Source organism: Labrus mixtus, chromosome 23 (genome assembly GCF_963584025.1).
Source record: "Labrus mixtus chromosome 23, fLabMix1.1, whole genome shotgun sequence".
Taxonomy (NCBI): Eukaryota; Metazoa; Chordata; class Actinopteri; order Labriformes; family Labridae; genus Labrus; species Labrus mixtus.
Window position 1 is genome coordinate 10,616,673 of NC_083634.1, and position 72,089 is coordinate 10,688,761.

General features: G+C 40.2%; 1 protein-coding gene, 2 long non-coding RNA genes and 1 pseudogene across 3 annotated transcripts; 2 read left to right on the forward strand and 2 right to left on the reverse strand.

The window, feature by feature from the left end:
* Positions 1–3,875: 3,875 nt before the first annotated feature.
* On the reverse strand, positions 3,876–5,210 carry LOC132958259 (uncharacterized). Its single transcript, XR_009666743.1, has 3 exons — positions 5,008–5,210; positions 4,106–4,165; positions 3,876–4,017 (listed from the first exon to the last, which is right to left on the reverse strand). It is a non-coding gene; the product is annotated as an uncharacterized LOC132958259 (long non-coding RNA).
* A 32,345-nt stretch (positions 5,211–37,555) lies between these two features.
* Positions 37,556–38,591, forward strand: LOC132958258 (uncharacterized). Its single transcript, XR_009666742.1, has 3 exons — positions 37,556–37,611; positions 37,973–38,087; positions 38,273–38,591. It is a non-coding gene; the product is annotated as an uncharacterized LOC132958258 (long non-coding RNA).
* A 7,772-nt stretch (positions 38,592–46,363) lies between these two features.
* Positions 46,364–49,995, forward strand: LOC132958923 (putative nuclease HARBI1; annotated as a pseudogene).
* A 5,357-nt stretch (positions 49,996–55,352) lies between these two features.
* On the reverse strand, positions 55,353–59,779 carry LOC132958924 (adhesive plaque matrix protein 2-like). The gene is made up of 4 exons (XM_061032003.1): positions 59,765–59,779; positions 56,259–57,482; positions 55,919–56,034; positions 55,353–55,869 (listed from the first exon to the last, which is right to left on the reverse strand). The coding sequence occupies exons 1-4, from the start codon at positions 59,777–59,779 to the stop codon at positions 55,353–55,355; spliced, it is 1,872 nt and encodes a 623-aa protein (XP_060887986.1).
* Positions 59,780–72,089: the final 12,310 nt, after the last annotated feature.

Below are 72,089 nucleotides of genomic sequence, written 5' to 3' on the forward strand. Positions count from 1 at the left end.
CAACTTGCTTTTCAAGCTCAATATATTCTGTGCTGCTGCGATTGTTGAGTGCTTCTTCAAATTGTTCTCCTGTCAAGGTTACTTCGAGAGCCACAACAGGCAGCCTTTCAATGTCTACAGTCGTCATTGGTCCACTGGTTGTTGATCCACCATTTGTTGAGTCTACAGGTCATGTGTGATGGATGACAAAAGGTAATTATTAGGATGTGATCTGGCCAGAATTCATACTTGAGGGATGAAAAAGTCAATTCACGTAGGAATTTTTGACTCACCAATTACTTTGATGGAGGTGGTATTAATAGTGAGGTTGAAGGTCATGTTGCTGTTTTCCACAGCCGCCACTAAGACTTCTACAACCTTGGAAGCCTCTGGAATTTCATCCTTTGGAAGTGTGTTGTTAAACTTCAACTCCACCGATACTCTGACGTTTTCCATGTCCGGACTATTTAAAAGAAAAAACACACACATAAATTACAATTGATCGAAAAATTGCATGGATTTTTCCCCACTTTCATATTAGATTGCAATTCCTACGGCCAACTGAAGTCTTTAAATACGTTTGACCATTGGCCAAAAGATGGTTTCCTGGTTATAATGTGATGTACTTTATTTCTGAGACTTGTAAGCCTCTAAAGATTACCTAAATTTGATGACATTGGTCTGGTCGAAATCAGTCCCAAAAGACTGTCCAAAGATGGAGTTGCACTGTGAACAAGAAGGAACAATGTCAAACATAAAACATGGTTAAATAGCAGTGGCTTTTTAAATGACATCAGGCACAAAGGCAAAATGAATCAAGGCAGCCTTCTTAACGTGGATCAAGTCTGGCCTTAAAATAATATCACAAAGAGTACTGACAAGACCTTCTCTTTGTGTAAGTTCAATGAGAACTTTCATTTTGCTTAAGCGCTATATGAAAAGATGTATTTACATGGCCTGAACCTATTTTGTGTAACAAGTTACACATCTTATACCCCTTCACAAAGCAGTTTGCAGCACACTGCATACTTGTCCTACTCCACAATTTAATCTCACAATGCTTTCAAAGGGAATGGAAGGTGATCCTCTGATTTTCTGTGAGTCATGTAATGCCAAAAACACCAATGATTATTTAAGAGACCTCATGCAACCCCTTTGTGCCCTGTGTCTTTTTTGGCGCCATTATCATGCGCTGTTTAACTTGGAAAAGAAGGTAAGACTTGCACTCAATGCATTTCCCCTTGAGCTCTTGAACATGTGCTGTAGATGCTTTGAATAGGGTACTTTGTGTTATACGCACCGTCCATACAACTTGCTTTTCAAGATCAATATATTCTGTGCTGCTGCGATTGTTGAGTGCTTCTTCAAATTGTTCTCCTGTCAAGGTTACTTCGAGAGCCACAACAGGCAGCCTTTCAATGTCTACAGTCGTCATTGGTCCACTGGTTGTTGATCCACCATTTGTTGAGTCTACAGGTCATGTGTGATGGATGACAAAAGGTAATTATTAGGATGTGATCTGGCCAGAATTCATACTTGAGGGATGAAAAAGTCAATTCACGTAGGAATTTTTGACTCACCAATTACTTTGATGGAGGTGGTATTAATAGTGAGGTTGAAGGTCATGTTGCTGTTTTCCACAGCCGCCACTAAGACTTCTACAACCTTGGAAGCCTCTGGAATTTCATCCTTTGGAAGTGTGTTGTTAAACTTCAACTCCACCGATACTCTGACGTTTTCCATGTCCGGACTATTTAAAAGAAAAAACACACACATAAATTACAATTGATCGAAAAATTGCATGGATTTTTCCCCACTTTCATATTAGATTGCAATTCCTACGGCCAACTGAAGTCTTTAAATACGTTTGACCATTGGCCAAAAGATGGTTTCCTGGTTATAATGTGATGTACTTTATTTCTGAGACTTGTAAGCCTCTAAAGATTACCCAAATTTGATGACATTGGTCTGGTCGAAATCAGTCCCAAAAGACTGTCCAAAGATGGAGTTGCACTGTGAACAAGAAGGAACAATGTCAAACATAAAACATGGTTAAATAGCAGTGGCTTTTTAAATGACATCAGGCACAAAGGCAAAATGAATCAAGGCAGCCTTCTTAACGTGGATCAAGTCTGGCCTTAAAATAATATCACAAAGAGTACTGGCAAGACCTTCTCTTTGTGTAAGTTGAATGAGAACTTTCATTTTGCTTAAGCGCTATATGAAAAAATTTATTTACATGGCCTGAACCATTTGTGTAACAAGTTACACATCTTATACCCCTTCACAAAGCAGTTTGCAGCACACTGCATACTTGTCCTACTCCACAATTTAATCTCACAATGCTTTCAAAGGGAATGGAAGGTGATCCTCTGATTTTCTGTGAGTCATGTAATGCCAAAAACACCAATGATTATTTAAGAGACCTCATGCAACCCCTTTGTGCCCTGTGTCTTTTTTGGCGCCATTATCATGCGCTGTTTAACTTGGAAAAGAAGGTAAGACTTGCACTCAATGCATTTCCCCTTGAGCACTTGAACATGTGCTGTAGATGCTTTGAATAGGGTACTTTGTGTTATACGCACCGTCCATACAACTTGCTTTTCAAGATCAATATATTCTGTGCTGCTGCGATTGTTGAGTGCTTCTTCAAATTGTTCTCCTGTCAAGGTTACTTCGAGAGCCACAACAGGCAGCCTTTCAGTGTCTACAGTCGTCATTGGTCCACTGGTTGTTGATCCACCATTTGTTGAGTCTACAGGTCATGTGTGATGGATGACAAAAGGTAATTATTAGGATGTGATCTGGCCAGAATTCATACTTGAGGGATGAAAAAGTCAATTCACGTAGGAATTTTTGACTCACCAATTACTTTGATGGAGGTGGTATTAATAGTGAGGTTGAAGGTCATGTTGCTGTTTTCCACAGCCGCCACTAAGACTTCTACAACCTTGGAAGCCTCTGGAATTTCATCCTTTGGAAGTGTGTTGTTAAACTTCAACTCCACCAATACTCTGACGTTTTCCATGTCTGGACTATTTAAAAGAAAAAACACACACATAAATTACAATTGATCGAAAAATTGCATGGATTTTTCCCCACTTTAATATTAGATCGCAATTCCTAGGGCCAACTGAAGTCTTTAAATACGTTTAACCATTGACCAAAAGATGGTTTCTTGGTTATAATGTGATGTACTTTATTTCTGAGACTTGTAAGCCTCAAAAGATTACCCAAATTTGATGACATTGGTCTGGTCGAAATCAGTCCCAAAAGACTGTCCAAAGATGGAGTTGCACTGTGAACAAGAAGGAACAATGTCAAACATAAAACATGGTTAAATAGCAGTGGCTTTTTAAATGACATCAGACACAAAGGCAAAATTAATCAAGGCAGCCTTCTTAACGTGGATCAAGTCTGGCCTTAAAATAATATCACAAAGAGTACTGGCAAGACCTTCTCTTTGTGTAAGTTGAATGAGAACTTTCATTTTGCTTAAGCGCTATATGAAAAAATGTATTTACATGGCCTGAACCCTTTTGTGTAACAAGCTACACATCTTATACCCCTTCACAAAGCAGTTTGCAGCACACTGCATACTTCTCCTACTCCACAATTTAATCTCACAATGCTTTCAAAGGGAATGGAAGGTGATCCTCTGATTTTCTGTGAGTCATGTAATGCCAAAAACACCAATGATTATTTAAGAGACCTCATGCAACCCCTTTGTGCCCTGTGTCTTTTTTGGCCCCATTATCATGCGCTGTTTAACTTGGAAAAGAAGGTAAGACTTGCACTCAATGCATTTCCCCTTGAGCTCTTGAACATGTGCTGTAGATGCTTTGAATAGGGTACTTTGTGTTATACGCACCGTCCATACAACTTGCTTTTCAAGCTCAATATATTCTTTGCTGCTGCGATTGTTGAGTTCTCCGTCAAAAGGTTCATTTAAGGTTACTGTGAAAGCCACTAGGATTTCAGTTGTATTTGTCCTCGTAGCTGCAGTAGTTGTTGCTGATGTAGCAAGCTTGATGGCCCCTATAAAATATATTCAACAAATGTTTAAAGTAACATTGATTTTTTTTAGAGAATTGTCTTCTACATAATTATTTCTGAAATTACTCACCCAAAAATATCAGCAAAACTGATAAGATGGGTCTAACACCCATCTTGTGTGCTTTTGAATCTGTAAAGTCAGTACTGAAGGTTATGTACAGAAACAAAACACAGACATCATATTTCATCATTTCAACAAAAGCGATAACAGTCTGGTGTTTCATTTATTTCAGGGCAGCATGCTGGTGCAGTTGTTGCCAGTGTTGCCCCACAATGAAAAGGTTTTGATTTCTAAACGTTGAGCTGACTAGATCCTTTCTGTTTGGGGTGTGCTTGTTCTCCCCATGTCTGCATTAGAGTTTCTCCAGGTACTATGGCTATCTCACTCAGCCAAAAGACATGCCTTTAACATCCGAGACTCCCCCACACTCACCTCCTTCAAGAAATCCTTCAAAACTCACCTCTTCATCATTGCCTACAACCACTAACTAAAATTTTTGCTGGGTAAGCTCCAACCCTTTAAAGGGCTGCACTATACTGTGGAACAATTTTCATTGATTCTACAAGCTATGGCTGTGTGACTGCAAGAAGACTGCGATCAGCCTAGCTTATGCCAAGATCTGAGATTTAAAAGGGGAATTAAAGTATCTCAAAACCAGTTTAACAGTTTATCTACTTTAACTTGTTTTCATAGCATTCAAGTTAAAAATGTTCTTATAGAAATCACTGATATTACTACATAGTGTGCATGCAGCCATTAGTTGCAGGGAAATAAATATTGGATATATTGTGTATTGTGATACAGTCTAATATAATGCAATAACACGTATACACTGCTAAACTTAAACACCTGCACCAGGTAAGTAAAAAAAGGACAAAAAACATCATACCATAATATAAAGTGTATATTCAGTACATTGTAAAATTATGCCTAAAGGTTACATTAGCATTTGCATTCAAATTAATACTTACCCCTTCAAGGGCAGCTATAGATAAAAGTCCACTGTTTGAAAAAGTATTTTTTGATTAATCCGTTTTGTGTGAGTGACACAGAACATTCATCAGTTGTGGGAGTCCTTGTCCTTGTGTTGTTGTACTTTATATATGGGAGAGCTCTCCCTAACAAATAGCATGACTCATTGATGATTCATTTTTCAGAAATGTGACACCTTAGCAAAGAATTATATCAATGCACAGGTCATAAGGTGTCACCTGCAAAGCTGTCATTTTCTTTGCTCAGTCTCAGAGTATACTCCCTTGCCTTTGTCTTGTGATAGAAAAGTCGTGCTTCTGCATTCCACTTCTGTGAATTATAAAGGGGTGTTCCTTAAATATGCCAGTAAATGATTTCAAACAATTAATTATTGAAGTTTGTCGAAGGTAAACAGAGTCCTACTAAAATTAAACAGCGCTTTCCCTTTCAATCAAGTGTTAAGTTTCCATTCTTGAGAAGTTGTGGAAAACAAAAGCAAAGGCAAACCGGTATGTCTTTGGTTAAAAAAAAATGGTGCACCAGAGCTTAAATTGATGTCAATTAGCAATTGATACAATACAAGGTGTGCTCAGGATAAGAGTTCATCCTGTCTGTATCAACACATTTTTCCTAAAATGTGTGACTGTGAAAGCTATTATAAATATAGTGTATAGTTTTCATCTAGCAACAGAGACTTATAAGAGCACTTCAAGTTACATTTTTACATATAAGATATAAGATTTTGCATACTTGCCACTTTGAATTATGTTTTTTTATTATTTCTATAAACCACATACTGCTCTGTATACTGCTGGAGCTGCAGTTGCGATGGGCTTATTACATCTTAAACTGGCAGACAATAATTCATTATAGAGAAGAAATGGGAGTTATTATATTCAGGTCTATTGTGCACTTATGATCATTAAGTGATAAAAGTCTGAATTTACCCATTGATGTTATACACAGTATGTGTTTTACTTCTGCATATTGTATCACAGTTTGCTCTGAGTTTGAACAATATGACAATCTGCTGTCAACAGACTTGTTCTTGTGAATACTGCCCCTTTATGCGAATGCACTCAAAGCAATTCTGGGTTTACACCAGGTTGATTCATTCATTCATTCAGTTTCATGTGAGCGCTTATTGAGACCTCAGTTGTCATGATTGTGAAATATATTCACAAGCAAGGACCACATGCTTTTTAGATATTTAATGATAGATCATATGAATGATGAGACAGACAAATGTATGCTAAGGTAATGATTATGATGGAAGAGGATGTTGTCAGTTGGCTGGACCGGGAGGATGGACTGACTGCAGGGCAGAGGGAGACTCAGGATGGGGGCTCCGTCTCAAACCTAATTCTGCCGAAGCTGATCACGGCCCAGACTGTGCCTAGAATTAGACGAGCAAGATGAAGGGATGAGGAAGGAGGGTGAATGGATGAGAGGAAGGTGATGGGAGGTTGGGTTGCCAAAGAACTGAGGCAAACAGGGTGTGGAATGGCTCATCATAAATAAGTTTGTCAGGTGATTTAAGGTGTGTTTTGGGTGTAGTCCTGCTCCAGAATCTAAGTTAATATAACAACTTATTTATGTTGTTTTGTGTCCTTAAGTTGAGTGTGTGTGTGTGTGTGTGTGTGTGTGTGTGTGTGTGTGTGTGTGTGTGTATGTGTGTGTGTGTGTGTGTGCTCATGTGCATGCCTTGTCTTTGAGGAGCGATGGCCCAGCTTCCTGTGCCTCGCTGTCTCTCTTCCTAAGCCTTGCCTACGTTTGTACATTTGTTGCTTTAGCTCTTATGGTAGTGCACTCTTCAACATCATGCTTTCACACACATCCACACTTTCACCACTGATGATACAGATTAAACACATCTCATAACTTTTGTATTTGACTTATTTAACTCCTTTTGATATAAATTATTCACTTTCTTTTGTGACATTCTAACTCCTCCCGTCTTATGCCATTACCCACGTGCCGGGTTATGACAATAGTGAAGCCAGATAACCAAAAGATATCCTGGCTATGTTGAATAAGCTTCGGCATACAGGCCTCTGGTGTGTGTCTGTAGTTTATTTGGTCCAATTACAGTTAGCTCATACTGACAAGCACATAATTAACTGCATAGCATATTTTTCTGTTGCATCCATCAACCTATAGGCTATACTTATCACAGAGATTCTAATTACCCACGTAATTATCTGGCTTATTATTGTTACTTTAACAATGTCTCTGATGGTATATAATTTAGAATATGCCAATCAGAGGTAGAGTTGGGTGGGTGCTGTTTATACAAATTCGAAAGCATGCATAGTCGGACACACAACAACACAAATGAGTCAACGAGAATCAGGAATGGCAAGCCCAAATACTCCAAAAGTAGCCTTCTTTAAGTGAAAGTATAGCCATTACTTTTCCTTCCAAGAAGTTAAAGGAACGAGTGTTATCGTGAAATGCACATTATGCCCTGGAGTCAAAAGCCTCTCCACGTCGGTGTCGAGCAATTCCAACTTATTGAAACATCTTTCAACGGTACATGCTTCCACGAAATTAGTGGCCAAGAAGACCCCCGAAGGAGAAGGAGACAGTGCCACAAAACCTAAGCAACCGAAGCTTGATTTTACGGCCCCACCACCACCACACGTTTTGTCTCAGGCCGAGCTAAACAAACTGGTAGCCAGGTATGTTGTGGAGGATATGCTGCCATTGTCGATGGTTGAGTCGGAGTCATTCAGAGCACTAGTTGCCAAAATACCAGTCAGAGCAGGGGTTGGCCTGCCATGTAGAAAGACATTCTTGAACTACATAGACGCCCAACATGCTCAAATGAATGTCGAGCTCAAACAGACATTTGAGAAATTAGAATATTTGTCTACCACAGCAGACATCTGGACTGCATGTAATAAGAGTTATCTTGGCGTAACGGTACATTGGATAAATCCACAAAGCATGGCGCGAGGTAAGGCAGCACTGGCATGCAGGAGGTCATACACATGACAAAATTGCAACGGAGCTTGAAAATATCCACTCTTCCTATGGCATATCACACAAGATCACGACAGATAATGGCTCAAATTTTGTCAAGGCCTTCAAAAGGTACCAGCCAGGCGAGGATGAGATGACGTTTATCAACATCAGTGATGCCTTGCAAACCCCTGTTGTGTTTGATGATGATGATAATGAAGTTGTGATCACTTTGCCGCCACATCAAAGATGTGCGTCACACACCCTGAACCTGGTTTCATGCACTGATGTTGACAAGTGGTTACTGTTGTTGGGGTTGTATCAAGTCAACTTTGGTTATATTCTTTAATAATTATTTCTAATTATTAATAATATAAATAAAATATCATCAAACTATGTTTAATCTCGTTTTGGGGCACCACCCTGTACTCAGGGAAATATAACCAAAATATCACTCAAATCAGTCTCAAATGAGTTATTTAATTACTAATATTATTAATAATTAATAACTATATTTAATAAATTGAAGGCGTGAAATCCATACACAAAGCCTTCGCACCCAGCTTATATCACAATGTAAATACACCAGTAATCACAAACAACTGCTCTCTTAAATTATAACAGAATTTATTTAAACAAAGCAACATCAATCCAAAATCAATGAACTTAATCAAACAAATAACTATTATAAACTAATCTAAGCAAACAAACATTATCAAGCACACCTTGTGAATGAGGTGTAAATGTGTGTGTGTGTGTGTGTGTGAGAGAGAAAGAGAGAGAGGGGGGGGAAGAAGAAAAGGGGGAGATTGCTTCGTCCCACGTGGTCGCCCTTACGGTGGCACACACCTAACAAAGACCTAATGTGGCCTTAATGTCTAAAAGAGACCGAGTTCGGCCCTACACGATCTGTGTCTCTGAGGCGTCTGGATGGCCACGAGTGTATAGATCTCTGTGTGTGGGTGTGTAGCATATGTGCGTAATGGGGGAAGAAAAGAGGATAAAAGAGGAGCGTAGAGGTGGAGAGAAATGCGTGCCTGAAGAGGCCGGATCACAGTCCGAATCCTGCACCACAGCTCGGAGTAATTCCCTTCATTCACAGAAACAAACCAATGGCTGAATTCAAGTTAATACGGCTTACACTGGCCTTTCTGATCAGAAGAATAATACCCGGTTATAACGCTGTTACGCTAAACACATATAGGACGCAGCGGTCCGAAATGGGAACAACAAGAGTTTTAAACAGGTAAAACTCAGGACGCGACGGTCCAACAAAGATAAAAATTACAGTTCCTGCTTCAATCAATCAATTGTTAAAAACACTCTCTAAAGCTAATTCTGCCCAGACCTAATTAACCTCACTTGTGAATCGCTTTGCCTGCGATTGGTGAAGGAAAAAGGAGTCCGGCGATAAAACAGATCTTCTGTCTGTCCTGGTGTAGAGGCGTCTGATGGCGGCGAGGGTCCCTTACGGCAAGAGCGGCTTCGTTGGTTCTCCGTCGAGGGGAAAGATGTCCGTTGATGACCTTTCGTTACAGGACGGAGTAAGACCGTTATCTTTCTGATAATCTGTTATAGTCTGACGCTCTCCGAGAAACTGAGATGCGTTCACTGGACAATCCGAGCTCGGAATTTGGAACACTGCCGGCCGCGGATTACCTGCGCGCCAAAACTTAAAACAAAGGAAGATTGTTGCAGGAAACAGGAGGTGAGCTTGTATCTCCGAGCACTTCAAGTCAGCGCGTGGAAAGAGAGAGAACAAGGGGAGTCTCAGAGTTTTATCACCTGGCCGCCTTCCTGTGGGGTCTCCCTCAGGTTCCGGTCCCCCCTTTACGTCACACGTAGGTGTGAAGTACCGCAGGGAATTCTGGGATAAAGAGTCCTTTTGGGCCTCTTGGTGATCTTAAAGGCCCAAGTCCATGGTTTGACTGTCCTAAGCCTGCGTGGCCCAACACTGTCAACACCAGGAACAAAAGCGGTTTACAGAAGCGCTACCACAAAATGCACAGGGTTATGGAATAAGGCTAGTCGGTCAACGGTGGCCGCAGAGACTGTGCATGATGTTATTTCAAAGAAGCCACAAGATGGAACTCATTTTATGATGCCCTGGCTCGTATATGTGGGATTCCTATGGTTGAGCTGAACACCATCTCGTCCAAGTTCGGATTGACAGCCATCACAGAGTGAGAACACCAGTTCATTAGGGAGTACTGTACGGTCATGAAGCCACTTACAGTTGCCTTAGACATTCTTCAGGGAGAAGATCATTGTTACCATGGCACACTCCTACCCACGCTGGAGACATTGATATTCAAGACCCTGCAACTGAAGAGTGGCCTGCACATCCTAATTGATCTTCCAGAGGCAATTGTCACAGTAAGAACTTTAATTTATTTTAGATCTTTAACAAATTGCCCAATAATTTAATTTTATTGATATAGATGGATGGGAAAAGTTAACTCTATTCTATTCTAGCCTAGCTTTTACAGTTATGATACCGGTATTAGGACTATAGATGATGGACCTTCAAAGCCTTGTTGTAAAGAAATAGAATGTATAGGCATTATTTCAAAATGTATTTAACATATATGGAAAGAAATATAGGCTAATGTAAAATTAAATATATATAAATATGCTCATAATAATCTATTATGCTCTCTCTCTCTTTCTCTGTCTCTGGATAGAGAGATACAGATAATATAATATGGACTTTGCCTCCTTATGTATCATTTCAGGCAATCAAAACAAGATTTGCAGAGGTGCTGGAAAGCGAGGATGCTGTCTTGGCTGCTGTGACTCTGCCCAAGTTCAAACTACGTTGGCTGCAGACACAGGACAGGAAGGACAAGGCCAAGGCAAGTCTGCTGGAAGAGTGTCGGAAAATTGTCCTGTACCAAGACCAGCAAGCAGGTACCAGCCCACCAACACGCCACCTCAGCACAGACTCTGCCATAGAGGATGAGTTATTTTCCTTTGAGGATGAGGATGACACCTTTGCTACTGCTGAAAGTCGAGTCGCAGATTTTTTCAAATCAGGAGAACAAGAGATAGACTCTCTTAATGGATTTGCACTGATAAAGAAAATTTCACTGCAGCATAATGCAGCCACTCCATCCAGTGCCCCAGTAGAGAGACTTTTTAGCCTCTGGAAGCTAGTCTTGACTCCAAAGAGGAACAGGCTCTCTGACCAGAAGTTTGAGAAGCTTTTGGTTTTGAGATACAACCACTGGTTCAATGGCAAGAATGGATGGATAGGTAGATAGGGTGGCTTGGATGGATGGGGAGAATGGAATGATGGTTGGATGACTTGGTTGGATGGATAGATTAATGGATAGATGAATGAATGAATGTTCAGGAGCTAAAGTTGGATACAGTATGTCTGCCTGTTGCCTGAAGTTGTGTTGCATCTTATTACATTTGCACTAAAAAGAGTGTATAGCTTTTTTTGAATACATTTATGGTGCATTGCATAAAGAGCATAATTTAATTTAGATTTATTTGTTGGCTGGCTGCGGCCTCTTGAGGTGAGATTGTCAATGAGAAAGCCATAGAGATTTATTTTTAATGTATTTTTTGTTGTTAATGTATTACCTGTTTATATTTGGATGCCTTAGTTTTGCTATACATTGCACTTTTCAGTAATATTGAAAGCACTTCATATTGTTACAATGTTCTACTTTTTGAGGAAGAAAATACTTGAAGTACAGTATGTCTACCAGTTGTCTGAAGTTTTTTTAATTTGCACTACAAAGAGTGAATATATTTGTTATTTATTTTTGGTACATTGCTTAACAAATATAATTTAATTTTGCCTAGTTGTGGCCTGTTGAGGTGCAATAAATATCAAAAGTTCCAAAACATCTATTATGTCATTTTTACAGATCCAGATATACAAACACAGTAATTATAATATTTACAATAACACATGACATTTGATTGGAGGCTAGTCTCACTTTGTCCCACAGCAACATTAAAATAGTTTAGATTTGTGTACACTGTTTCTGTTAATTATTGATTGTATTAAGTGTCCATTTCATTATAATATTCAGATTTATCATAAATAATTGAACATGCACATGTATTTTAAGTTCTGTTAAAGAGGGGTGGAGGTGGGGTCCAAATTCTTTCACATTCTGACACATTTGAGCATTTAAAAATGTACTTGAAAGTAATGCAATAGTTACTTTCCAAAGTAACTAGTTACTTTTATAATTTGTTACTCAGTAACTACTTTAGTTACTTTTTGGGAGAAGTAACTAGTAACTGTAACTAATTACTTTTTTAAAGTAACTTGCCCAACACTGAGTACAACATTGCGTAAAAGAGGTAACCGTGGTCAGCCCCCGGTTAGTCCTGTAGCAGTGTGAGTGCAGGTCAGTGGGGAAATGGGTGGGGAGGGGGCAATCATGCTTAAGCGCAGTCCGGGACAACTTTGCCAAGTGTGAGTGCGCCCTAAGTCTCTCAGTCTCTCTATACTCTGCTCCTCTGTCGCCCCCCGGTGGTGGACCGAACTACCAAACTCAATTTAATCTGCAGAGTCCCTTTGTACATTTAAGAAAAAGCTAAAGACCCAGATCTTTCATGAACACCTATGAACTTAATGATATTGATAATGATGATGATGATGATAATGAGGATGATTATGATGATGGTGGTATCGTTTGATCATGACAATATTTAGGATGGGTTCGATGCTGATTAGAACTCTCAAGAACAGCTGTTGATGTGCTTTGCCTCTGTCCAGTGCCTGTCAGCAGCTGGGTCGGATCAGACTGAAAGCTGTTTGAACTTAATGAGGCGACATCTGTGAGCTAGTTCAGGCAGTCAACTGGAGCAGTACTGATTTCACACTTATGCCTCATTTTCAACAATCACCTGACAACACCTCCTTTCAATTAATTGTTTATTAGAGGCTTTGACTTAAGATATCTTTGGTTTAAAATATCTTCCCATTACTCCTCAAACGTCTGCATGTAAAATAAAACAGTGAGTACATTTAAAAGTAGCTTTTTTTGTTGATTTCAATATCTCAAATACTGGTTGAAAACAATACTGCTCCACATTGTTAAAGGTATCAGGGGTCCAGGTCTGAGTCTTCTACAGACTCTACGTCAATGGTTCCTAAAGCGGGGGTCAGGACCCCCTGGGGGTTTGTGAGACACTGAGAGGGGGGTCACGAGATGTCTTCCATAACTACTGCTCAGAATTCACACTTCTGATGACAATGTTGGTATCTGTGAAATTTGAAAAAGAAAAATAATTTACTGCATTGAAGAGCTTCACACTAAAACATCAACACAAGCATACACAAGGAAAATAAGGCTGGAATGCATGAAACACTAAGGAGACAATGACATTCTGTCAGAGGGCTCGTGGAAACACAGGTGTATAAAAACAGGTGTAATGAGAAAAGGCGGGAAACAGAACAATGGCAGGAAGTCAGACTAGAAAAAATACTCTAACAGCAGATAAAAAAATCTAACAGGAAGAATTATTATTAACATAAAACACAAGAAGACTAAATGGGGGACTAACAGAATATCACATTATCTGTTCAGGCAATATATATAAGGTTTATAAGCATGCTGAAATACAGGATAGGAGTGGATTTTTGGCTATTTTGCTACTATTAACCATTTCTAGCCTCTGTTTGAGAAAGGTCATTAACTGGAAAACAGTAGCCTACACTGGCTGGAGTAGGGCTTGAAGCTCTAACATGTGCTGATCTGTTTTCTGATGTTTCATCTATTGTTGTTTGTGGCAGTGTTGGAACAAATAAATTAGTTTGTGTTGAAGTCGTTTGTAATGGGGTTGTAGTTGATTGTAGTGCTAATGAAAAATCTTCATCTTGTTTATTAGAAGTAGACATAAGTGTTGTTGTTTCTGACATGGTTACTTCAGTTTTCGTCAATCTTGGAAAATATGTTGTAGATACATGGGTGTTGGTTGATGTTTTATTTGGTGCTTCTTCTTTTACAGAAGATACTGTTTGTAGTGGAGCTGTTGTCATGTGTTCGGTCGATGTTATGGGTGATAAAGTTGCAGATTCTGAGGGTTGATTTAGCATTGTTGGGGATGATGTCGTCATGGACACTAAAGATTTCTCTAAAGGCACTGTTGAGGATTCTATGTCCTGTTTTTGAAGAGTTGTTGACTCTCTGCTAAATGGTGTGCTGTCTTTTGGCATTGCATTGCTACTTATCCCCACATTGGTTGCTGTTTGCCCTGTAAATAGTGGTGTTTTACTGGTGGGTTGTGTTTCAACAGGTGTTTTACCAAATATAGTCTGTAACGCAGTTTTCACAGATGGTGAAGTTTTTGTTGATGTTAGTGTTGTTAAAGGTGGATTAGATTGAGTTTGGGTTGTTATGGATATTGACATTGTAGTTTGCGTTGGAATTGATGATGGTCCACTTAGTGTTGGTTCTGTGCTGTGATCAGTTTTTGATCCAGAAGTTGTCACCTGTTCAGCTATTGACATTTGTAATGTGACTGATTCTGTTGAAGCAAATGCAGGTGATTTAGTTAGTGTCGATGTGATATTTAATGGTGTTGTGGTTGATTCTGCTGCTACAGTCATCTCAATGTCTGCTGTGATGGACAGTGTTGGTTGTGCTGAGATTTTGGAGGTTTCTGTTTGAGTTGCTTTAGATTGAGTTGTTGATGCTGTCCATTCTGTAATTGGCATAGATGTTCTGTTATTGGGTGTAGGCACTTTACTTTTGGGTGTTTCTTGGGTTGATGCTACCATGGATTGTGCCGCCATGGCTGTAGATGCTGTTCCTATGGATGCTTTAGTTTGTATTGGAGTTATAGTGTCGGTAATTGTAGATGTGATAGTTTGAGATGCAGTGGTGATTGATGTTACTAAAAAAGGTGAACTCTCAGTTGTGTCTTTCACTGAAGATACATTTTGTTTTAATGTTAAAATGGACTCTGTAATGACTTGGGTTGTTTTGGATTTGGGGTCCAGAGTTACATTATTTGATTTGTTTATTAAATGTATGCTTTGTGTTATTGTTGTGGAGTTCATTGTAGCTTTTGTAACTGATTGGGGTGATGTTGGGGTAGATACTGATGGTGCAAGTTCAGTGAGTTGTTTCTGTGCAGATGAGGAAATGTTTGTATGAACAGATTTGTCAGCAGATAGTGTTGTTGGTGCTGCAGATATTGGAGTAGACATTTTTGTCAGTGATACCATATTTTGTATTGGTGAAGTGTGGATTTCTGAAACCATAAGTGTTGTTCTTTTTGTTGTTTCAGAACTTTTAGGTTCTGTCAATGGTTTGGTGGTTGCCTTCTCTACAGATGTAGTTTCTGTTGCTGTTGTACTTGATAATGTTGCAGATGTAGTTGTTACAAAGGGTGTGCCTTGATTTGGAGCAGCGATTACATGCATTGTAGACAAAATATTATCATTTGCTCCTGGAGTTACTTCTGAATTTGCTAATGCAGAATTGTGTGTTGTAATGGGTATTGTTTGTTTCTCAGTGGTTTTGATATATTCTGAATTCTGACCTTCAGTGACATTAACTTCATCTCCAGGGGAAGGCATATGTTCTGAAGCTGTTGTGTTGTTTGTTACTAAGGAAGTTGTTTGTAGAGTTGTTCTGTGGTTTGAGGTGGAAGTTGTTTATGCCTTGCCTGTACTTATGCCTAGCATAGAGGTCATTTCAGTCACTTTTTCAGGTGGTATACTTACTGAATTCATCTCCTCTTCAAATATTGCTGTGGTGAGGTTGAAAGCTATAGTGCTAGTTTTGTTGGAGATCAAATTTGGCTCTTCTGTCTGTGTTGCGTCTGGAGTTTGGAGTACAGGAGTGCTTCCTGAAAAAGCAGCAGCTTGTCAAGCATCTGGAATGTTGGTTGGTGTGTTTTGATCTGTGACGTCTGAGAGCTTAGGTGTGGTTTGCGTGGCAGTTGCAAATATGTTTGTGGGTGAGTCCACAGTATGGCTATTTTCCAGGGTTGATGATGTGGTAGTTTTGTCAACTGATGGTGAGAGATATCACTAGACACTACTGTAACTATCGCAGTTGAATTTGGTACAGGTGAACTAAATTCTTGAATTGTCAGCTGATGGCTGGACTGAGCTGCAGTTGAGGTTGAAAGACTTTGTTTTGAGTCAATGAGAATCTGTGTTGCTGTCACTGTCTCTGCTGAAGAATTCACCTGTTCTGAAGCATTATGCACCACTGTCAAAGTGCCAGGCTCAAGAAAAGATGATTGTTCATTGCTAACCATTGGAGAAGTGCCATGATTTTCCAATGATGTTTCTGACGTTGACTTGTTTGTTGACATGTAAGGTGATGGACTGGTTTGAGCAGATTCATGAACAGCAGTCATAGAATGATCCTGAGAAACAGTATTCATTTCTGTAGCTGTTGCATTTTTTGGACTTTCCTCTGATGAGGATATTGCAGTTATTTCCTCCATTGCCACCGATGTTTCTCTGTTGACTCCAGTTACATTTGGTACAGAAGTGCCCATGGTGTCCTCTTTGCTGTTGGAGGAATTTGTTATTACCTCAGTGGAAGTAAACATATTGGACTCGTTGAGGGGCATTGTAGGTGTTGTCAGTGTTGTTGATGTAGGTGTATGTTGACTTTTGATTGGCTGAGTTGTAGAAATTTCACTGATCTCTGGCACTGTAGTGGTCAATTCATTTGCTGTACTTATTCCAGGAACCTCAGTAGAGGCTGTGACCCCAAAGTGAGGTAGGCAGACAGCTGTAGTAAAGGGAAAGAAGACATTTTCATGAACACTAATTGTTCACAACAGGCTTTACGTAATAAAAATAGCAGTGTTAAAGAGTACTGATCATTTGACATATGTTGCTAAAAATGAATTTAATGTTTAAATAAGACGGCAAATGGTAAATGGACTTAAGTGCCTTTCTAGTCTTTGTCTGACTACTCAAAGCCCTTTTACACCCCAGGTCACACAAACTCATTCATGTAAATATTCCATCAGTATTAACGAATCCATTTTGCGGTTAAGTGTCTTTCCCAAGGACACATCAACCGACACTACCACTGAGCCACAGCCGCCCAGAAGCCCATGCGGACATCCAACTATACATTTGATATATCTTTGTTTTCGCATGATAAAAAGTAAATTTAGATTGTTTTCTCGAGTTCTCAACTAACTTTATCTCGTTATCTCGGAATAACAACACTGGTTTAGTGTTGATAACTTTATTTCAGGTGTTTTCTTAAGATCTCAAGAAATTAACAAATTATCAAAGTAATTACCAGCTTTTTTATAACGAGAAAATGACATAAATAAGTTGGGAATCTTTGGAAAACCATAGAAATTTACTCATTATCATGAGAAAACAGAGTAAAATCAAATGTCTGGATTTTCAGTATGTCCGCCTCGGTCTTCCATTAAATAGGAACTGCTGTATATCTAATATTAGCAAGTGATTGTAGAAGTTAGAAAGGCTCCTCTAATGCTTTAAGGTGTCTGTCAGATGCTACCCTGGAAATCCCATCCAGAGGTCTGAAACTGTTTCAACAGACGCCTCTTCTTTTTTTTCTGTGCACAAAGACTGCAGTAACATCAGTGTTCTTGACACAAATAGTTTGAAGAATTCAAATTCTGTTTGACAGAAGGTTACAATTAGTAAGGCGATCTATACCCTAAATCATACCTGGAATTGTATCTGGACTTTGTAGAAGCTGGTTTACGACATTGGATGGGCTATGAAAAGTAACATCATGGAACAATGACACAGTGTAACCTTACTCACCTGCCAGTAGGTTCTGGAAAAATCCACAGTTCATGGTGGCAAATGATTGCTATTCAGAAGTAGAGAGCATATCTGATAACAAAGGAAAGACAGAAAGGGACAATTTCAGTCATTTGTCTAGCTATTACTTGTAGAGGAAACCTGATGTACTAGCATTCTCACACATATTGCATACAAACTGTGACTGTATGCTACAAGTGATTTCGTCTGCGCACTATTTTGACATAAGGTTTGAAAAATCCTATGAGATGATGCGTTGAAGATAACATTGGTATGCATTCCTTTCCATGGCAAATGTATTCTTTAAATATTTAAGAGTATGAAGTAGACATTACAAGACAGCGTTGAAGTTGTTATTTATTTGTTGCAGTCAAAGGTAGCCTCAATCCCTAGAGGTCTTGTGGCTCACTTAAATCCACTTTCAAATTCTACAGTACCCAATTCTGCAGTACCCAAAGATCGAAAACTTTTTTGTGCAAGATTGCTGAAGTCCTCCTATAAAAAACTGAACTGTCCAACATAAATGTTCAGGGTTTTCACATTTTCATTGTGTGCACAGACATAAAGAACCCCAAAAGTTTAACTAGAGTCAAGCAAACATGCTTGAAGAACTACAAAGTCCATTTTCTTACTTCAACTGAATTGCTAACATTTTGTGCTCAGGTGACCATGATGGTTTTTTTTTACTTGCTTTATATATACAGTTATACATTTCGGGGCGCTGGTGGCGCATTGGTTAGTGCGCGTGACTTTGTCCCAAGACTACAGTATTTTCACTCTTTTCACTGGGGGGCTGTTCACGTTTTAAATGTGGCCTGTATCAGACTCCTGTGTGAACTGGTCACGGTCCTGAACTGACCATCATGCGCAAAAGAACAACAAAGACGTCACATGCTGCGCGTTTTGAAGAGAGATTAATTCATAATATGTAAAGCTGATGAACCCGAAAGTGACATCCTTTGCAGATATAGTTTGTTCAGTAAAATGAAGGTGGTTCACTTCTTACTGGGATAGATTACCATGGTTACTTATGCTGAACACCTAACCTGCACCGGAGCAGGTAATGCTAGGATAATGTTAAAAATTTTAAAAATCTAACTATATGAAACTTTGTTTACTGACCTATCAGATCTCTGGATAATGGTACTCTGTGAGCTGATCGTCAGAGGGGCGGAGGGAGAGGTCCACAAACATGTTGTTTTTTAAGTTATTACCGTTCTACAACAGAGACTCAACAAAGCACTGAAGCCTTCTACTTTTTGTATGTATAAGATATAAAATTAAGCATATCACTGCTTTCAGCTGCGTAATAGTCAATAATAAATAATTAATTCAAGGAGTGTACTCAGTTATAGCCTACAGTATGAGCCTACGTTTTTTTCTCAGTTCCTCCTGCATTCATCTCTGCAGCTGAGTTTTTAATTTGGATTATATGTGTTTAACTTCATCATACTTTTTTTAATATCATAGTTTGCTTTGAGTTTATGAAATATGACAAACTGCTGACGGCAAAGTGGCCCAAATCTGATTTGACTTGTGCTGTTCACAGTGTCTTTAAAACAATCTGATTAAAGGAATAAAGCAAACAAAAGAGACTGCCTGCAGTGTGAATGCAGCTCTCTCTCTCTCTCTCTCTCGCTCTCTCTCGCTCTGTTGCGCAACACGGACACATACTGTACATAAACGCACAAAGCAACAAACACATTTCCTCTCTTTTGTCCACTTCTTAACTTGTAGAGATTTACCTTCATGAAACACAAAACACCTTTTTTTTCAGTCTATTCAAGCCATGAATATAAAACTTTGATATTTCAATCTGATCTTACTCGTCCAACTAGTAGGCTGCACTCCTAACTGATCTAACATGAGAATTCAAAAGAGTTAAAGAATGTTAAGATTGTGAGCCATAAAATCAACAATTACATTACCCTCAGTTCCTCAAACATGGGCCTCCTGGCTGTACCTCAGCCCCGTTATAAACTTTGTCAAGGTGAAGGCCTCACGGTTGTGGAACAGCCTTTCCTCCTCAGTCAGGTCTGCCCCCTCTGTGGAGTCCAGCCTCAAAACACATTTTTACATGTTGGCTTTTGAGTCATAGTAAGGTTGCTTGTGTTTCTTTCTAATGTATTTCTATCAAGTGTCATGTAATATTGTTGTCTGGTTGTGTTGTTGGTATTCTGTGTGTGCATTTGTGAGTGGGTGCACATGTATGTGTATGTTTTTGTCTTGTTGTTATTTTGTTTTTTTGATTTGTTTGTTTGTGTACTTTTTGTGCTGTGGTGCTCTCTTGTTATGTGTACAGCACTTTGGTCAGTTTTTTTTAATGTGCTTTATAAATAGATTTGATTTGATTTATTTCAGAGCTTGAGAGGTGTGATTGGACTTTTTAGAAAGCAACTTGGTGGTTGGAGACCCCAGTGAATTATGTGAGGTGAAATTATTTTGAGAGTTTATGTTCAACGATTGAAATTTGCCCATTTATTGCATTTTAACCTTAGACCAGAGGCGCTGCTTGTCAACAGGCAAGGCAGGCAACTGCTTGGGGCCACAAACCAGTAGGGGGCCCCTGAGGGCTCACAACCTTAAACCAAATCAGCCCAAAATGTGCATTTTTTGCAAGGACAGTAGGAAACCTCCCTTAGGGGGCACCATCTGACAGCACTCACGCTCTTTGCATGCTAACCGTTGCATGCATTATTGCTGTGAAAACCAAAGTTTGACAATGAAGTCAACCAATAAAAATGAAGAGGAATTATTGGTCTATAGAAGAGAAATAAGAAAGAGGAAAAAAGAGGAAGAGGTGTAAAGTGACACTGCAGACGTGATGGTGATGAACACTGGTTGGAGGCCCCCCCCCCCAAATTGATATTTGCCTATATGGTCCCAAAAGACTCAAGAATCGCCACTGCCTTAGACCAAATGTTTCCCCCTAATCTACCTGCTTACACTCCCAAGGTACGCTCATTTAAACCCATAGAAACCCAAGTCGGATCTGTCAGCCCCTGAGCAGCAGTACTGAAGCACATTTATGCAAAGGCACATTTAATGGCAGTGGACATTATCAGTGTGAAACCAAGTTTTGTTTTACAATTAAGAAAGACTGTAGTTTTGCCCTTATTGTTTATATAAATTAACACTTCCTCTTGTGTTGTATTTGATTTTTCCCTGGAGGGAAACATGTCTAGCCAAGTGCAGGGATCTGACAGGTGGAGTGATGATTTACACTTCCTTGATCTCATATTTGAATGTCCCTGTCTGTGACTCGGATAGCATCATCCTTAACAAAAAATCAAAATCTTCCTGCTACAAAAATCAGCAAATAATTTCTGTCAATGACAACATTAACATTTCACAGTAAGGTTAGAGGTCTTTTACACTGACTGTCAGTTGTTTTTCTTTGAAATCAAAACGTATTTCCCAGCCAATCACAGACTTGTAAGGACATAGTTCAACACCACCTGAGTATTAGAACTTCATTACCACTCAGTTATTACTCATCTACAAAAAACACTTACTTTCCAACAATGAGGCTTTATAATGTAGTAGAACAAGAATAATTGTTGTGTTATTGAATAACGATGTTATATAACCTTTCAAATCAATCAGGTGGATAATGATATTATGTAATTCAACAGTAAGTAACTAACTTCAGTTAGTTTCAGACATTAATGACCCCTAGGACAACCTAATGGCATTTCATTATCTAAAATAGTTCCAAAAAATAATATTATACAAAAGGTCATTTTTGATTTCTTCTAATTCAAGTACATTACTTTTAAAATAATGCTGACTGGCCTGAAAAAAAACAAAGAACAATGTGTGTCGTTGTCGAGGAAGCTCAACTTACCATTCTGTTGTTAGTAACTTTTTAACATCCTGTTGTGGCACAGAGCTGGCTCGGAACTTTTTAAAAACAGGCGTATCACATTTGTTCTTTTATGGCTCCGAATTTGTAGTCTGACCCGTAAAATATCTGCAGAATGTGTTTGGGGTCAGGGTGCAGGGCATTGCTGTGTGTCCAGTGTGTCTCACACATGCACAAGCTGCAAAGATAGCCTTTTTTCATGATTAATTACATTAGGATTTAAATAATTTACTATGCTGCTAAGTTTCATTGAGCTGCATTTATCAACTTTTCTCAAGGAGTGTACAAACTTGACAGACCAGAACAGTTAGACTTGACATGTTCAGTATGTCCAATGGATAATACAAAAGACAATTGGGTACATGACTTGATACATTACTCAGGCATGAGGAACTATTAGCATTTTCCCATCATATCTTATCATGTGAGCTTTGGACCACACCCAATAGTCAGGTGGCTTAGGTCCAGATTTGGGAAGAATGGGGACACGTCCGAAAAAAGCACCAACATTTTTCCACATAGTCTCCATCACTATAGCTTTCAACTTTTGGGGGGAGCTGCTCCATCAAGATGGCGGTTCCAAGATGGCGGCCATGTAAAGTCTGTAAGTCCCAATATGTCTTCCAAGCCACTTAGAAGGTCAATCTAGGTGTCAATATATAAATTTTCTGGGTCAAGGAATTCATTAAGGCTTTTGAAAATATCACTAGATGATTATTTGTGCCAAGATCAAATAAATATGTTAATTTTGGCAATGTATTACATAATTTTCAACTTGGTTACTAGGCTACACACGCATTAACCCTCTGAGGCCTATTTTGGCCGTTTTACTCTAATTGTCATTTTACTTATGTATACTACATCAAAAATGTTTATCATATAAGTGCCTGGTATCGTTTTTTTTTTTTCAGCACAACCTCACCTTTATGATCTGACCATTCATTAGTCCCCTAGAGATACTGTATCAACACACAGGACCCAAACACACGTATAAAATAGAGAATTTGTTTATGATTCTTACATTTAATTCATGCATGCCGTTAGGAAATCATTATATTATATAGTATGTTGTTGTTGTTATTTGAGTTTGCTTTGTTGTTATGTTTGCTTCTGCTTGTATCAAAGCACTATAGAGAGAGTATATAATGCACTTCTTGTCAAAAGTGACAGGTCTATTGTTCTCATTGTTCTGTTTGGACCAATGAGAATGCAGCATTAGGATTAATCCCCTCCCCCTTTCATCCAATGAGAATGCAGCATTAGGATTAATCCCGCCTCCTGTCCATCCAATGAGAGGATAATCTGTCCATCCAATGAGAGAATGATACGTCATCATTCTTTCATGCAAGAAGGCGAGGTTACCTCATCATTCTTCTGACCAGGGGGGTCGTTGAGACGCGACATTGTCTAGGTTTTTTTAATCTACACTTTTTAAATCTTTTTTACAACCGAATTAAAAAATATATTTTAACCGGATCGAAAAATAAACTGCAACGATGCATTGTAAACAGAGTGAAAAAGAACCCACCGGCTGGTGCTAGTACCGAAGACTAGGTTTTTTAATCTTTATTTTTAAATCTTTTTTCAACCGAATTAAAAATATATTTTAACCGTATCGAAAAATAAACTGCAAAATATAAAAATGTTAAAAAGACGGCCCTTGATGGAGAGGTGTGAAGCCAAGCGAGGCTCTCCAGCTTGTGGGGAGAAATTAAAAGAGGAGAAACCACAAACAGACGCAATCCTCCGCAATCCTAAAATACAAAGAAAATTAGGGTTCCCACATTATACAGGTTTTGAAGAACGAATCCTTCCGTCTCGCCTCTGCATTCTAGCTGACACACACCCCGCAGCGCATACCGGTTCTCATAACTGCTAGGTCAAAGGTCACCACACTTTTTAGCGTTATGCTGTGTGAGAAACAGAGAATAATATACATATCTATATAACGCAGACTTATACCGTATGGGAAAAATCTGCAGATAATAGGTAAGAGCGAAAATCCATCGAAAATGAAATGTTATAAGAGAGAGCGTAAATATACCGGAACCTGTTCAGAAGACATCTGGAGACAACTTCTACTACGTGTCAGAACACTGAAACACTCTTACGATGTACATGAACCATCCCCATAAGTTATATTTATTTATTTATTTTTTGCTAACACGTAATTTGTGACATATTTATGATATAATGAAATTTTTGCAGAAATCGTGAGAGACTATACTCTTGAAGAACTGGAGTTCGTCTTCGATCATTGTAAGTGTGTTATTTTATTTTACCACAAATTCCAGTGTGTTTTTACATTATTATTATATATTTTATTTATGTTTCAGTGGAAAGTTACCCTTCTCCACCCCCGCCGTCTCCTCCTCCTCCAGAACCCCTCATCACACCTGATACACCGGCCGGACCCCCCATCCTAACCGACCCGTCAAACGCTGTCGCCGCAAATGAGCCGGTCGGACCTCCCATCCTAACCGACCCGTCAAACGCTGTCGCCGCAAATGAGCCGGTCGGACCCCCCATCCTAACCGGTCCGTCAAACGCTGTTGCCACTCCACCAAGAGCTGTAGAAGACCCACCTGTTGAGGAAAATTCAACGCGTCAACCAGGAGAGCCTTCACCCGACCCAGCGGCTGCATCAAAACCCGCTGACGGCCCGCCTGGCGAGCCGTCAAATGCTATTGCCGCTCCGTCAAGCGCAGTTGAAGGCCCGCCTGTTGAGGAAAATTTGACGCAACAACCAGACCCAGGCCCAGTTCTCGCTGGTCCATCAAGCCCCGTTGTCGCAGGTGCATCACCAAATGATAGAGAAATCCCCGCTAACCGAGAAGAGAGAGAGATGGCCGTCCGTGCTCCAAGCAGCTGCCGGCCGAAAAAAGCAAAAGCTCTCAAAAAGACAACCAGAAGACGGGACAGCTCCACCTCTGCATCGAGCTCCTCCTCTTCCTCCTCATCCTCCTCATCCTCCTCCGGGAGCCCGAGTGCCGACAATACCCGCGGGCGCAGACGCTCCAGGGCCCCGACTGAGAGTAGCTCGGGATCGGACTACGATATTCGCAGAAACCGCAAGTTTTTTTATAAGGTGTGTTATATTTTAAACATTAGATCTGTAATATAAATGTATATATTTATTTATTTTTATTTTTTAATCCAGGACGCCGACAGAGAGAGAGACGAGCCAGGAGGAGAAGCCGTTACACCCACGTACCATGGGGTCCTGTCTGTAGATGTTGCCAAAACTTTCAAAGGGTTCTAGAGTACTTTTGCAACAACAACAACGCAAGAAGGGGTATTATGTTTTAGTGTTGTTTACACATTTATGTTTTAATGTTTTGGTTTCTTTTATTATTTTTTTATTAGTAAATCATGGATCCTGAGGAGTACCCCGAAACTCCCCAGGACCCTTTTTTAGCTTTAAACAATGCATTAGAGGATTTGAATCATGCTCATTCCATTGTCGAAAGTTTAGATCATTTTCACTCGTTGTTAGAGACTGTCAGCTTAGAGAATGAAACCTCCAATTCATACCTCTCTGAGCCCTGCACGCCTTCACACAGGGCCGCACGCTCTCCCAACAATGAACCCGACCCCAGAGTATCTCAATTAGAGCGCTTCAGAGATTTAGATGATGCTCTGGAGCTTTTGGAAATTCAGACAGGGGGTAACACGTCCCGTCTCCTCTGTAGATGGAGAACGCATTCTTGACCCTTTAACCCCAGCATTATCACCGCCTCGGTCGCGACCACAGCAGCAACAGCAACAGCAACAACAACGGGCAGATGAGACAATTGATGAAGTGATACAAACCCTTCCCCAGATGGACCCTCAACCCGTTGTAGTGAATCGTGATAGATTTAACAACGTAGAAATAAGACAGATATTAAGGTTTCCCACTCCTTCAGGTGTGGCTGATTATGGAGATTTCTACGGCAGTGTCATGGGTACGGCGCAGGAACTGTGTGACAGAATTTTTTCCCAAGCGCAGGATATTATTCAAATGGAACTGAGGGGACAACACTTTAGTAAGAACGTGTCCCGCTTAGCGAGAACAAACGAAGATGACACACACTCAAAACTCGTTGGATGAACTCGTTCAGTCTAATATGTCACTCATGACCGATCAGGATCTAGAATTAGCGGTTCAGTTGATTCGTAACCCGCGTGGTGCAGGTAGAATAAAGTTGGATTCTATGCTAGACAGCGAAGTGGTTAACAAGAGGAGAAGATTTCTCTACGTTGTAGAAAACCCAGACAACAATCTGTGTTTTGCCATTAATCTGGCTCTCCTGCTACACCCGTCCATCAGTCACAGAGAGGCTGAGAGAATAGGGGCGGAGTTTCAGAACAGAGTGGGATTCACAGATCACAGAGATGTGAGTTTTAGTGACGTGTCACTCTTTGAAAAGGCTTTAGACTGTAAGATCGTGGTGTTTTACAGAATTAAAGACAGCCACATCCTCGCTAAATTTCACACAGCAACTCCCAAAAAAGACAAAACAGCGTATCTTTTTCTCCATGAAAATCATTACTATGACATAAAAAATCTAAAGTATTTTTTGGGCACTTCTTATGTCTGTATAGAGTGCTATACAGGATACGACAGCGTATGCAGCCATCGCTGTTGGGATCACTGGTCTGTGTGTTTAGACCCCCGGTGTTGTAAACTGACATTTCAGCCCGTTTCTTGCGCAGACTGTCACCGTACGTGTCGTTCGGATTACTGTATGAGAAAGCACAAAGAGCAGGTGGAGAGAACAAGCTCAGCTCCGCGAGAAACCTCCGTCAAACGCAGCCAATGCGATTTGTATAAGCAATGCAGAAAATGTTACAGGTTGTGGTACACTGGGATTGACGGCGCGTGTAAACCCCACGTGTGTGAAAAACTTAAATGTAAAATATGTGGACAAATACTTCCCGAGGGCGATGAGAAAAAAACCCACCAGTGTTTCATTCAACAGTTAAAACCCGACAAAGATCACAACCAAAACATTGTTTTTTTACGACTTTGAAACATAGACAGACGAGAGATCCGTGCACAGACCGTTCCTGGTGTGCACAAAATCCTTAATGGGAGAGAAATGGAGCTCTTGGGGCTCTTCGTGCGCCACCGACTTTGTTCTGCGTTTCAGAAACACAGCCTATCGCAACGCTGTGTTTATAGTACACAATTCAAAAGGATTTGACGCGTACCTAGTTCTCAACGCTATGATAGCTCTAGGAATAAAACCTTCTCTTATCATGCAGGGGAGTTAAGTCATCTGTTTTACAGAACCGGATTTTCAACAAAAATACATAGATTCTCTGTGTTTTTTAACTATGCCTCTTTCAGCAATGCCCAGGGCTCTGGGTTTTGAAGATAAAGTTAAAGGCTATTTTCCTCACAGATTTAGCTCAAAAGCGGCTTTGAAGTACGTGGGTCCCTATCCCTCATCCCAAGCCTACGGCACAGAGCGCATGACGGTAGAAGGCAAACTTAAATTTGAGATGTGGTACGAGCAGGTGCATCACGGCGTGTTTAACTTTGCAAAAGAGTCACTCCTTTATTGTGAAAATGACGTCAACATTCTCGCAGAAGCCTGTACAACATTTAGAAAAAGTTTCATTGAGGAAACGGGGGTAGATCCATTTAGTCGCTCCACTATAGCCTCGGCTTGCATGAAAGTATTTGTCACTAATTTTCTGACCCCAAACTCGTTGGCCATCCCTTCACCCGACCACTACAAAAGACAATACAGATCATTCTCACACTGCAGCATACAATGGTTAGAATGGGTCTCTCACCAAGAAGATATCTTTATTCGCCACGCGCTTAACGCGGGTGAAAAACAGCTGGGCACCTACTGTGTAGACGCTTATGCAGAGAGGGGGAGCGATAAGTATGCGTGGGAATTTCTGGGCTGCTTTTATCACGGATGCCCCCAGTGCTTTCAGCCGCAGGACCGCTGTCCGCTCACCCACCCCACATTCGAAGAGCTTCATTCGAGCACCATGAGGAGGCTGGAAACGCTACAATCTGTGTATGGGGTAAAAGTGATAGTTATGAGGGAGCATAGATGGAATGAATTGAAAAAAAGTGACGCGAGCGTGATAGAGTTCCTTGGGCGTTACGATCCCCCGCAGCCGCTCCTTCCCCGCGACGCTCTGTATGGGGGGAGGACCTGCGCTGTGAGACTGCGACATACGGCAGAACAGAATGAGATCGTGCGTTACGTAGACGTCACGTCTCTCTACCCGTATGTAAACTGCAGCTTCCCTTATCCTCTAGGTCACCCGGAAATCATTTACAGAGATTTTAAAGATCCGAGCGCCTACTTTGGGTTAATCAGAGCCACGGTGTATCCGCCGAGGGGTTTGTATTTTCCTGTGTTACCTTACAGAACACTCACTGGTAAACTGGTGTTTACACTGTGCCGCACTTGCGCTGAGTTGAATGCTCAAAGCGGACCCTGTAGTCATGACGATGAGGCCAGAGCATTAAAGGGGGTTTGGGTCACTCCCGAATTTAACAAGGCTCTGGAGATGGGTTATCGCCTGTCACAAATCACAGAGGTCTGGCATTTTGAACATCGCGACGATTCAATCTTTTTAAAATACATGCAGACGTTTTTAAAAGGAAAGCAAGAGGCTTCGGGTTACCCTCCCGAGGCTGTAGACCAGGAGAGCAGAGAAAAATACATCAGGGAATATCAAGAGCATCAGGGCATCTTGTTGGACACTGACAAAATTAAACCAAATCCTGCCAAAAGACAAGTGTCTAAATTGTGTCTCAACAGCTTCTGGGGAAAGTTTGCGCAGAGAAGCAACCTCTGCCAGACGGTGCTCGTTACAGAGCCTGAAGAGTTTTTCTCTTTAATGTTCTCGGAAAAACACTTTATCAGATACTTTTCTTTTCTAAACGACAGAGTGGTTCTGGTCCAGTGGATCTACGGCGAGCGGTACATTCCCCCTCTGAATAAACGTGTTCATCGCCGCTTTCACGACGGCGTACGGTCGTCTAAAACTTTACGACTATTTACAACGGTTGCAGGAGAGAGTGCTTTATTTTGACACAGACAGCCTCATTTACACGACGAAAACAGGAGAGAATATGCTGGAGCTGGGTAATTATCTGGGGAACTTGACGGACGAGTTGTGGGGAGACACCATTCAGGAATTTGCAGCCGCGGGTCCTAAAAGTTATGCCTATCAAACAAAAAACAACAAAGTGGTGTTGAAGGTGAAGGGTATAACACAGACGCACGCCTGCTGTGAGAAAATCAACTTTGACAGTGTAAAAAAGCTGGTGGATGGTTTTGTGAAGCGTTCACGCAGACAACCCCCTGCAACGCAGGGCGCAGAGAGGGTTGAGGAGAAGGAGGATGAGGAGGAGGAGGGTTTTTTTCTTGAAACCCCCCAACAGGGAATTCAGCATGATAAGAAGGTTTCCTTCTCAAAAACACGTCATTTCAAAAAAGGTTTCGTGTAGTGTTTGACAAGAGAAGGCTGCTGCCTAACGGTCATACTCTGCCTTTCGGTTTTTGAGGGGGAAAAAAAATAAAAAATGTCAGATATGGCTGAAGAAATAGAGTTTGATCCTAGATTGTGTGTTCCCTTTTCATGTCAGATTGTAGGACCTAGTGGTTGCGGGAAGACCCATTTTGTAAAAAATGTTTTAGAAAACTGCAAAGATGTTATGCAACGAGTCCCTGACAATATTGTATGGATTTATACTTCTTGTCAACCGATGTATGATGAACTGCAACAAAATAATAAAAATATTAAACTCATCGAAGGACTGCCTGATTCTTTTGACGACCCTGATTTGTTTCCCCCTCATCAAACTCACCTCGTTATATTGGGCGATGTGTTATTACAGGCAGCTGAGCATCCTGAAGTGGCAAGAATTTTCACGCAATACAGGCATCATAAAAATATGAGCGTGATGTTGCTTACTCAAAATCTTTTTTACAAAGGTAAATACAGTCGCACCATCAGCTTGAACACCAACTACCTGGTGCTCTTTAACAACCCGCGAGACAAGCTGCAGATCAATGTGCTGGCTCAGCAAATATTTCCAGGGAGAAAAAGATTTTTTCTTCAGAGTTTTGAAGACGCCACTCAGAACCCCTTTTCATATTTAGTTGTAGATCTCACGCCAAGAGTCCAGTCCAGCCGGCATACTGCCTCATCAGTGGCCCGTGCTTTATCTGCCTAAAAATGTCTGAGCGCATAAAAAGGACCGCTCCTCTGCTGAGCGCTTTATGTCACTGCACACCTCGGAAGCGGAGAGATATTCTCCGACGCTGCTCACCAGACTTTCTTCAGTGTATCAGTGAAATCTGTTTAAATCTATTGAAGGGAAACGTCCCTCTCACGCCCTGTCAATATAAGAAACTGAAAAAGCAGAAAAAAACCATCAGACTGCTGCCTGATTAAAAAAAATCTCTGAAAAACAGACACGCTGCTTTGGTGAGACAGTTGGGAGGGTTTCTTTTACCGTTGCTCTCTGGTACCTATATTAGGCCAGCTTGTAGGAGGTCTGGTGAATAGAGGATAACTTTATGGGCAGAGATGGCAAATCAGCAAAAAGCAACTCAAAAGATGTATCTGTTGAACGCTCAGCAAATGAGTCGTCTGACTCATTCAAACCCTATGCCCACGATGGTCGGTGAAACCCAGACTCAATCGATGAGACGCACGGCTGAAGGTGATTTGGATGAACAAATGAGGGCTGTGCTAAACGAACCTGGACTAAATCCTTATAAAAAAATTAAAAAATACTGTTTTTCTCCGCTGTTGCAGAGATATCTCGCATTTATCAAACAAGATGTAAAAGACGAGAAAAGTCACACAAGACCATCTAAAGTCTCTGAAGAAGAAGAAGAGGAGCAGCAGCAACAGCAACAACAATGGGCAGATGAGACAATTGATGAAGTGATACAAACCCTTCCCCAGAGGGATCGAAAAAACGCCTCTTATATCTTGAGAAAAATGAGTAAAAACGGCGAGGCGCGGTGGACTGACAAGAGTGAATTTGTTTACAAGGGAAAAGTGATCAGAGGCTCCCATATGATGGATCTGATTAAACACCTGTCATCATCTTACAAAAGAGAAGAAGGAGAAGACAAAGATTGGGGTGCATCTTTTGACGGGGGTGCATCCCCGCGTATAGCTAAAAAACTAGGGGCAAAGAGAAAAAAAAAAAAAAAAATCTCCTTGGATTAGTTTTACTTTATAAATTGTAACTTTGCTATTAATAATAATAAAAACTCGTCATTTCAAAAAAAGGTTTCGTCTTTCTTGTCTTTATTTCACAAGTTGTAACAATGTTTAAACATTTGTAAAGAACACACGGTGTGGTGAAAAGATTGACATTTATAACGCTTCACACAGATATTTTTTCACAAACGCAGTTACAGTCTCGTCATTTTTTAATTCGTCCTCTTGATACGACGCTAAAACATTTTCAAAACTTTGCCCGCAGGCTCTATGACATAAATAATAAACACAATGTTGACCGCAGGCGGAAGAGAAGGTATGCTGCAACTGTCTGTTGTGATATAAAATAGCGCTGGAACAGTCTTTTAAAAACTGTAAAATGTGTTTAGGGTAGTAAGAAAAACGAGGAGGAAATCCAAAAGAGTCAAAAAAAAGTTGCCGTTCCGTCTTTCTCCAGGGTCAGGGCCAGCCAGTGCTCCCCCGGCTCATGCGCAGGGTGTGTGTTGACGATGAAGTAGGCGGGGGTTTTAAAAGATGACGTCAGCAGCTGCAGCTGGTCCGAGGCCCACACTCCGCAGAAAGCATCTCCCATTAATCGAGTCATTAAGACTCTCTAGTTGATGGCTGTTCATGTTCTTCTTTTTTAGTAATAATCCACCATGACCTGCCTTTTAGAGTTGATCTCCAAAATAGACTCGTAGCAGGCGTACACAATCAGTGTAGTGGTCTGAGGTAAAGGCACTCTGAATCTCATCTCCAGCCTTAAATTCCCGTTGGAGACGGGGGATAGGGCGTCAGCATCCTCCCCGGCGTTGAGATTAAAGACAAACAGAGAGTATCCTTGTTCAAACTCTCTCCTGTTGATGCTCAGAGGTAAATCCTTCAAGTGTCTCCCTGTAGCTGTAAACATGTTGTAAAACTCTCTGACAGACACACCGTTGTTAAATTGAGGCTGAAAAGCTTTGGCCGGCACCTGTCTTCCATCCTGACACAAGGCCAGGTATTCCACATCGTTATGAATGAAATTGAAAGGAGACAGATCCCTGCTCCCCGTAAAAGCTTCGTGGTGTACCATGCCTATCACCACATACTTTGGCATAGTACCCAGAAAGAGGTTCTCCTGGTTGCATATCCTCGAGTTTTGCGGGATGGAGTAGGTTTTCACGTTCACCTGTGACAGAGGGTAGAGAGCGTTGCCCTTCATCAAGGCTGCGGCGTGACCCAAATGCACAGGTGGGGAAACGGTGACTTTTTTCATAAACAGAGCAGCCCCCAGTATTTTCAGACGGTAGGTGCTGTTGGCCGCCCCCATGAGACAAAAGGCGTCGGATGCTCTGGTCAGCTTAATTCTCATGTCCACAGAGTTCAAAAGGAGCCTCTCGCTGAATAATATATCAACGTGGAGAGGTCCCAACTGTGAATAACCTCATCGTCTCTAAACAGAGAGCAATTTGTCTTGTTTTTGATAACTTGATTCAAAACAGAGACTAAACGATCAACAATCATGTGTTCTTCTACACAGGCCCACATTCTTTGAGGAAGATTCCCCATGTTTTTTTTTTTTTTTTTTACTTGTTTTCAGGAGAATATGAAGAAATCTTCAATCACGACAACACAACTTGTGGGCGGCAGTAGCTCAGTCTGTAGGGACTTGGGTTGGGAATCGGAAGGTCGCCGGTTCAAGTCCCGGCACGGACCAAGTCCGGAAATTGGTCTGGTAGCTGGAGAGGTGCCAGGCCACTTCCTGAGCACTGCCGAGGTGCCCTTGAGCAAGGCACCTAACCCCCCCCCCCCCACAAGCTCAGGAGCGCCCGCCGCAGGGCAGCCCCCTCACTCTGAGACCTCTCCATTAGTGCATGTCCACAGGATCCTGTTTGTGCATGTGTGTGTATTTCAGTTCATGTTTGTGTAGCATGTTTACTAGACAGAGTGTAAAAAACGAATTTCCCCTCGCGGGATCAATAAAGTATAAATTCTTCTTCTTCTTCTTCTTCAACTTGCGGGATTTAGAATTCCACACGCACAATTTTACCCTCCTCTGGTTGTTTGTCTTCCCATATCTCAAACGCATCCTTCAACATGCACTGCTTAGCTCTGCTGTCGCCAACCAACGTGTCAAGTACTGTTTGTATTTTCCTGCTAATGCGAGTGGCGGATTTCAGATCATACAGAAAGGCCTCCACGAGCCCGAGGATCCTGTCGGATGAGAGACGAATGAACCGTCTCTCAAGAGCACATGAGACGGCTGAAATAAGCGTCTCCTTCAACAGCCTTTTGTTCACAGGTTCAAAATGTGACATGTAAAAGTAGTCGGGTTCATCATCCAAACACGGGTGCTGATGCTGGCTAGGATGACTCACCACACAGCCGTTGCAAATCTCCTGTCGATACAACTTCAGTACGTGATCCAACGCGTACACCACCACAGCTTTCACCGTGTTCATGAGAATTCTTTCTCCATTTTCTCCATTTTGAGGGGCTTCTGGCTTCGACGTTGTTGATCCAAACACGCACAAGATAGACCAATCTGTGGAGGTAAGGTTGGCCTTAAACTCTGTCGAAGGGCTATAGTTCTCCCCTTCTCGAAGCTGATAAAAACAGGCTTCGTTAGAGCTGTAGTTGAACGAGTAACCCCAGCAACCACCATATAACAACGGCCAATTTTTATGGAGAAGCATCGGCGGGGGTGCCTGAAGGCGGCATAGATGTGCTATACGTTTCTTTGGACTTTCCCATTTTTCCTGAAACCATGTCACGGGAGTTTCAGAAAGCACCCTGCTATCTCGAATGACGTATCATTCTCTCATTGGATGGACAGATTATCCTCTCATTGGATGGACAGGAGGCGGGTTTAGTGACGTGGCAACATCCCATTGGATGGACAGGAGGCGGGAGTAATCCTAATGCTGCATTCTCATTGGATGAAAGGGGGAGGGGATTAATCCTAATGCTGCATTCTCATTGGTCCAAACAGAACAATGAGAACAATGGACCTGTCACTTTTGACAAGAAGTGCATTATATACTCTCTCACTATAAACCCTTGTTTTGTTTTTAAGTGCTATACAAATACAATAATTGTTCATTATTATGAGTAAAGAGGAGAAAATTCAATTGAATGTGTCATTCTAATTCTTAGTAAATTTTTTAACTGAATTTAAAGAATTGTAGTCCTAATTCAGGTGACCCTCCTTCACATCCCAACACTCCTTCTTTTGACAATAACGTCATGGCTTCACACTTTAGAGGATAAAAACAAGCATAGTAACGCCTCAAGTCCATCAGATTTTAAGCCAGTTTGAATTCTAACAAAGGTTTTATTACACTTTGGTCCTATTATTATTGACTATTTTTAAATCCACTGGATGTTTTCCCTCCTTCTGTAGAGGTGGCCTGGACTATGTTGGTTAAAAAATATCATTGAACAATTTGTAAACTATCATGTTTACTTAAATGTGTTTTCTTTATGATTACCTATGACTATTTTATCACTCTGTCTCATTCCATTGCTTTGTAAAATATTCTAATTCAAGAATTTAACAAGACCTTCTAGGTAGTCATGACAACTCTCTGTAGGCCCCTGACCTGTGTCCCAAAGACCCTTGTTCTGTGTGATTGCATGCTATACATATAACATACTGGTTAATGTCCCAACAACCTAATTGTCATCTTTCATCCTATGTCAACAATGAAGTGCTCCAAGTCTCAAGCTCAATGAGCCATCCTTTATTTCAGAAACAACTTGGGTCTTCAAACTTCAATAATATGTTTTTCAATCAAGAAGCATTTTAAATACTAGTTATTTTCTCCAAACCTTGAGTAGCCATCCATGTTTTTTTGAATCTCAGTTTTATTAATGAAATTAATTTAAGGATGTAGCAATGAAAAATCGCGTTTTATTTGCAGACTGGGGGGGTACCAAAAGATTATTATGCATTGTGTATACAGAGATACGCAAATGTTCTTGAAACATTTAAAGTGTTGTACAAGTAACGTTTTAGATGTATTAATCAAATAGCTGTGTAATTTATATTTGAACTACCTTTCCCACAACCAACCTAGTCAAGTATGGAAACTCGCGAGTCCAAACATAATACATTCGCCTAACCACGCACCTTCGCTGTTGCTGCTCTTAAAGGAGACGCATCCCCAACAGGCCTGGTCCAAGCCAACGAAATACGAGGCTTGCTATAGCTTTAAGAAGAAAATATTTGGTGAATGTTTGTCAATATTACATTTATCATATTCCGTAACATTTTTAATTCATAATTTTGTCATAAAATGCCTGCTTGGTGAAATTTACAGAGTCAACAAAACTTGCCTCCGTCGGGGCCTTCAACGTTCGTTGGTGTTAATCTTTCTATGTTGATAACTAACTATTTACAACAAGTATTATTGGACCGCAGCAGTTCCATAACAACTAATTCATAGGAGGACGAGGTTTGCGTTGTTTTCTAAAGAGTAAAGAAAGGAGCTTAAATGCAGGCCGCAGATGCATCCGCGGACTCGACTGAGCAGTCCAGCCGGCGCCGGACGGCGTTGACTGTTTAACGTTGACTGTGCGAGACGACATAAAAAAAGAAGAATCGACTGAGATTGGCGAGCAAAGTGATGATGGAGCGATTAACCAGTTTTTCTTTTCAGTTTTTAAGACAGAGAAAATATGATGTTATTGTAAATTCAGACTAAACTACACAAGACGCACATTCATGAGCCTCACACTGGTACAACAGCACCTCCTTGTCAAAATGACAATCTCAGTAAGATTGTTTTTTTTTTCTTCAAATTAAAGCCCAGACATCATTGCTGGAGAAAAATATGTCCTTTCAGATTCTCTTTTCAATCATTTTGAACACATTTAAAACTATATGACGCAGTGAGAACAAGAAGGCTTGTCCAACTTGATTTGTATTCAATCTTCTCATGCAAAAACAAAATTTATTAAGTGAAACTAACGCCCACAATACACGTACAAGGCACCACCCAAGACTGTGTCCAAAAAAACTTTGGTTGATGTTGCCAAAGTAAACTCTCAGGCTAGCTTCACAGCTACATACATGACGTAAGCTCAAACACAATGTTGAAAAAATGCTGACCTGCCTGATGGATAGCCTCAGTCTGAGTCACCTTTCCTCAATCTTTACAGTGGATTACAATGATCATGTGTTTATATGACTATTGTGGGTACAAGTAATTATACTCTAGCAACCCATTTGAATTAATTAGAGAGTGTGCCATACAAAGAGATGATAGGAAACATGTCGATGTTTGGTCAAGAGGATGAAAGGAGTTGGTATGCAGGGCTTAAAGTTTCCCGGAACCGTGCTTTTTCTCTGACGTGAGGCACTGTGATCGAGACAAATCAAGACAAATAAACAAGGAAGTTGTTATGGATGCGGTTTATCACCATTGAGTCAACATGCGTATAACTCGACACTTGCTTTCAACCTAACCAACGTTACTAGCCAATCAGAAGCAGAGAAGCGCAGGTTTCATTCGATGTCGTGTGAGCATGACATGTTAGGCATACCGTTGAGGAATATTAAAAGCCACCCAAGTATGTTTTTATGAGGCTCACCTGTTTTTAACACCTGAGTTTAACTGTTTACAAATCAGTGTTCTCAGTGAGGTCCAGACTTGGGCGATTATTTCCGTGCAGCATATCAGCTCTCTCTCTCTCTCTCTCTCTCTCTCAGTGCGTGTGCAGGCAGGTGCAAGTGTGTCCGTCATTGAAACTATCCGAACTCCTCTTTTAAAAAAAAGGGGTAATAATGGATTTGAAGTGTCTAAAATTGTAAATTCTAGTTGGCATTTTTTTGTTTTGGATTTTGAAAATGTCAAAAAATCAGAGAATCAAAAAAAGCCAATTACTTTGAGTTTTCTGTTGTATCTTTCATCACAAGAAGAAAACAAGAACCCAGAAAAATAAAAATGATCATGTCTTTACTGCATGACCATTTGTCACAAAAAATGAATCGCATTCTGGATTTTCTTGTTGTTTGCCATTCATTTGCCAAGTGCATAAACAAAACAAAATAATGTCATACTAAATTACATATCAGCTATACAGATCATAGGCTACTTATATAAAGAAACGTCCGCATGGCTGGAATAGTGCAGAAGCACAACTCTGCAGTCATGCAGTCAGAGTGAACATGCATGAACAATAAAAGAGATTTCAAAAATACACATAAATGACAAAGATACTAGATCTTAATCAAAAAGTTGTGCAGAAAAGACATTTACTCCCTTTATTTCTGTACCAGCGCTGTGTGCATGTCACAATCTTGGGTACCCATGGGCTTATATTTTGGTTGCAATTGTGTTGATATGGTTAGATTTTTCCTAGTATCATAACAATTCTGATATTGTGTGAACCCTATGTTCTAAGAAAATTGGAATGGAAAATTTAAAAACATTTTTAAAAATGTTTACATGTGTATCATGTCGACTCAATAACACAAGGTGCATTATCAGCTCCCCTTTAAACCAAGCAGCAAATCATGTAGAGTATTGCAAATGATCACAATTAGTATTATATCATTACCCATGTGATGTGTTTTGTGTTGTGAGGGTCCCGCCCCTACAATTAAGGAATCTGTTTTTTTTTTATTTTAGGAGGTGGAGAAAACAAAAAGATGACAAAGCCTCCCGGCCACCAAAACGGAGGTAACAGTCTTTGTTGCATTATTGTAGCACGTGAGGTGCACCAACTGGCCGACTAATATTCAAATTCTCTTTTGTTAACTTGGTAGGAAAAAGCCGCTGTGAAATAGAGGGCTGTGGGACGGTCCTCGCACACCCACGTTACTTACAGGTTGGTGTTCATTTTTAAATTTAGCCACAGCAACCACCAAATACTCTTGTCAAATTTGGCACAATGCAATAGGAACTATTTATGCCAAAGAAACAGCGATTGTGTTGACTGTAATATTCAGAAAACAGTGTTAATGTTTAATTAATTAAAGCTCCTGTATGGAGTTTCTAACTGCTGTGACATAGACTGAAATGAGTACTGTACAAGAAGAGGTCAGCAAAGAGATGGGATATACATTGTGTCCACAGGGGACGCCAAACGTGACATGATGAAAAAGGTGAAAAGGAACTTTAAGTTGAACCTTTAAATGACACCAACTCACCCTTTTTCTCTTGTTTTATTTTTTTATTTTTTATTTCAGCACCATATAAAATACCAGCACCTGCTAAAAAAGAAGTACATGTGTGATCATCCCTCGTGCGGACGCTTGTTTCGTCTCCAGAAGCAGCTGCTGCGCCATGCCAAACACCACACAGGTGAAGTGAGGGTCATACACTGTTTAGTCTGGAACCAGGCCACGTGTGCCTGAGCTGCTTGAAATGCCTTTTTAGGAGATAACAAATCAACAAGAGATTGTCATTTCAACCTGTCATTTCCTCTTTTTATTCTTATCTACTGTTTGATTAAAAAAAACACAATCTGATTGTTGTTTGTCTCTTAGATCAGAGGGACTACATCTATGAGTTTTGTGCACGAGCCTTCAAGAGTTCCCACAACCTGGCTGTGCACAGGATGATCCACACAGGGGAGAAGCCGATACAGTGAGTAGGGTGAACATGTGTCATGCACGCCCCGACATGTGCTGCGTACGAGGAAGTAGATCAAAAATAGACATGACGTGATCGTCATCAGCATGATTTCAAATATGTCTAATTTTTTATAGAATTCTTGATTTTCAATAAACCCAAATTCCTTTCAAATCACCAGTCTATGTGGTCTTCCACCATCAACGTACAATACACGAAGACGTTTTTTTTTAACAAAAGGAGTGCTTCAACGACTCAGAGATGACAAATTAATCCGTTTTTGCTATTATTGTTAAGCTTTTTAAGCCCTTTCTGTCAGCGCACTATTTATAAAAGCTAAGTGGAGCTCAGTTATATAAATCCACGTTGTGCACAGAAACAGAAGTACAACACATGCAGACATAAGCATGGTTAATCCAAGTATGAATGAACAAAGGTGTTATAAATTAACATCCATCTCACTGTATGTATTGCTGAGGCTGTATCTTCGGGAGTAATGGGTGGGCCAGTCAGCTCTTAACGTGTAATGCAATGCTGTTTATTATAGGTATTGTTTATTCAGGGAACCAGGTGTGAGCAGCCTGTTTTATTTGTTTTGCTGTTATTAAGACTTAATTATGGTGAAATTGGTCAGTTCTTTCAGTGAATCATAATACAGGCAATTAAAACAAACCAGCAGTATATTAAATAATAATTTGTAAATAATAACTGGGCTTTAACTAAGCTCTGACTCAGCCATTTGCAGTAGTTCTTCTCAATTGGTCTATCGTCAGGACGCAACAATTACTCCTTAATGCAGGGATGTCAGACATATGGCCCGCGGGCTGTATCCGGCCCGACCGCAGGTTTCATCCGGCCCACGAAACATTTTGGGAAGAAGGAAGAAATGTAATGAAAGATATTTTGAGATTTTTTATAAATTAAATATTTGTAATATGTATTTTCCCCGAATTGTGTAAAATGAGCAACGTAAAGGTTGATATCATGATACGAAAATTAATTACACGGGGCACTTTGAACTATCTTCTCAGCAGGGAGTATCATAAAAAAGACAAGTGGCCGAGCGCACGAGCTGCTACTGCATTACGCTAATCAGCAAACGGGCTGAACACATGAGAGAGGTGACACAGAATGCAGGTTTTCAAGAGAGATCGAAGGAGCGATATTTCTTTAGTTTTATTTGCTCACAAGTTGCCAGAAATGTATCAAAGCTACGGGACTTAACGACAGGCACACCGCTGCACTGTGCACGCATCATGACGGTCTTCAGTTCACACTTCTTACCAGTTTCTCCTGTCTTGACTGATGTAAAACAAAAGTTTGACTAATAATAACAAAGCTTCCTATGGAGTGAGCCACAAAGAGCAGCTCGTGCAAATAAAAAACAATCATCTCCGCCATGCGTAATGGCCCATATCCTGCTGTTTGTCTCACTACACCTTAGAGTACATGAAAACATCCCCGAATGGAGTCTAATCATCAAAGACATTGCACATTTATCTTTTTCCACACTTTTGAGGGATGCCAAAAACAATCTGTAATTTATCCCCTAAGGGTATTAAAAGGTAAGAGCCTATATAAAAAGGAGCAGTCTATTTAAAACATGTCATAATCCAAACAAAATGTGATCAAATTGCCTTCCCCGATGGAGAGTTTCTGAGTGAAATGAAACTGATAAGATTTTTTAAAGACTTATGGCTCCCTCTACGGATAAACATGGTAATATTTTGGAACACATTTTGATATTTTTTGTTTGCAAGACATCCCCTGAACCAGGGATATAATAAAGAATATAAAAGGAATCAATTAAATCATATTTGAACAGCTACGACCCTTTATAATCATCACTTTTTTTTTTTTTTTGTGTTTATCTATGTATTGTCTATAGATTTTCTATAAAGGATCTCTTAAAGGTTTACAGATCATTTGGTTATCATTAACAAACACTTGATATATTGTATAAAAAGGTTATAATGTGTGCAAAACTGTGGAACTATAACCAAGGTCCCTAGTGTTTTTGATACACAGCTGCGCAACTGACTGATATTTTTTTTGTCAGAGAACACAACTTGCACATGTACAGAAGAAAGATGATCAAAGAGATTGGACGTCAGATAAAACTACAGGGGTCTTCCAAATCAATACGTAGCCAAATCAGCGTACAGTATCTTTATTTTGCATAACATTACACAGCATGCATCCTCCTTGGGATAAATTAGCTTGAAAGCAGCTGTGTCCCAAGTTCACAGTTCCACAAATCTATATATTTTCTAAATATGAGTACTCTGCAACTTGATTCATATTTTATGGACCAATACATTTAACTTCTTTCTAGAATCTGATAAGGCTTCTCTCTACGATCACACATGTGGTTTTAGAAGTGAGAACTTTGGATTACTAAATAAAAATCTAAAAAGTGTTTTAGATTTATGGCTAAAAAAAATAACGCCTACCATGATGAGCTCAAGTTTTATTCACACATGTCTATTAATATCTAGTGTCTATTAAAAGTATTTTATATTTAATTGAACACATTTCTCACAATAGTTAAAGAACAATCTAATAGCCAAATAAACTGTCACTCCCAGTTGTTGTATTTTTTACCAAACCTGTTTTACTGACCGTAGTTGATACCTGATCAAGGCAGTCTTGTGGAATACTGATACACAGGGATTGATTGTCTATTGTATGAAATTGGTGAATCAACAGTCAGCCATGAAAAACTTGGCTTCATGCAGTGCAGGCAATAGTCTTGATGCAGAGCAATGGCTGACAAGCAATAGCAGGTGTAAATACTAATTAAAACCGCAAGCGGTGATGAAGGGCCCTCGCACCCCTGTGCATGTCGGGGTGTGTTGCGACCGCGGGAGTGTAGCAGCAGCGGAACGTGGCTAAGCAGCAGACCGTGCAGTCCGATTTGTGTAAAAGTCATACTATGGTATGCTGAGATAGGCAGCGTAATGAAGATCACAGAAAATTTTGAAGTAGAGCAGTTCAGGCTGGCACTGTCATGATAGCTATGAAATATGGCACAAATTGAGCATTGTGTAGTACTTATTCCTTGCAGTAGGAGGCGCTATGGTCAAGGCAAGGCAAGTTTATTTATATAGCACATTTCAACAACAATGCAATTCAAAGTGCTTCACACAAGACATCAAAAGCATCATGTCAGGAAAAAAAAGAAACATTAAAATAGAACATTAAAAAAAAATCACTGGAATTATTGAATCTGAACATAACTACACTTTCGTCAAATAGCTGATCTATCTATTTATTTTTTTAGTATCAATTTTTTAGTATCTATTTTTTTGTACATTCTTAATTTTTCTTTTTATATTTGAATTGTCCTATGTTCACTTTTTGTTTGCAATCTTTGCTCTTTGCTGCTGTAACTGTAAATTTCCCTGTTGTGGGATAAATAAAGGATTATCTTATCTTATCTTATGTTCAAGTAAAAATAATTCAAATTAAATTAATTGAAATAAATAAAGTAAAAATATAAAAAGAGTTAAAAGTTACAGTGCAGAGTTAAAATTCAAAATCTTATTAAAGCTGTTTAATGAAAGGCAGCTGTAAACAGGTGTGTCTTCAACCTCGATTTAAAAGAGGTGAGAGTTTCAGCAGACCTGCAGTTTTCTGGGAGTTTGATCCAGATATAAGGAGCATAGAAACTGAACGCTGCTTCTCCGTGTTTGGTTCTGACTCTGGGGACAGAGAGCAGACCTGTCCCAGACGACCTGAGCGGTCTGGATTGTTTGTAATTAATCAGGAGGTCACTAATGTATTTTGGCCCTAAACCTTTAAGTGCTTTATAAACCAGCAACAGGATTTTAAAGTCTATTCTCTGACAGACTGGGAGCCAGTGTAAAGACCTCAGAACTGGACTGATGTGATACATTTTCTTGGTTTTGGTGAGGACTCTAGCAGCAGTGTTCTGGATCAGCTGCAGTTGTCTGACTGATGTTTTAGGCAGACCTGTAAAGACACTGTTGCAGTAATCAAGACGACTGAAGATAAAAGCATGGACAAGTTTTTCCAGGTCCTGCTGGGACATAAGTCCTCTAATTCTTGATATCTTCTTCAGGTGATAGTAGGCTGACTTTGTAATTGTCTTAATGTGGCTTTTAAAATTGAGGTCTAAGTCCATCACGACGCCCAGATTTCTTGCCTGGTCTGTGGTTTTAAGTCTTACTGACTGAAGCTGATTGCTGACTCTTAGTCGCTCTTCCTTTGCTCCAAAAACAACAACCTCAGTTTTGTCTTTGTTTAGCTGGAGAAATTTTTTGCACATCCACTCATGGATTTGCTCTATGCATTTACCCAGTGCTTTTATGGGACCATGGTTGCCTGGCGACATTGTAATATATATTTGTGTGTTGTCTGCGTAGTTATGATAACTTATTTTATTGTTTTTTTATAATCTGAGCTAGTGGGATCATGTAGAGGTTAAACAGAAGAGGCCCCAGGATGGAACCTTGGGGAACTCCACAAGTAATTTTTGTTTGCTCAGGTTTGAAGTTACCTATAGACACGAAGAAGTCCCTGTCCTTTAAGTAGGATTCAAACCAGTTTAGTACTGTGCCAGAAACTCCCACCAAGTTTTCCAGTCGGTCGAGTAATATATTGTGGTCAACTGTGTCGAACGCAGCACTGAGATCAAGTAAAACTAAGACTGAGGTTCTGCCACTGTCTGTGTTTAAATGAATGTCATTAAACTCTTTAACCAGAGCTGTCTCAGTGCTGTGATTTTGTCTAAAACCTGACTGGAAGACATTGAAACAGTCGCTCAATGTGGGTGCAAGAGGGTTTATTGTAGGTGTTGTCAAGATGGATACGTATAGTAAAATTCAGAACAGTAGGTTCAACATGCTGCGGGGGCTGAATGTTTGAAATATTGTAGGGGGCACCACTGACCCATTAAGCCACGCCTACTCATTTAAACGGTATCAAATGCTTGACGTTACCACCAGGATCATATGTATGAAGTTTTGGGACTGAACGACTATGTTAAGCACGTGAAAAAGCTACTTCCTGTTTGATGGCTGTTCTATGACGAACTTAGATACTCAAGGAATAAATCACATTACTTGATGAACTCTCTCTGAATCTTACGTGGAGCACTACTCACTACTGCCCCCTAGTGGCAAGAGCGCTGTACCGACCTGAGTTTCAGGACTGAGGAATTATGATATGTTAATATGTGATTTTGTCCTAGTTATAAACTTAGTATTTCAAGATATGATTTCATACTCTTCATACTATATTAATGTGTTTTTGAATGTTGAATGGTATAATGCTGATTTCATTCCCATACAGGCGGAAATCGTCTAACTGTCCTCAGGTTGGACGTAATGCCTATTTCATAGCATATTTGTGTGAAATGTTTAATGTCTGAGATAATTCTATATACGAATGTTGACATGGTGATGTTCATATGATCAAAGTTCTTATTTATGCTCTTAATAAGTAAAGGACTCGGAGTGAATTAAATTAATGGTTAAACATCGAAGGCGGGTTAGATATTAGGCCCCGCCCCCTCGTAAAAGTCATCTCCAGAATAAAGCAGCTCGTTTCTCAGGAGTTCGCTCTCTTTTAAAATTCTCTTTCTAAAATTCTTCTTAAGTTTTCTTCACCCTCTTAGATGTCTCTTGTTAATTCTTGTTTCGAACCACCTTGTTTCTTTAAGTTTTGCCAACACGAAACTCTTTGAATTCAAGCCCGGACTCGCAGGACCTGCAGACCTCGACTCCAACTTAAATACCCCTGATTTTTCGTGCACGCATTCTAAGGCTTTTTCCTACAGCCTAAGTTTGAGCGCCGCTTTCTTTTTCTCCTTTTGTGAAGTATTGATCATTCGTCTTCCAGAACATAATTTTTTTGCTATCCTCACACTACAAGTGACCATTCAAGTCAAGTGAGGATCGACAATCGTTCAATCCTGACGAACGTTAATTAAGACTCTTTGAGCCGCTGAGAGACGGACCCACGGACGACTGATTGGACCTGTGTTTTTCTTCAAACCCATCTCATTATCGACTCTGACCAGACCTGCTACGCCGGTTATCGTGGGCCACCGGCATTCCTGATCCGAAAGCACTTGACGGGGAGCCTTGGTACCATTCGGCGGAGTTCAATTGAACACTACGTCTCAGTAAGGAAGCGTTATGATTATGAGATTGGGGTGTTGAGTCAAGCTTGTCGTATCCGAATCAAAGCCTCAAAGTCAACTTTCATCAAATTTATTAAGTCCCCTTTTTATTTTCTTTCTCAAATCCCACTTCATTAAATCCCTCAACCAATATCGCTTTTAAACTCCAAAACTGACATAAGGATCTCACCATGGCAACTTAGGAACAACACAATATTATTATTCACGTTATATCACTGTCATAATTATATTGCTATTGCCTATGCATTTCCTTTAACATTTTATGTTCATCATTTTTCTTTATTAAACTTTCATGTAAAATTTCAGTACTTTGTCTGTAATTTTATGGTTTTACTGCTTGAGAATTCACCCCAATGATATGAGACAGATTTATAGATTAATTAATTACTACAGGTAATATTAGTTTCCTTACTAAAAAGGATGGTGCCCCGAGTTATATATACATATATATATATTAAATATTAAAAGTAGATTCACTGCAACATTATCACTGTCAAACAAAGTTAAACGCATATTTGAGTAGGGTGGGTTTTTTTATTAAATGGGTGTCAAATAATCGTCAGAGCCAAATAATTAATGACATAGTCCTGTTCTATAAGCAGTACATCTGAGGACCAAATCCTTCCAACCAACTATACCATGCTCATTCATCAATGCCCAAGTGGAGGAAGGTGCTTAGATCATGTAAAGAGCATCAACATCACCCGAGATCAAAACATTTGCTGTCCATAATAAGTAATTCTGGAAGATGTCCAGGCAATGTATTCTGCAGGGACCAAATATTAGCATTTAGCATTAGCAACCTCATTGCAGCAAGAGCCTGAACACTGGTACTCCTGGCTGCATAGCTTTGAATGTCTTTGCCTATAGAGTCACTCTTCTAGCTGAATGTGTTGCTAAGGAAACTATATGTCAGAAAATTTGTATTTTTTCTCAATAACAGTACCTAAATATTCCCTTTATCACTTGTCCTTGTTCTCAAAGAATCTAAAAGGGATTTTTCAATTGCAGGAATATGACAGTTAAGATAAATGTAAAGTTGCCTAATGACTATTAACTTTATCTTCTTTTTGTCCCAAGTGTTAAGTGTGCAACAGATTCCACCAGGGGCGCTAGTGTCTGGGTTCTTATTCTTTGTTCGTATATGCGTATGTCAAGCCCTTTGTCAACCCTTGTTTCTTTAAGGTGGTATTACTGGTATATGAAGTTATTATTATTATTATTAATAATAATAATAATAATAATATTATAATTATTATTAGTATTATTATAACAGTCAGGGAAGCTGTGGGAAGACATTCTACATGATGACTTCATACTTTCATTTTAATATTTACCCTAACCCTACCCTAACAAACTTCACATTTAAAGTTCACACAGATGTGGGTGTGGCCTATGACTAGTTCATATAATTAACAGAGCAGTGAGGGTGATGGGTGGAGGCTAAGACACCCTTCTTGCACACTCAATGCATGTGGTTGTGGTTGTTGATTGAGCGGCAGTTGTTGAAGTTATTTATACAAGACAACCTCAATCTGTTAAATGGAGTCTGCATCTTTGTTCACACACTTCACTTGTAAACTTAGTTAGGCCTACATTGGACATGCAACCAAGTTATGTTTTTGCCATTATCCACTTCTATGCATTATGGCATGCTCCCTCTCTCTCTCTCTCTCTCTCTCTCTCTCTCTCTCTCTCTCTCTCTCTCTCTCTCACTCTCACTCTCTCGTAGAGGTTGTCTTAAATTAAAAACAGCAGAGTGGCAAGCAAGATTTCCATGTGGGATCTCTCACAAGGATGCGAATGTGGTCAAAAATGTGTGATCTTCTTCATGAGCATGGGCTTGGGCTCTCGACAGCCACAGACAGAAGGTGGATGTGGGGATGTTTAAAGAACGTGCCGTAATATTTAAGAAAACAGGTTAATCACAAGCAATAATTACGCTTAAGCAGCGAAATTACGAACGTATTGTCTATTTAAAACTGTTCATGAATGCGAAAAATATGTTGTGTATGACCTATCAAAGAGCCTGCATTCTCTCTGTGCCCAGTTTCACTCTGGGATATTACCAGACTGGTCAATATACTGGAACCGAAGAAGACCAAAGATCATGTCATTACTGTGAGCCTGGAGAAGTAGAAGGCGAAACTCACTTTTTACTGTATTGTCCATTTTATGACGACCTAAGAAAATAACTGTTTGATAAAGTACCAACACACATAGCATGCTTCAGGATAGTGATATTATTAAATGTCTTTTTCAAAACCACATAATTTCACAATATCTATTAAAACACAACATTAAGTACAATTAAAGAATAACAAAGATTAAATATTAAACTAACAGAGCTGTGCAGGTTTAGGTTTTTTTTAAATGCAAGTTAAAAATGTAATTTAGCTTTTACAATATTTACAGATGACTACAGACAACTTACAGAAATATAAAATACAAATATTAAGATTTAAAGAGATTATTTTTTAAAGACTAATGGTGTATATACAGCTATGTGGTCTGTGTGTATGTACAGCTATATAGAGATCTATTCTAATCTAATCTCTGTCCCTCTGTTTCTTTTTCTTTTGTAGGAGGTAATTATCGAGTTATACCAGTGTTTTGGTGTTGAATTGTTACCTTTATCTTTGAATCATTTTTGTATTTGTTTCATTTTGTGTCAGTGTGATGGCATTAGGAAATGCTTTCCTTAAATATGTCTTTATAATCCCATAAGGGATGGGCCATTTGAAGCCAGACATGAAAATAAAAGATTAATTTCATTCATTCATTCATTCCAATACATTTAAAAACTTTCACTGAGGTTTAGAGGAGGCTATCATACATGTCACTCAGCTCCTGTTCAACTCACATTGCTTGCTGTCTGCAGCTACTGTAACTCTGATTCTATCTTTGCAAGGCAAACACTTCAACTTGACAAACAGTGTAAGATCACCCCCTACTGGATCTGGTATAGATTTTATTTGAAGGATTTTAAAGTGGTTACTAAACTTCCACTTAAGTGGAAATGATGGTTACTACACTTCTACAAAAGACACATTATTTTGACTTGTGTGAATCATGTTTTCATCTAATTTAACCATCAAATGTCATATTTAAAGCTCAAAGTGGGGAGCTTCTTAGCTGGTTATGAAACAGACTGAACTTTTTAAATTATATTTAATTGTGCACTGCCTCTGTAAAAATAAACAATAAATAAAAATGTAAAAATGTTCAAGCCAAAGTTTCATTGTGAGTAGCACGTTTGACATTTATAAAAGAGAACAATTTGGGATTTCCATTTAAGACTTGTACAGGAAGAGAGATAAGCAATGAGATAAGATGTCCACAAGGGATGCCAAAAGCTACATTACCCCAAATATGCTCATAGGAGCTTTAAACACGTGTTTGTTGCTGACAACCTACTGAGAACCAGCAACAGAAGTGAAGAGGGCATTAAATGTTCTCACAGCAAAAACCAGGGCCTCAATAAATTTGTTTTTTGGCCAGCAGAAATCAAGGTTTCAGTCTTAAAAGAGCCTCGGAGTGACTCTTGAAACGTCCTGTGACATCACAAGATTGTAATATGCCTACAGATATGCCGTGAGAGACTGTTCAAATGGCTGAGTCATGGGAAGATATCTACCCAGCCCTACAGGTAAAGTGAGAACAGTGAGGGACTTCAACAAGAATCTGTATTTATGTTTGTCTTTACTTTATTGGTTGTCCACTTATGTTTTGGAGTTACCAAGTTTTAGGGAAAGTTAAGTTTGTATAATTTGAGACAAAACTGTGCCTGATGAAGTCATTCATTAAGACAAAACAAACAAACAAACAAACCTTACAGCCCAAAGTATGACACTCTGTTATGTTTTAATGTGTTTATTAAATTTGTTCTTTATCTCCAACATCTTAACTCTAACTTCTTGTATTTCATGTCGAGCTTCTGAATTTGTTCATTGAACAGACATCCTGTTGAAGTGTGTGAGTTACTGATTTTGTTCTTGGTAAAAGTAATGTGAATAGTTACTACAATTGTGCATTCCTGATCAGCTTTTTGTTCATATGATTTCCTGCAGAAATGTCTATGGTTATACACAATTTGTACAATGCAGACGTGTCCAAAACATTGCACATTCAGTGTTTCCGCTTGCATTTCTGTGCCTGAAGGCATTGTGATCTTATCAAAGGTCTTAGATATTATGGCACCCTCTGGTGGCAAATAGAAACACTACAGTGTCTTAACTGAATAAAACAGCATCAGACAAGGACCTTGGAATAATTACAGCCTTATGCTCCACAGCATAGCATTAATGAGAAGGAATAGACTGTCCTGTTAATCTCCATCGATGTTTTGGACCACATCACGAGGGCCCAAGGGGTGGCTGTGTGTGGCTCAGTTGTAAAGTCAGTTGTCTCTCAACTGGAGGGTTGAAAGATCCCCAGCTCTTGCATACACAAATGTCGAAGTATCGCCAATAACTATCCCTCAGACTGTTTGTATTGCCTTGCGCTTTTTTTCATCTGGTTCCTTTATGTATGCTGTGGGTGATGAAAAGTGCATGAGTAAAAATACAGTCTGCGATGCCATTCACAAGGTAGCAGGGGCTCTCACACAACTAATGGATGTGTTTGTGATGGCTTTTACGACATTGCAGGTATGTAAAATACAGTATAATATAAAACAGGCTACATTACCTATACATCAACTTTGTATATGTACAGTATATAATGTAGACATATCTCGTGTTGTATATTAAATGCAGCCTGCTTTTTTCATAGGATTCCCCAGAGTGATCGGTGCAATCGACTGCACACACATACCAATCAGTGCGCATCTGGGTGATAATGAAGGCGGATTATGTGAATCTCAAATCATTCCACAGCCTCGATATTCAGGTGAATCTTGCAATTTCAAATGCACAATGTCGATTTTTACATTTAACTTTCACATTGATAGCAATATGTTGCTTATGTCTGGCTTTATATCCTTTGTATTTATTCTACTTTTTACATTTTATAGTACAGTACACATTTTTCTATGTAGCCACTGTAACACAAAAGTTTCCCTTGGAGAAAATTAATTACTGTTACTCATCTAATGGAAACTGATTGTTTGGTCATACTGACACATTGACTGGATAATTAAAGGTAAAGTGCATGGTCACCAGCATTGATGCCAAGTGGCCTGGGTCGGTCTTCAGGGAGTCTGTGCTGTGCCACAGACTTGAGCAGGGTTAGGCAATTGTACATTGTACATTCATTTGTGTGTTCTTTAAAATGAGTTTTGTGATACTGATCATGGCAATATTCAATTCATCCACAGGGCTGTTCAGTGGAGGGCTGCTGGGTAACAGGGGCTACGGCTGTCAGCCCTTTTTGATGACCCCCTATCCTGACCCTGTTGCTGGGCCACAAATCACATTCAATGTGGCCCTTACCAGAACCAGGGCTTTTGTATACCAGTGTTTCCCCTAGGTTTACAGCGTTGGGGGGGTGGGGACAAGCCGACACGGCGACACGACAACACAAACACTTGAAGGAATCTTGGTGTTCATGCGTTACTTTTAATGACAGCTGTCCTTTTCTATCGGAAAGGTATCCTTAAATGACTTCTTTCCCTGATTTCCAACTCTATCCACTATCCTATCCCTAAAATAAAGGCACAAAAAGCCCAAAAATAAATCTTTTTAAAAATTATATTGTGCCGCCCCCCCAGTATAATGGTAGGGGAAACACTGTATACCGATATCATCCTACAACAGAAAGTGATTCAAGCATAGTATTTGTTGTAATTATAAGCAATGAAAGTAAGCCACTCACCACTTTGAATGATGTTCTTATGTTTGTATTTTATTTGCTCCCATGAGCGCTTTGCACCACTGGGGTTGATTTTGAACTAACAAGGCTAAAATGGTCACACCCACCGCAATAAGAATACATCAAATGTAATTAACGTCAGATCTACTTGTGCCTTAATGATTTTCTAAATGTATTTACTTACACATTCAAACAATCTGGATCTTGAATTACATTGATTTTTTTGTGAGGGATTTTGTGCTTTTAAATCAACCTCTGTGCAAGATCTTAAATCAATGTACAGATGTTGTGGGTTACCTCAAAGATGAGCAAATCAGATAGTTTGGCTAATATGCTATGATGATAGTGTAAAAAAAATGAAAAGGAAATGATGAGACACTGTCAAAAAGTTTGCAGATATATGAAATAGCTTTAATAGAAAGAATTGTTTTTCCCAGTTCATCAAAAATGATTATAGAATGTTAGAAGTGTTGACAGATTGTTTTTCTTAACTTAAACACAAAAATTACAATAATAAAGTTAAATTCTAAGAACACAGATATCATGACATTACATCAGTAAGTGCAGGAAGTGAAAAAGAAGCTTGACATTATTTTGACAGCATGTTAAAGAGTGACACGACCTTGAACACCAATCTGACCCTGTCAGGATTGGAGTACAGAGCAGGATAAATCCTTTGACTTTATCTGAGGTGTTTATATCTGACAGTTTTATTGACTTGACAAGTGAAATTCCACAAGGAAATTATTATATTTGAAAAGACATGTTTTTTTTTTCATTTACTTGCAACCAACAATCTGGACTACAGTAAGTTAATATTTAATTGGTTATCCTTGTCTTTTATTTTCACAAACTGGAAATATTATGTAAGGAATCATCAAAATAATAGTCCAAATATGACTGCTGTGTCTGATTTTGATGCCTATAATTTCAATAATAAATATCATCTAAAGTTAAGGTGCTTAAAGTTTGCAACATGAATGAACCCTTATACCTGCAAAGGGCAACAGGCAATTTTTATATATTGAACATTATTATGCTTGTCCTGTTAACTAAGGATTAAATAGTATATATGATCATTCGACCCCAGCCATATAGAAAGGGATATCCTCTCAGTTATTCTTTTTTATCCCAGTGATAGCATTCACTTTCTAAATGGTTTTAAAGGGATACCAGCACAGATGCTATTGCTGGTTTGACAGTAGCAATGACAGCAGCACAAGGAAGGATGCGGTGATGAGACTGATTTTGTGGCTCACTCCACCTGAAACTTCTGTAAAAGAGGGGGAAAAAGAAATTAAGTCGTTGTTTGAACATACAACTATTTGTTCTGCCTGTGTATTTTCTTTTCTGATGAAATAATAAATTCAATTTATTTATTTATATAACTTACGTATGCCATTCACAAATATTGAGCTGGTGTCAATGTTAAAGGCTGTGATATTTGAAGCTGCTGCAACCAAAGCATTTGCAATCTGAGTGCCATTAGGAACATTCGTGTTTGCAAATGAAAGGCCCATGTTGTTGAAAATCGATCCATTACTGCATTAGAAATACAGAAGAAATACTGTTTTAGTTTTCAACAAATTAATAAAAAAAACATCCCCTTGATCATATCGACAGAACACGGACGAATTACCTGAATGAAGTCACAGTCAAAATCCTGAATGAAGAGAATTCTGCCTTGTAGACTGGTTCAAGCTGCAGGGATAAAAGAAACAAATCCAAGTCCATTAAGCTCAGCAATCTTATGGTGTACTTTCACTACACTATACACTGTTTCAAGACTAACACTTTCCAAATTCCTTCATTCAAGTATCTGTGAGGTTCTTAACGGTCTTCACTTTAATTTATAGAAAAAGTAAGCAGTGGGAGATTAGGACAAACAGCCGTGATGTCGTTTGGCACTGCCAACTGTGGGACACACATGGAACCTAAGAGCTGTTAAGTGGTGTGAGATTTGAAGCCGCTTCCCTTTTTTGACTGCTTCAGTTGAGCCTTCTCTTTTGGTGGGGCTATACTTTTAAATGCACAATGTATAAAGTAAAATATTTACACATGTAAATGTTAACATTCTCTTTACTGTTCTCTGACCTAAACACACAGAGCAGTAAAACAAAACCAACATTGGCCTTGATAGTTTCATAATGTATCTATTTAAAAATGATATCCAAAATTTCCCAATTTGTTAACACAGTGTTAACACAAGCAGGACCAAGAACCTAGACCTTGTGAGTGATGCCAGGCTGACATTAAAAGAAAGCTCCAAGATGTGGGTCATTAAGTTTATGTTTGGGAAAAAGGCCTTAATAAGAGATCCTTTTTCATTTTCAAAAACATTTTTGAATGGGTAGTGTTTAATGTGATTTGTCAGTTGTATGCAGATCAACTTGTTAAGAGAGAGACTTACATTAGATTTGATCACTGCAGCTCGATTGATAAATGCTGAAGAAGATGTATTCAGCAAGTCAATTGTAAATGTCTCTCCAGCAGAGCGGAAAGTCAGTGTCTGTGTTACAAGTTGTTCAGTTGTTGTCAAAACTGTTGTTACAGAGGACGTTGTTGCAATTGAAGTCTGGGCTGCAGTTGGAGAACTTGTAGTTGTATTTGTAGATCCTGCAAAACAATGAAAAATATTAGATAAAGTTGGCTGCTCATAATTTTTGTTCCCTTTATGCCTGTATAAAGGAACACTTACACATCATTTTCAATATCTCAACACCAATAAAATCAAATTTGCGTTAACACTCTTTCATTTATGCTAGTAAGCCCTTCTATTTAACTTTAATTCTTTAATGTTCAAAATGGCAGATAATAATATACTTTATGTCAATAGTCATTCAGATTTTGAAAACCCACAAGATTAACTGATGTACAGAACAGTCACTAACTTCAGAAAATGTATGCTCTTCTTAAAAACCAGTAATACAAAAAAAATGGACTAATTCAATGAAGGATTCAAGACGTATTTGGAGGCTTCATGAATGTTACTTAACTAAAGCTATTATTTACATATGTCTTGGAAATGTTTGTTTCATAAATGCTAAACTTGGGTTCATTCACACATATCTATACCTGCATATAAACAAAGATTAACAAAATCCCAAATGATCAGATTATATTTTACAAAATGAAGAAGAAAAAACATCGAATACATTATAATAATAACAAAATCGAAAACATTGTTACTTACGCATGACTTCAATGGTCGCTGGATCAACAGAGATGTTGAACGTGTTGTTGGGGTTAATCAAAGCGTTTTGTAAAGTTTGTACCAATTCAGCCTCTGCAGGGATTTGTTCTTCTGTAACTGTATTGTTGAACACGAGAGCAACCTCCGCTCGAGTGCCTTCCATTCGAGTACTTACTATTACACGTCTAAATTAATAAGAAGAAAAACACACAAAACTTAATCAGATTTGTCCAGCTATTTAGAATGTGTTTTGTTGTATGTTTTTCAACATTCATAGTTACTGCAAAACTCACTTAAGTTGAGACTCAAAACCAACAATGTACTCTTTCAGTTATAAGAAAATGTATTCAGAACAATGCTTTCAAGGTTTGGAGTATTACCTGAATCGTATCACAATGGTGCGAACAAAAAACAATCCATATCTTGTACGGTAGATTGTATCACACTGTGAAGGGAAATAAAAGGCAAAAGAAATGAGTCCAACGGAAGAAGCCCCTGAATAAAGCAAAAGCTTAAAGGAATTTGCCTTGAAATGCATTTTGAATAATCAGAAACTTAAATTTTACGAACCACTGTTACAACTTGTACTTCAAGTGCTTTGAATTGAACACTGTTTGGGTCACTGAGTTCTTCCACAAAAGGTTTTTCCAAGGTTGCTGCAAGAGTAAAAACTGGTGAGGAAGCTTGGGTCACTGTGGAACCAATTGTTGTCGACCCTCTTGTTGTAAGAGAACCACCACTTGTTGTTGACCCACGAGTTGTTAATGATCCATCAATATTTGTTGCAGGTGCTCCAGTGGTAATTGCAGTTGCAGTTGTAGGAGCTTCAATTGTAGGAGCTGCAGTTGTGGGGGCTGCAGTGGTGGGTGCTGCAGTGGTAGGCGCTGCAGTGGTAGGTGCTGCAGTGGTAGGTGCTGCAGTTGTGGGTGCTGCAGTGGTACCTGCTGCTGTGGTAGGTGCTGCAGTGGTGGGTGCTGCAGTTGTAGGTGCTGCAGTGGTGGGTGCTGTAGTTGTAGGTGCTGCAGTGGTAGCTTCTGCTGTGGTAGGTGCTCCAGTGGTAGGCGCTGCAGTTGTAGGCACTGCAGTTGTAGGTGCTGCAGTGGTAGGCACTACAGTGGTGGGTGCTGCAGTGGTGGGTGCTGCAGTGGTAGGCGCTGCAGTGGTAGGTGCTGCAGTCGTGGGTGCTACAGTCGTGGGTGCTGCAGTGGTCGGTGCTGCAGTGGTAGGCGCTGCAGTTGTGGGAGCTACAGTGGTAGGTGATGCAGTTGTTGGGGCTGCAGTTGTTGGTGCTGCAGTGGTAGGTGCTCCAGCTGTGGGTGCTGTAGTGGTAGGTGCTGCAATGGTAGGTGCTGCAGTTGTAGGTGCTACAGTGGTAGGTACTGAAGTTGTAGGTGCTGCAGTGCTAGGCGCTGCAGTCGTAGCTGCTGATGTGGTAGGTGCTGCAGTTGTAGCTGCTACAGTGGTGGGTGCTGCAGTTGTGGGAGCTACAGTGGTGGGTGCTCCAGTGGTAGCTGCTGCAGTGTTAGGTGCTGCAGTTGTGGGCGCTGCAGTGGGAGGTGCTGCGGTGGTAGCTGCTGCCGTGGTAGGTGCTGCAGTTGTGGGAGCTACAGTGGTGGGTGATGCAGTTGTTGGGGCTGCAGTTCTTGGTGCTGCAGTGGTAGGTGCTCCAGTTGTGGGTGATGCAGTGGTAGGTGCTAAAGTTGTAGGTGCTGCAGTGGTAGCTGCTGATGTGGTAGGTGCTGCAGTTGTAGCTGCTACAGTGGTGGGTGCTGCAGTTGTGGGAGCTACAGTGGTGGGTGCTCCAGTGGTAGCTGCTGCAGTGTTAGGCGCTGCAGTGGTAGGTGCTGCGGTGGTAGGTGATGCAGTGGTAGCTGCTGCTGTGGTAGGTGATGCAGTTGTTGGGGCTGCAGTTGTTGGTGCTGCAGTGGTAGGTGCTCCAGCTGTGGGTGCTGCAGTGGTAGGTGCTGCAGTTGTGGGAGCTACAGTGGTGGGTGATGCAGTTGTTGGTGCTGCAGTGGTAGGTGCTCCAGTTGTGGGTGATGCAGTGGTAGGTGCTAAAGTTGTAGGTGCTGCAGTGGTAGCTGCTGATGTGGTAGGTGCTGCAGTTGTGAGTGCTACATTGGTAGGTGCTGCAGTGGTAGCTGCTGCTTTGGTAGGTGATGCAGTTGTTGGGGCTGCAGTTGTTGGTGCTGCAGTGGTACGTGCTCCAGCTGTGGGTGCTGCAGTGGTAGGTGCTGCAGTGGTAGGTGCTGCAGTGGTAGGTGCTGCGGTGGTAGGTGATGCAGTGGTAGCTGCTGCTGTGGTAGGTGATGCAGTTGTTGGGGCTGCAGTTGTTGGTGCTGCAGTGGTAGGTGCTCCAGCTGTGGGTGCTGCAGTTGTGGGAGCTACAGTGGTGGGTGCTCCAGTGGTAGCTGCTGCAGTGTTAGGTGCTGCAGTTGTGGGCGCTGCAGTGGGAGGTGCTGCGGTGGTAGCTGCTGCCGTGGTAGGTGCTGCAGTTGTGGGAGCTACAGTGGTGGGTGATGCAGTTGTTGGGGCTGCAGTTCTTGGTGCTGCAGTGGTAGGTGCTCCAGTTGTGGGTGATGCAGTGGTAGGTGCTAAAGTTGTAGGTGCTGCAGTGGTAGCTGCTGATGTGGTAGGTGCTGCAGTTGTAGCTGCTACAGTGGTGGGTGCTGCAGTTGTGGGAGCTACAGTGGTGGGTGCTCCAGTGGTAGCTGCTGCAGTGTTAGGCGCTGCAGTGGTAGGTGCTGCGGTGGTAGGTGATGCAGTGGTAGCTGCTGCTGTGGTAGGTGATGCAGTTGTTGGGGCTGCAGTTGTTGGTGCTGCAGTGGTAGGTGCTCCAGCTGTGGGTGCTGCAGTGGTAGGTGCTGCAGTTGTGGGAGCTACAGTGGTGGGTGATGCAGTTGTTGGTGCTGCAGTGGTAGGTGCTCCAGTTGTGGGTGATGCAGTGGTAGGTGCTGAAGTTGTAGGTGCTGCAGTGGTAGCTGCTGATGTGGTAGGTGCTGCAGTTGTGAGTGCTACATTGGTAGGTGCTGCAGTGGTAGCTGCTGCTTTGGTAGGTGATGCAGTTGTTGGGGCTGCAGTTGTTGGTGCTGCAGTGGTACGTGCTCCAGCTGTGGGTGCTGCAGTGGTAGGTGCTGCAGTGGTAGGTGCTGCAGTGGTAGGTGCTGCGGTGGTAGGTGATGCAGTGGTAGCTGCTGCTGTGGTAGGTGATGCAGTTGTTGGGGCTGCAGTTGTTGGTGCTGCAGTGGTAGGTGCTCCAGCTGTGGGTGCTGCAGTGGTAGGTGCTGCAGTTGTGGGAGCTACAGTGGTGGGTGATGCAGTTGTTGGTGCTGCAGTGGTAGGTGCTCCAGTTGTGGGTGATGCAGTGGTAGGTGCTGAAGTTGTAGGTGCTGCAGTGGTAGCTGCTGATGTGGTAGGTGCTGCAGTTGTGAGTGCTACATTGGTAGGTGCTGCAGTGGTAGCTGCTGCTTTGGTAGGTGATGCAGTTGTTGGGGCTGCAGTTGTTGGTGCTGCAGTGGTAGGTGCTCCAGCTGTGGGTGCTGCAGTGGTAGGTGCTGCAGTTGTGGGAGCTACAGTGGTGGGTGATGCAGTTGTTGGTGCTGCAGTGGTAGGTGCTCCAGTTGTGGGTGATGCAGTGGTAGGTGCTGAAGTTGTAGGTGCTGCAGTGGTAGCTGCTGATGTGGTAGGTGCTGCAGTTGTGAGTGCTACATTGGTAGGTGCTGCAGTGGTAGCTGCTGCTTTGGTAGGTGATGCAGTTGTTGGGGCTGCAGTTGTTGGTGCTGCAGTGGTACGTGCTCCAGCTGTGGGTGCTGCAGTGGTAGGTGCTGCAGTGGTAGGTGGTGCAGTTGTTGGGGCTACAGTGGTAGGTGCTCCAGCTGTGGGTGCTGCAGTGGCAGGTGCTGCAGTTGTAGGTGCTGCAGTGGTAGGTGCTGAAGTTGTAGGTGCTGCAGTGCTAGGCGCTGCAGTGGTATCTGATGTGGTAGATGCTGCAATTGTAGGCGCTGCAGTGGTATCTGATGTGGTAGATGCTGCAATTGTAGGTGCTGCAGTGGTAGCTGCTACTGTGGTAGGTGCTGTAGTTGTGGGAGCTATAGTGGTGGGTGCTGCACTGCTAGCTGCTGCAGTGTTAGGCGCTGCAGTTGTGGGCGCTGCAGTGGTAGCTGCTGCTGTGGTAGGTGCTGCAGTTGTGGGAGCTGCAGTTGTGGGGGCTGCAGTGGTGGGTCCTGCAGTGGTACCGCTTGTTGTTGACCCACGAGTTGTTAATGATCCATCAATATTTGTTGACCCACTGGTGGTCACGGTTGCTTCAGTTGCCCCTGACCCACCAACTGTACTTGAAGCACCAGCTATTGTGGATCCATCACTTGTCGTTGGCCCAGCCGTTGTTGTTGTTGTTCCATTTGATATTGTCGACCCTAAAAGTGTTTCAAAATAGAAATAAAATGTACAAACATTTTTAGGTTAACTGGCAATCATACTGAGTGCAGAAAGTATTAGAAATTATTAAATTGTTTTAATGCTGAGTCACAAAAGTTTAGAGCACAAGTATCATGTGTTTTTTTTAACTGCTTTTCTTTTTCGAATGTTAAGAATGCGTTTTTTTTTGGGGGGGGGGGGGGGCAAAAGCTTAGCTACTTGCCAGGAACTGAATGCAAAACGGTGTCCTGCTTTAGTCTTACAATGTGTCCAATTGTGTACTGACATACTAACAATCATGAGTCATATCTGCATGGTGCAATAGACCAAATCAAACAACCTAGAGAGTGACTTTACATTTACAAACAATCCAGAGTGTGATGTATGTGTGAAGCTTATCAGCTACAAGTCAGGTCGCACATCATAGCAAGGAGTTCACCTTCTCAGTGTTTTCCCATCACAGGGAACTGTGTGTCTTTAGCAAGCAGAGTAACATCTCATTAACTACTAGCAAAAGCTTGCCAAGCAAAACAGACTATCCTCATCAGTCTTAGAAAAAAAGTTAACCACTGAAAAAACTGTAGAGTGTCTCAGGGGTGTAAAGGAACTCTTCAAGCATATTCCACTGAATGCTCTTCAGTTCTAACGTTGTGCTCATCTGCCACTCATATGGGCTCTATTCTTTGAACATTACATTTAAAAAAGACTAACAATCCGCTTAAAACATTTTAGAAAAATTGTTCAACCATTACTGCTTCTGTCTGTGTTGTCATGGATTATATGAGCAAGCAAAATTCATTACAGATGACAATTCATGATGTAACAAATGTTGAAACACTTTCATCAAATATTGCCCCCAAATCAACCATAAAAGGTTTGGGAATACAAACAACGGCAATTTCATAACCAAAAAAAATGTAGCCTTGAAACTGTCTTAGGTATCAGTAATTTACATGGTGGAAAAATGTTGCATGTGTAATGATCATGAGCATGTCTGTTGCTGGGGGTTTCATAAATGTTTTAATGATTAAATAATAGTGTTCTTATCTGAACTGAAATGTAAAAAAAAGCCAAAGTTGGTATATATATATACACAAACGTTCAAAATTCACTTAATTTACCAATATCGTTCATAATCATAAAATCACGTTTAGATCTATTGTCTGTATTTCTGTCTTGGGTACAGGGTTTGAAATTAACACCCGTCAGCCGCCAAGTGCAGGTGATTTTTGTGACGTGCTTAGTGACAGGTGAATTTGCACTGCGGGTTTGCTGGGTGTTCTACTCAGCTGCTTGTCGCGAGGTTTTCTCGTGGGGTTTGGGCACGCATAAAAGTTTAAACATTTTAAACTTTTCAGCTCAAGACGCAGAGTCAAAGCACTCGTCAGTGTCACTTTTGGCCATTGCAATCAAGCAAATAAAATAGGAGGCTTTATCTTTGCTTTCCACTTTCAATTGTTGCTCCTTTTATAGAAAAGCAACAGCTTTATGTATGCTAAAATATATTTGTCTCCTGACTTTTTCCCACGATGCGCTCAGTCAATTCTGGAGCGGCTGCGCCTAGCACAACAGTCCCTTACCCCGACAGCGTTTTCTAAAATCACGCTTACAGTGGCTCTGCTAAAGCTGCATAGTAAAGTGGCAGGGGAAAAAAACGAGTGGTAGATTTTTGAATCCTTCAGTCACAGTGGCAGGCAGGCTAAAAGTTAATTTCCAAACCTGATTGGGTCATGTCTGGTTGTTTGTTGTTGTATTTTGTTTGTTTGTTGGTTTGATAGTTTTTGTTTTTCAAATGTTCACACATTTGTTTTTGCTCACTTTTTCTCTTATCATGGTTCATGACAAAAATCATAGACCAACCAGCCAATGGCAGAGAGTTTGACTCCAATCTAAGCCACCTTATCCACATGAACCGCTAATTGTGTAGACTAACCGTGTCCCGAGTTCTATATTTCACGTCAACAGTCGCTACAACAGTATAACACATGTGTTTATTCACCTGTCTCCATATATCAATCTATATTATACCAAAGACAAACAAACAACATGATACATGATAAGCAAATATTATTTTACTCCAGCTAGTTTAGAGTCACTCAAGGAATTACCTGTACAGTATTATAACTGGTACACCTGTTTTAATGTACAGCAGATGGTGCTAGATACCAGTAATGTTGTGAGGTGTGGGAATTTCTCTCTCTAATTCTAGCCCTCTCTGCTCCACCTTTTACTTTTCTTGACCACCCATTTAACCTGGCAATTATCATGAGGGAAGCTATGATGTAATGCAGTGGTGTCCAAACTTTTTTTCTTGCGGGCCAAAATTGTCGTGTTAGAATCGCTCGCGGGCCACAGGTTTTGTTTTTTCATTCTTTTGGAAAAGCTTTCTGCATTTAGCTCAGGTCATTAAATGGTTAAACAACAGTCCGCTTGTTTGCATACGTTTTTTTTCATAGTTTACAAAAAAATTGGAAAATAGTAAAAGCTGTAGATTTAAAAAAAAAAAAAAACATACATGTTACAGAACATTTTCTATTTTAGGAATATTGTTCAGCCCTTGTTAACATGAAAAAGAAAGATAATGTGCCAATCTTAATCAAGGCCTCGGGCCAAAATCTTCTGATTCTTCATTTGAAGTCACGGGCCGCAAAAATCCCCTCAAGGGCTGCAAATGGCCCTCGGGCCGCACTTTGGACACCCCTGATGTAATGTGTTCACACTACGACAACATGTTTGAGCAAAAGAAACCAACATGAGAGATGCACTCGCATATCATGTTCTGTACATTCCTCAAGCCACCGGAAAATCGTTTTTGCCCATTTAGATAGTGTGTAATAACATTAAAAATTAAGGAACAAAAACGGAAAAGTAAAATCAAATACGGTTCTGAATGAAGGAAAATTTTGGATTTAAAAAACAAATACTTTAATAAAATATTAAATGTTTACTTACCAATTACTTTGATGGAGGTGGTATTAATAGTGAGGTTGAAGGTCATGTTGCTGTTTTCCACAGCCGCCACTAAGACTTCTACAACCTTGGAAGCCTCTGGAATTTCATCCTTTGGAAGTGTGTTGTTAAACTTCAACTCCACCGATACTCTGACGTTTTCCATGTCCGGACTATTTAAAAGAAAAAACACACACATAAATTACAACTGATCGAAAAATTGCATGGATTTTTCCCCACTTTCATATTAGATTGCAATTCCTACGGCCAACTGAAGTCTTTAAATACGTTTGACCATTGGCCAAAAGATGGTTTCCTGGTTATAATGTGATGTACTTTATTTCTGAGACTTGTAAGCCTCTAAAGATTACCCAAATTTGATGACATTGGTCTGGTCGAAATCAGTCCCAAAAGACTGTCCAAAGATGGAGTTGCACTGTGAACAAGAAGGAACAATGTCAAACATAAAACATGGTTAAATAGCAGTGGCTTTTTAAATGACATCAGGCACAAAGGCAAAATGAATCAAGGCAGCCTTCTTAACGTGGATCAAGTCTGGCCTTAAAATAATATCACAAAGAGTACTGACAAGACCTTCTCTTTGTGTAAGTTGAATGAGAACTTTCATTTTGCTTAAGCGCTATATGAAAAGATGTATTTACATGGCCTGAACCCTTTTGTGTAACAAGTTACACATCTTATACCCCTTCACAAAGCAGTTTGCAGCACACTGCATACTTCTCCTACTCCACAATTTAATCTCACAATGCTTTCAAAGGGAATGGAAGGTGATCCTCTGATTTTCTGTGAGTCATGTAATGCCAAAAACACCAATGATTATTTAAGAGACCTCATGCAACCCCTTTGTGCCCTGTGTCTTTTTTGGCGCCATTATCGTGCGCTGTTTAACTTGGAAAAGAAGGTAAGACTTGCACTCAATGCATTTCCCCTTGAGCTCTTGAACATGTGCTGTAGATGCTTTGAATAGGGTACTTTGTGTTATACGCACCGTCCATACAACTTGCTTTTCAAGCTCAATATATTCTGTGCTGCTGCGATTGTTGAGTGCTTCTTCAAATTGTTCTCCTGTCAAGGTTACTTCGAGAGCCACAACAGGCAGCCTTTCAATGTCTACAGTCGTCATTGGTCCACTGGTTGTTGATCCACCATTTGTTGAGTCTACAGGTCATGTGTGATGGATGACAAAAGGTAATTATTAGGATGTGATCTGGCCAGAATTCATACTTGAGGGATGAAAAAGTCAATTCACGTAGGAATTTTTGACTCACCAATTACTTTGATGGAGGTGGTATTAATAGTGAGGTTGAAGGTCATGTTGCTGTTTTCCACAGCCGCCACTAAAACTTCTACAACCTTGGAAGCCTCTGGAATTTCATCCTTTGGAAGTGTGTTGTTAAACTTCAACTCCACCGATACTCTGACGTTTTCCATGTCCGGACTATTTAAAAGAAAAAACACACACATAAATTACAACTGATCGAAAAATTGCATGGATTTTTCCCCACTTTCATATTAGATTGCAATTCCTACGGCCAACTGAAGTCTTTAAATACGTTTGACCATTGGCCAAAAGATGGTTTCCTGGTTATAATGTGATGTACTTTATTTCTGAGACTTGTAAACCTCTAAAGATTACCTAAATTTGATGACATTGGTCTGGTCGAAATCAGTCCCAAAAGACTGTCCAAAGATGGAGTTGCACTGTGAACAAGAAGGAACAATGTCAAACATAAAACATGGTTAAATAGCAGTGGCTTTTTAAATGACATCAGGCACAAAGGCAAAATGAATCAAGGCAGCCTTCTTAACGTGGATCAAGTCTGGCCTTAAAATAATATCACAAAGAGTACTGACAAGACCTTCTCTTTGTGTAAGTTCAATGAGAACTTTCATTTTGCTTAAGCGCTATATGAAAAGATGTATTTACATGGCCTGAACCCTTTTGTGTAACAAGTTACACATCTTATACCCCTTCACAAAGCAGTTTGCAGCACACTGCATACTTGTCCTACTCCACAATTTAATCTCACAATGCTTTCAAAGGGAATGGAAGGTGATCCTCTGATTTTCTGTGAGTCATGTAATGCCAAAAACACCAATGATTATTTAAGAGACCTCATGCAACCCCTTTGTGCCCTGTGTCTTTTTTGGCGCCATTATCGTGCGCTGTTTAACTTGGAAAAGAAGGTAAGACTTGCACTCAATGCATTTCCCCTTGAGCTCTTGAACATGTGCTGTAGATGCTTTGAATAGGGTACTTTGTGTTATACGCACCGTCCATACAACTTGCTTTTCAAGCTCAATATATTCTGTGCTGCTGCGATTGTTGAGTGCTTCTTCAAATTGTTCTCCTGTCAAGGTTACTTCGAGAGCCACAACAGGCAGCCTTTCAATGTCTACAGTCGTCATTGGTCCACTGGTTGTTGATCCACCATTTGTTGAGTCTACAGGTCATGTGTGATGGATGACAAAAGGTAATTATTAGGATGTGATCTGGCCAGAATTCATACTTGAGGGATGAAAAAGTCAATTCACGTAGGAATTTTTGACTCACCAATTACTTTGATGGAGGTGGTATTAATAGTGAGGTTGAAGGTCATGTTGCTGTTTTCCACAGCCGCCACTAAGACTTCTACAACCTTGGAAGCCTCTGGAATTTCATCCTTTGGAAGTGTGTTGTTAAACTTCAACTCCACCGATACTCTGACGTTTTCCATGTCCGGACTATTTAAAAGAAAAAACACACACATAAATTACAACTGATCGAAAAATTGCATGGATTTTTCCCCACTTTCATATTAGATTGCAATTCCTACGGCCAACTGAAGTCTTTAAATACGTTTGACCATTGGCCAAAAGATGGTTTCCTGGTTATAATGTGATGTACTTTATTTCTGAGACTTGTAAGCCTCTAAAGATTACCTAAATTTGATGACATTGGTCTGGTCGAAATCAGTCCCAAAAGACTGTCCAAAGATGGAGTTGCACTGTGAACAAGAAGGAACAATGTCAAACATAAAACATGGTTAAATAGCAGTGGCTTTTTAAATGACATCAGGCACAAAGGCAAAATGAATCAAGGCAGCCTTCTTAACGTGGATCAAGTCTGGCCTTAAAATAATATCACAAAGAGTACTGACAAGACCTTCTCTTTGTGTAAGTTCAATGAGAACTTTCATTTTGCTTAAGCGCTATATGAAAAGATGTATTTACATGGCCTGAACCCTTTTGTGTAACAAGTTACACATCTTATACCCCTTCACAAAGCAGTTTGCAGCACACTGCATACTTGTCCTACTCCACAATTTAATCTCACAATGCTTTCAAAGGGAATGGAAGGTGATCCTCTGATTTTCTGTGAGTCATGTAATGCCAAAAACACCAATGATTATTTAAGAGACCTCATGCAACCCCTTTGTGCCCTGTGTCTTTTTTGGCGCCATTATCGTGCGCTGTTTAACTTGGAAAAGAAGGTAAGACTTGCACTCAATGCATTTCCCCTTGAGCTCTTGAACATGTGCTGTAGATGCTTTGAATAGGGTACTTTGTGTTATACGCACCGTCCATACAACTTGCTTTTCAAGCTCAATATATTCTGTGCTGCTGCGATTGTTGAGTGCTTCTTCAAATTGTTCTCCTGTCAAGGTTACTTCGAGAGCCACAACAGGCAGCCTTTCAATGTCTACAGTCGTCATTGGTCCACTGGTTGTTGATCCACCATTTGTTGAGTCTACAGGTCATGTGTGATGGATGACAAAAGGTAATTATTAGGATGTGATCTGGCCAGAATTCATACTTGAGGGATGAAAAAGTCAATTCACGTAGGAATTTTTGACTCACCAATTACTTTGATGGAGGTGGTATTAATAGTGAGGTTGAAGGTCATGTTGCTGTTTTCCACAGCCGCCACTAAGACTTCTACAACCTTGGAAGCCTCTGGAATTTCATCCTTTGGAAGTGTGTTGTTAAACTTCAACTCCACCGATACTCTGACGTTTTCCATGTCCGGACTATTTAAAAGAAAAAACACACACATAAATTACAACTGATCGAAAAATTGCATGGATTTTTCCCCACTTTCATATTAGATTGCAATTCCTACGGCCAACTGAAGTCTTTAAATACGTTTGACCATTGGCCAAAAGATGGTTTCCTGGTTATAATGTGATGTACTTTATTTCTGAGACTTGTAAGCCTCTAAAGATTACCTAAATTTGATGACATTGGTCTGGTCGAAATCAGTCCCAAAAGACTGTCCAAAGATGGAGTTGCACTGTGAACAAGAAGGAACAATGTCAAACATAAAACATGGTTAAATAGCAGTGGCTTTTTAAATGACATCAGGCACAAAGGCAAAATGAATCAAGGCAGCCTTCTTAACGTGGATCAAGTCTGGCCTTAAAATAATATCACAAAGAGTACTGACAAGACCTTCTCTTTGTGTAAGTTCAATGAGAACTTTCATTTTGCTTAAGCGCTATATGAAAAGATGTATTTACATGGCCTGAACCCTTTTGTGTAACAAGTTACACATCTTATACCCCTTCACAAAGCAGTTTGCAGCACACTGCATATCAATCAATCAATCAATCAACTTTTATTTGTATAGCGTCAACTCATAACAAGTGTTATCTCGAGACACTTTACAAGAAGCAGGTAAAATACCTTACTCATACTTCTCCTACTCCACAATTTAATCTCACAATGCTTTCAAAGGGAATGGAAGGTGATCCTCTGATTTTCTGTGAGTCATGTAATGCCAAAAACACCAATGATTATTTAAGAGACCTCATGCAACCCCTTTGTGCCCTGTGTCTTTTTTGGCGCCATTATCGTGCGCTGTTTAACTTGGAAAAGAAGGTAAGACTTGCACTCAATGCATTTCCCCTTGAGCTCTTGAACATGTGCTGTAGATGCTTTGAATAGGGTACTTTGTGTTATACGCACCGTCCATACAACTTGCTTTTCAAGCTCAATATATTCTGTGCTGCTGCGATTGTTGAGTGCTTCTTCAAATTGTTCTCCTGTCAAGGTTACTTCGAGAGCCACAACAGGCAGCCTTTCAATGTCTACAGTCGTCATTGGTCCACTGGTTGTTGATCCACCATTTGTTGAGTCTACAGGTCATGTGTGATGGATGACAAAAGGTAATTATTAGGATGTGATATGGCCAGAATTCATACTTGAGGGATGAAAAAGTCAATTCACGTAGGAATTTTTGACTCACCAATTACTTTGATGGAGGTGGTATTAATAGTGAGGTTGAAGGTCATGTTGCTGTTTTCCACAGCCGCCACTAAGACTTCTACAACCTTGGAAGCCTCTGGAATTTCATCCTTTGGAAGTGTGTTGTTAAACTTCAACTCCACCGATACTCTGACGTTTTCCATGTCCGGACTATTTAAAAGAAAAAACACACACATAAATTACAATTGATCGAAAAATTGCATGGATTTTTCCCCACTTTCATATTAGATTGCAATTCCTACGGCCAACTGAAGTCTTTAAATACGTTTGACCATTGGCCAAAAGATGGTTTCCTGGTTATAATGTGATGTACTTTATTTCTGAGACTTGTAAGCCTCTAAAGATTACCTAAATTTGATGACATTGGTCTGGTCGAAATCAGTCCCAAAAGACTGTCCAAAGATGGAGTTGCACTGTGAACAAGAAGGAACAATGTCAAACATAAAACATGGTTAAATAGCAGTGGCTTTTTAAATGACATCAGGCACAAAGGCAAAATGAATCAAGGCAGCCTTCTTAACGTGGATCAAGTCTGGCCTTAAAATAATATCACAAAGAGTACTGACAAGACCTTCTCTTTGTGTAAGTTCAATGAGAACTTTCATTTTGCTTAAGCGCTATATGAAAAGATGTATTTACATGGCCTGAACCCTTTTGTGTAACAAGTTACACATCTTATACCCCTTCACAAAGCAGTTTGCAGCACACTGCATACTTGTCCTACTCCACAATTTAATCTCACAATGCTTTCAAAGGGAATGGAAGGTGATCCTCTGATTTTCTGTGAGTCATGTAATGCCAAAAACACCAATGATTATTTAAGAGACCTCATGCAACCCCTTTGTGCCCTGTGTCTTTTTTGGCGCCATTATCGTGCGCTGTTTAACTTGGAAAAGAAGGTAAGACTTGCACTCAATGCATTTCCCCTTGAGCTCTTGAACATGTGCTGTAGATGCTTTGAATAGGGTACTTTGTGTTATACGCACCGTCCATACAACTTGCTTTTCAAGCTCAATATATTCTGTGCTGCTGCGATTGTTGAGTGCTTCTTCAAATTGTTCTCCTGTCAAGGTTACTTCGAGAGCCACAACAGGCAGCCTTTCAATGTCTACAGTCGTCATTGGTCCACTGGTTGTTGATCCACCATTTGTTGAGTCTACAGGTCATGTGTGATGGATGACAAAAGGTAATTATTAGGATGTGATCTGGCCAGAATTCATACTTGAGGGATGAAAAAGTCAATTCACGTAGGAATTTTTGACTCACCAATTACTTTGATGGAGGTGGTATTAATAGTGAGGTTGAAGGTCATGTTGCTGTTTTCCACAGCCGCCACTAAGACTTCTACAACCTTGGAAGCCTCTGGAATTTCATCCTTTGGAAGTGTGTTGTTAAACTTCAACTCCACCGATACTCTGACGTTTTCCATGTCCGGACTATTTAAAAGAAAAAACACACACATAAATTACAATTGATCGAAAAATTGCATGGATTTTTCCCCACTTTCATATTAGATTGCAATTCCTACGGCCAACTGAAGTCTTTAAATACGTTTGACCATTGGCCAAAAGATGGTTTCCTGGTTATAATGTGATGTACTTTATTTCTGAGACTTGTAAGCCTCTAAAGATTACCTAAATTTGATGACATTGGTCTGGTCGAAATCAGTCCCAAAAGACTGTCCAAAGATGGAGTTGCACTGTGAACAAGAAGGAACAATGTCAAACATAAAACATGGTTAAATAGCAGTGGCTTTTTAAATGACATCAGGCACAAAGGCAAAATGAATCAAGGCAGCCTTCTTAACGTGGATCAAGTCTGGCCTTAAAATAATATCACAAAGAGTACTGACAAGACCTTCTCTTTGTGTAAGTTCAATGAGAACTTTCATTTTGCTTAAGCGCTATATGAAAAGATGTATTTACATGGCCTGAACCCTTTTGTGTAACAAGTTACACATCTTATACCCCTTCACAAAGCAGTTTGCAGCACACTGCATACTTGTCCTACTCCACAATTTAATCTCACAATGCTTTCAAAGGGAATGGAAGGTGATCCTCTGATTTTCTGTGAGTCATGTAATGCCAAAAACACCAATGATTATTTAAGAGACCTCATGCAACCCCTTTGTGCCCTGTGTCTTTTTTGGCGCCATTATCGTGCGCTGTTTAACTTGGAAAAGAAGGTAAGACTTGCACTCAATGCATTTCCCCTTGAGCTCTTGAACATGTGCTGTAGATGCTTTGAATAGGGTACTTTGTGTTATACGCACCGTCCATACAACTTGCTTTTCAAGCTCAATATATTCTGTGCTGCTGCGATTGTTGAGTGCTTCTTCAAATTGTTCTCCTGTCAAGGTTACTTCGAGAGCCACAACAGGCAGCCTTTCAATGTCTACAGTCGTCATTGGTCCACTGGTTGTTGATCCACCATTTGTTGAGTCTACAGGTCATGTGTGATGGATGACAAAAGGTAATTATTAGGATGTGATCTGGCCAGAATTCATACTTGAGGGATGAAAAAGTCAATTCACGTAGGAATTTTTGACTCACCAATTACTTTGATGGAGGTGGTATTAATAGTGAGGTTGAAGGTCATGTTGCTGTTTTCCACAGCCGCCACTAAGACTTCTACAACCTTGGAAGCCTCTGGAATTTCATCCTTTGGAAGTGTGTTGTTAAACTTCAACTCCACCGATACTCTGACGTTTTCCATGTCCGGACTATTTAAAAGAAAAAACACACACATAAATTACAATTGATTGAAAAATTGCATGGATTTTTCCCCACTTTCATATTAGATTGCAATTCCTACGGCCAACTGAAGTCTTTAAATACGTTTGACCATTGGCCAAAAGATGGTTTCCTGGTTATAATGTGATGTACTTTATTTCTGAGACTTGTAAGCCTCTAAAGATTACCTAAATTTGATGACATTGGTCTGGTCGAAATCAGTCCCAAAAGACTGTCCAAAGATGGAGTTGCACTGTGAACAAGAAGGAACAATGTCAAACATAAAACATGGTTAAATAGCAGTGGCTTTTTAAATGACATCAGGCACAAAGGCAAAATGAATCAAGGCAGCCTTCTTAACGTGGATCAAGTCTGGCCTTAAAATAATATCACAAAGAGTACTGACAAGACCTTCTCTTTGTGTAAGTTCAATGAGAACTTTCATTTTGCTTAAGCGCTATATGAAAAGATGTATTTACATGGCCTGAACCCTTTTGTGTAACAAGTTACACATCTTATACCCCTTCACAAAGCAGTTTGCAGCACACTGCATACTTGTCCTACTCCACAATTTAATCTCACAATGCTTTCAAAGGGAATGGAAGGTGATCCTCTGATTTTCTGTGAGTCATGTAATGCCAAAAACACCAATGATTATTTAAGAGACCTCATGCAACCCCTTTGTGCCCTGTGTCTTTTTTGGCGCCATTATCGTGCGCTGTTTAACTTGGAAAAGAAGGTAAGACTTGCACTCAATGCATTTCCCCTTGAGCTCTTGAACATGTGCTGTAGATGCTTTGAATAGGGTACTTTGTGTTATACGCACCGTCCATACAACTTGCTTTTCAAGCTCAATATATTCTGTGCTGCTGCGATTGTTGAGTGCTTCTTCAAATTGTTCTCCTGTCAAGGTTACTTCGAGAGCCACAACAGGCAGCCTTTCAATGTCTACAGTCGTCATTGGTCCACTGGTTGTTGATCCACCATTTGTTGAGTCTACAGGTCATGTGTGATGGATGACAAAAGGTAATTATTAGGATGTGATCTGGCCAGAATTCATACTTGAGGGATGAAAAAGTCAATTCACGTAGGAATTTTTGACTCACCAATTACTTTGATGGAGGTGGTATTAATAGTGAGGTTGAAGGTCATGTTGCTGTTTTCCACAGCCGCCACTAAGACTTCTACAACCTTGGAAGCCTCTGGAATTTCATCCTTTGGAAGTGTGTTGTTAAACTTCAACTCCACCGATACTCTGACGTTTTCCATGTCCGGACTATTTAAAAGAAAAAACACACACATAAATTACAATTGATCGAAAAATTGCATGGATTTTTCCCCACTTTCATATTAGATTGCAATTCCTACGGCCAACTGAAGTCTTTAAATACGTTTGACCATTGGCCAAAAGATGGTTTCCTGGTTATAATGTGATGTACTTTATTTCTGAGACTTGTAAGCCTCTAAAGATTACCTAAATTTGATGACATTGGTCTGGTCGAAATCAGTCCCAAAAGACTGTCCAAAGATGGAGTTGCACTGTGAACAAGAAGGAACAATGTCAAACATAAAACATGGTTAAATAGCAGTGGCTTTTTAAATGACATCAGGCACAAAGGCAAAATGAATCAAGGCAGCCTTCTTAACGTGGATCAAGTCTGGCCTTAAAATAATATCACAAAGAGTACTGACAAGACCTTCTCTTTGTGTAAGTTCAATGAGAACTTTCATTTTGCTTAAGCGCTATATGAAAAGATGTATTTACATGGCCTGAACCCTTTTGTGTAACAAGTTACACATCTTATACCCCTTCACAAAGCAGTTTGCAGCACACTGCATACTTGTCCTACTCCACAATTTAATCTCACAATGCTTTCAAAGGGAATGGAAGGTGATCCTCTGATTTTCTGTGAGTCATGTAATGCCAAAAACACCAATGATTATTTAAGAGACCTCATGCAACCCCTTTGTGCCCTGTGTCTTTTTTGGCGCCATTATCGTGCGCTGTTTAACTTGGAAAAGAAGGTAAGACTTGCACTCAATGCATTTCCCCTTGAGCTCTTGAACATGTGCTGTAGATGCTTTGAATAGGGTACTTTGTGTTATACGCACCGTCCATACAACTTGCTTTTCAAGCTCAATATATTCTGTGCTGCTGCGATTGTTGAGTGCTTCTTCAAATTGTTCTCCTGTCAAGGTTACTTCGAGAGCCACAACAGGCAGCCTTTCAATGTCTACAGTCGTCATTGGTCCACTGGTTGTTGATCCACCATTTGTTGAGTCTACAGGTCATGTGTGATGGATGACAAAAGGTAATTATTAGGATGTGATCTGGCCAGAATTCATACTTGAGGGATGAAAAAGTCAATTCACGTAGGAATTTTTGACTCACCAATTACTTTGATGGAGGTGGTATTAATAGTGAGGTTGAAGGTCATGTTGCTGTTTTCCACAGCCGCCACTAAGACTTCTACAACCTTGGAAGCCTCTGGAATTTCATCCTTTGGAAGTGTGTTGTTAAACTTCAACTCCACCGATACTCTGACGTTTTCCATGTCCGGACTATTTAAAAGAAAAAACACACACATAAATTACAATTGATCGAAAAATTGCATGGATTTTTCCCCACTTTCATATTAGATTGCAATTCCTACGGCCAACTGAAGTCTTTAAATACGTTTGACCATTGGCCAAAAGATGGTTTCCTGGTTATAATGTGATGTACTTTATTTCTGAGACTTGTAAGCCTCTAAAGATTACCTAAATTTGATGACATTGGTCTGGTCGAAATCAGTCCCAAAAGACTGTCCAAAGATGGCGTTGCACTGTGAACAAGAAGGAACAATGTCAAACATAAAACATGGTTAAATAGCAGTGGCTTTTTAAATGACATCAGGCACAAAGGGAAAATGAATCAAGGCAGCCTTCTTAACGTGGATCAAGTCTGGCCTTAAAATAATATCACAAAGAGTACTGACAAGACCTTCTCTTTGTGTAAGTTCAATGAGAACTTTCATTTTGCTTAAGCGCTATATGAAAAGATGTATTTACATGGCCTGAACCCTTTTGTGTAACAAGTTACACATCTTATACCCCTTCACAAAGCAGTTTGCAGCACACTGCATACTTGTCCTACTCCACAATTTAATCTCACAATGCTTTCAAAGGGAATGGAAGGTGATCCTCTGATTTTC

Bases quoted from the DNA above. Each gene is read 5' to 3' on its own strand.
- LOC132958924 (XM_061032003.1), bottom strand. The intron at 56,035-56,258 runs GCCTAACACTGC...CCACCACTGTAG, and splicing joins GCAGCACCTACCACTGCAGC to CTCCCACAACTGCAGCACCT. The intron at 55,870-55,918 runs GTAGCTCCCACA...CTACCACTGCAG, and splicing joins CCACTGGAGCACCCACCACT to CACCAACAACTGCAGCCCCA.